The following is a 72,089-nucleotide window of genomic DNA, read 5'->3' on the forward strand; positions in this document are numbered from 1 at the left end:
TCTTCTGGTGTGTCTGAAGATAACTACAGTGTACTCATATACATGAAATAAATAAATCTATAAAAGGAGGCATTGGGGAAATGCCTAGTATTTAATAAAAAATAAAAAGAAACAGATCCTGTGCATGATCTTAGGAAAAAGCCAGTAAGATATCTCTTTAAAAACAACAACAGCATTTTGGAATTGGAGAAGTCAGATCTAACCCAACAATCTTTAGGCTTGATGTCCTGTCAGAATCACCTGAGTTGTGTGTGTGTGTGTGTGTGTCCGCATGTACCCATGAACGTGTATGTAGAGGCCAGAGGTTGACATCTGGCATCTTTTGAGGAGTCTTTTTAATAATGAATCCCACGAGAAATAGCTGCTTCATGTCTAAAGTAGAAGTGTACAAGAGGAGCTTGGGAAATGTATCTTGTAGCTATAAAAGGAAGAGGCTGAGCCTGCATTAACTCACACCTTGAGATCTGTGTCCTCTAACCATAGCAGCGCCAGTCAGCTGCAAGGAGGTGTGGCTTAATTTGACCTAATACAAAGATCACAGAAACAGTGGTAGGTCAGGTTGTTAAGTCATGACAAGAAGAGGGTTGTGTGTCTGATTTAATGTGGGTCTCTTTTTGACTTTTGATGATGGGGGTGTCACTACTAATCTGGCAACCTGATCACTATTTGGAAAGAGGCAACCCACACCAAAAACTCTGACAAGCTTAGGTGGCCTCACTGATGATGAAGAGAGGGATGTTTTCCTCTTCCACATGGCCACATTTGATGCTCATTCCTGCTAGTTGTAGATAATGAACACACAATAAGATCTGGAGGTTAGTTTCTGAAGAGCTCTCAATGAAGAGCTTTGGAGCATCCCATCCCAAGCATCATTTAGAAGATGAATCTGTCAGCCTTTTCCTTCACCTAGAACCAGATTGATTCTTAAGGTTTGCTTGATCTGCCCTGGCACAGCAACTCCCCCAAAGGGTTATGTGCTTCCTCTCCCACTGGGGCCAGACAAGGCAGCCAGTTAGAAAAACAGATTCCACAGCTTTACAGACAGCCCTCACTCGAGTTGTTGTTCTCACATGAAGACAAAGACTTCTCAGTTGATACCACGGTGTATGTGGCAAGCAAGTCCCTGTGTAAAAGCTCTGCTGGGGGAAGGACATATGAGAGGGCACTTCATATAGTTGTGAAAGTGAAACCTGAGTTGCAGTAGAGATCTGTTGAAGATGTAAGAATTACCTGACATCTGGCAAGAAGAGCTACATACAGGGAGAGAGAGAAAGATGCATGATTCAGGAAGAGAAGCCGGAGGGTAGAGCCACCTTAGCATAAGGAAACCGAAGTCCCATACTTGTAAGTCCCATACTTGGTCATGGTGCTACTGAATTCCTTGCTTTCCCAATTGGAACTTAGTCTTGCATTAGACCACTATTTCCTTATGTCCATGTTGCTGGACTATAGAATGATATTCTGTAACGTTGCATGTTTGATGCATGAGAATTGTCTATTGATTTAAAGGGACCTACAATTAAGAGGTCCCCCTGAATCTCAAGAGAATCTTTGTATTTTGGAGGAAAAAAAAAAGAAGATACACAAATCAAACCATCTGCCAGTGCATAGTAGAAAGCTAGAAACTTACCTGATAGCTCTTCTTTGGAAGAGGACAATTATAGCTCAGCTTGATATTTTTTTTTTCTTAAGGTAAGAAATGTCTTCCCTTTTCCTCACCTGGCAACACACATATACACAGGGCTACATACTTACACATACACCAGATTAACCCAACAAAATTACACATGAAAACTGAAAACAGGTAAAGTCATTCATAGACATGCATTGAAGTTATTATCTATTTTCTCTTCTATAAATAGTACGGTGGAAATGGGCTACAAAGGACTCTTGCTGGGTGTCTTTGGCTGTGTGTCTCAGCTGTCAGAAGAAATCAGTGAGTGTCTAGGGACATGGCTGCCACTCAGCATGGTTTATGCAAGTGGGGTTGTTTTAGATTTCTCCAGATGACTAAACCAGTTACTTCAGTCATCCAGTGGGCCTGCCAAAAAATCTCCCCTGCTTCACAGAGACTAGAAATCGCCCCAGCTGGGAACAAGTAATTTCACCCAATTTGAATTCCTTTTAAAAACAGTGTGACACAAATTCCCAGGGCTGGCAGAGGTGTGGTACATACTCATTTCCCAACATCACAGGTCTAAAACAATGAGGTTTTGTTTATTTGAGGCTTTTGTTGTTTTTTTTATTCAAAGAAAGCTGATAATACCCATCACTAAACTTGAAAATGATTTTATTCTTTGACCCAATAGTTCCCATATGTAAAAATAACTCCAAACTTTGTATGTATACTAACAAAGATATCAGACATAGTGACAGCCACCAAAGCATTGTATAGAACAGGAGGAAAGAAACAAAACCCTGGCAGGGTATTCCCAAAGTAAACTATAGTAAATGATCTGATCACAAGTACCCTACAGTTCCCTTCTCAACAGTGGGGGTGAGGGGTGTCTATCTCTTCTCAACATTGATGGGGGTCGGGGGCCAGAATCTACCGGCAGTCACTTCCTGGAATCTGAACCTCTAACCAAGACTGGAGCTTCAACCATCCATGCCAAGGACCTGCTGGATTGCCCTTGGCTGATTGGTCTCTCCAGTCCTGCAATATCTGATGACCGATTTTCCAGCTATGCTGTCAATTCTCTGTCCCCAAACAGGTCTTCCAAGAGAATTCATTGTTTAATATAGTTAGAGACCAAAAGAAACCCTGAGAAAATATTTGCCTAACCAGTTCCAGAGTTTTCCAAAGTGTGTCTGGCAGTGCTTTAGCCTCCTGAAATCAGGTTCAGAAATATTCTACCTGAGGAGACACTGTAGGCACACATGGTCCTGAGAAAGGCTCCTGCAAAGAAGCCTGCTTAGTCCAACACAGATAATCCCACAAGTCGGCTTTCCCAATACTCTACTAACCCTCTGCCATGCAGCAGGAGGGAGGCAGTGGCAGCAGATGGTGGCGGACTGAAGACAGAATCACTGTGAAGGTTCCTCATGTGCCAGCAAGAGCAAGAGTCCTGCCCATCTGCTGGCAGGTCTCTGCGTAACAAGTCAAGTGAAGTCAATCTGGGTGAAGACTTAGGTCTGTTGTGGGTAGGAACCACAGAGTCCAAGGAAATGACAAGTGCTTAAATTAGAGAGCCAATGCATGTTGGGGTGCTGCGAGATACCTTACGCATGATCTCATTAACCTGGCTCCTCTCTGGTTTCCCTGTTGCTCTCCTTTCCCATCATGTCTGCACAGCGGTCAGAGTGATCTTTTCAAACTGCATCTTGCTTTCCTTGTATAAAATGCCAGGTTCTACCTTGTACCACCCTTCATCCCTCCCGGTACCACAGTGCCTCCTATTGGTCAGGGCAGGATTACTGTGTTCCCTAAGACAAGCTAACTTCCCAGCCAGCTGAGTCTGGAACTGTTCCCATGACCAGCTACCGAACCCTCAGCTCAGGCATTGCCACTGTCTTTTTGCCCACCTATCTTTTCCCTATCATACTGTGCCATGACCATAAACCACAGATACTTTAGAGAGCAACTGTAACGGCCACATCCTGACACTTATGAACAGATGTGGTGTGCAGAGTAGGCAGCTTAATTCTTAACACGAGATCTCACCCTCCCCAGATTGTTAACTCTGGTCTTATCATTTAATATTCACAAAATAAAAGTTCCACTAGATTTCCTTTCAAAATATCTGCAAACATTCTGGGAAGCTTTAACAAGTTCCTATGTCAATCATGAGAACAAACAAGTAGAACGATCATCCCCCACTTAAAGACTTTCTGTAGCATACCTGCTATTTAAGTCAAATTAAGCATGCTTCAGGGCAATCAATTCAGAATTAAACCACTATTTTTAGACACAGATGTAGATGTTTCTTGGGAAATATCTGATGACAGGTACCTCTGCCCTGTAGCACTTATCCATGCAGAATTGGCAGTGTTGGGCATACTACAGAACATTCTGGAAAAAAACACAAGCTATACATGCATCTAATTTTGTAACTTGCAGGGCTATATTCATGTTAGCTAAACATGATGGCAATTAGGAAAGATAACTCCTTATTACTAAAACACTTTCTAGTGTCTAACACCTCACTACACTCCAGGAGAGACCTGTGAAGATCCACCAACTTTTATTGGAATGTTGGCACAGAAAACTTGATGGATAGCAGTTTCCTGAACCCTTTAATAGACTGGTCATATTCAGTAGCACATTACTGTAAAGACACTGAAACAAACAAACATCAACTAATACCACTTCTCATAATGGGAATAGTCAGCTGCTATATGCAGTGAGGTGTGTCAACTGTATGAAGCCACCACATGATGTGTTTGATCAGGTAAGTGCCTCCAAATTCATGCTGTTACAGCATTGAGAACTCGAAAGGAGCTTTGCCCAAGTCTTGAGGACACTGCCACAAAGCTGTTATTTCTGAATAAAATTTGAAGTGTGGGTTCCTTCTCAAATTCCATACAGATTTATCCTAAAAGGAGTTTTAGGGTACATTTCTTTTTGCCTAATCTGAAGCTATAGACTCCAACTTGCAAACACATATAAAATGTGTCCTTTATTTCCTAAGGGGACTTTATTGTCACTTTTATAAAAAGTGCATTTGTTGCTCAGCTCTGTTAGTCTGTGTAGACCATTTTTAAATCTTGAACTTGTACAACAAATCCCATGCTTTTGTCTTAGTCAGGGTTTCTATTCCTGCACAAACATCATGACCAAGAAGCAAGTTGGGGAGGAAAGGGTTTATTCAGCTTACACTTCCATATCGCTGTTCATCACCAAAGGAAATCAGGACTGGAACTCAAGTCAAGCAGATCAGGAAGCAGGAGCTGATGCAGAGGTCATGGAGGGATGTTACTTACTGGCTTGCTTCCCCTGGCTTGCTCAGCCTGATTTCTTACAGAACCCAGGTCTACCAGCCCAGGGATGGCACCACCCACAGTGTGCTGGGCCCTCCCACCCTTGATCTCTAATTGAGAAAATGCCTTACAGCTGGATCTCATGGAGGCATTTCCTCAAGGGAGGCTTCTTTCTCTGTGATAACTCCAGCTTGTGTCAAGTTGACACAAAATCAGCTAGTACAACTGATCCCTTGTCAACTTGACACACAAACACATCACTATTAAGCCTCAACCCTTACTTTCTTATTCATCCCTAAGATCTAAATAACCTTAAGAGTCCCAGTCTTTACAAAATCTTACATATTAAAATTTCAATCCCTTTAAAATATCCAATCTCTCTTAAAATTCAAAGACTCTTAACGGTGGGCTCCACTTCTTCCTTCAAGAGGGAAAGATGTCAGGGAACAGCCATGGATTCCACACCACTCTTGACCAGGTTCATCCCACACAGTATTTCATCCTCTCATGGTCAGAATTCCTTTTAGAAATCTTGACTAGTGGGATTCCACACAACTGACAGAAGGTATTTTCACTGTATATTGTTATTATTTTGAATCAGGGTCTTACCATGTAACTCTGGCTAGCCTGGAAGTCAATATGTAGACCAGGCTGGCCTCAAACTTCCCTTTGGGACTAAAGGCGTGCACCACCATGCCAGACCTTAACATATCACCAAGTGGTCAGGACTGTACAACACACACCAACAGGCCAGAGTGGAAGAAATGTTAAACAAATGTAATGATTCTTTTATTATTAAAAATATCTGACTGCTTCGGAGTTTATTTTTACTTAACTACAGGATGCTTCAGTTCCCAAGAACACACTAAAGACAGCCCTCTGCCGGCAGTGTACACATGGCTGTACCTTACAGTGACTACTTATCATCCTCATCACGCACACCACAGTCCACAGCCGAGGCTCTTCCTCTGCCTCCTCCTCTACTGCTGTATGTCACGCAACACCAAGTTTTAAAGTTTTAAAGATGCAAAAGGATGGTCTTCATTCTAAAATGATTTGAAAATACTGTGTTTCCTAAGACAGGAGAAAACAACATTAAAAAACAAAATCAGCAACTCATCTTTCCCTTTTTGGTGGAAAATAAGCATCAAAGCATGAGCACAGCTCAGCAAGTACTAAGAAGTCCCATTCCTTCCCACCAGGCAATAAATAAACCAGAAAAGCATCTGAACTCGTTCATCAATATTAATCCACTGCGGTTTCAAAATCAGCTTGCTTCCTATGCGTATTTCAGCATCCCAGGCTATGACGCACTGGTGTGAAATTACATCACACAAACCACTAAAGAGACCACAAAGCACACCAAGTTGTACAAACCGTAAAGAATTTTAATTAAGTGATGTTTATATTTCACTTTCTAAATTAGTCAAACAGCAACAAAGTAGAATGTGGCTACAGGGGTGGGGCAGAGGAGAGAGGGGAACTCGGTACAGAGTGTCGGTTTTGCAATGAAAGATTTATAGAGGTTGTTTGCACAACAATGTGAGCATACCTAACACAGCAAACCGTACAGTTAAAAATGCTTAAGGTGGTAAATTTTGTCGAGAGCATTTTATCACAACTAAAAATAAACAAAACCTCACAAAGGAACCAGGAATGTTTAGTGTGATGATGCCATGTTATATTTAAAAATGAAACAGACATACTAACGAACCGATGTTTATAGGTGGGGTGGTGAGATGCCTATTGTTTTCCTCAGTGAAATAAAGAGAACAGATTTCCTTAATAACGAAAATGGGGGTATGAAATTTCCTGATTAGTAGGGAATCACCTACTAATCAGTATCTGGTGAGAATTTAAGTGCATAAAATGTAGTGGCCCTGTTGCTGCAGTGAACAGATAAAGCTCCTCCCATCACCAGTCTGCATGGGAGAAACTGCTGAAAGCTAGACTGGCATGTAGGGTTTCCACTAGAAAACTGTATACAGAAAATTACATAAGCAGTCTAAATTTACTATGAAAACAATGTATTTTATTTAAGTAATTAATAGTTAAAGGAAAAACAATAAAGTGAATTCTACACGCTTTGCTTTGACTAATCTTTCAGTAGAAAACTCTAAGGTGCCAGTCTCATCCAGAAGGCAGCCCCACTAGCCTTCCATGGCACTGTCCACTGCAGAGTACTTCAGCTGAGACATTTCTACAAATCTGTCTTCTCTGCTATTTCAAATCAGAGACACAACATACAAGAGCCTGGAGTAAAAAGGATAAAAACGCTGATACTCTAAGCACAGTTACATATGAAAGTGAAGAACACTTTATCTACACAGCTATACATATAAATACACAACCATTTACAGAAGTGCAGCAGCTGGCACTGCATAGACAGAGGCACGGCTATTTGGACAAGGGAGCAGCAGACCTCCCTCCTCCTAGTCCACCACTACATGTCCCTGGGATTTGTTTTCGTGTATTAGCTAAATCTTAGGAAGTTGGTAACAAAAACAGGAAAAATCCAAAATGATAATAAACACTCCCTAAAATCTATCCCAAAACATTGTTAAATGTGAGGCTTCCATCACAAGACCGTTAAACTTAGACTGTTCTCAGAAATGCCTGTGTTCAAGTCCTTGTCGGCTTGTCCACTGAACGTCAGAGAGGAGACAACAAACAAAAGCTTATTTTGAAAATGCAGTGTTTTAGAAAAGTGATAGTTTATTCTTAAAAACAACTTTCTCTGCTAAAGAAATCACACAGTTGTAGTCATCAGAATAGGTTAGTTAACTTTTGGCAACAGGTTTATCTGTTTATTTTTAACCATGATAAATATTATCATGACATGCAATTTCTTAGAACTTACACCACCATCAAGGCAAAAGTGTATAGGATATTTCTAATAAACCTACATTTGATTATAAACAAAATTTCTTTTAAGGTATTTTTCAAGTACTCAAGAATATTAAAGAATGGGAAAAATACATAGTTCAGAAACAAGCATTTCTTCCAATACTCTTTAAGTGGAATACAATTCTCAGGCTAAGCCCATAGGAATTGTCTGTAATAAAGAAAATTAGGTCAACATAGAGCAATTTCTGCAAAATTTAGCAAAAAAGTCAAAAATATTGTGAACCAAATAAAAGGATCCTTTGGGACCAGGGCTTTCTGTCTCACTCGTTCCTTCATCTCTAACTCACTACAGACAGAACCCCACATGCTGACTCACAGAAAAACAGAAATAGAAAAAAAAACTGCCCTCACAATCCTTAGTCACAGGTCTCTCTTTGGTAAGAAATCAACCAACAAGTTACTTCTACCTCTATGTAGAGAGAAGTCCAGTGGCATCACCTAGGTAGGAAATCCCTGTGTTGGGAAGGCTGTAGGATGAACAACAGAGCATCTCCTCAAACATGTGATTAGTAGAGGACAACAGCTATTCATTACATAGCCAAAGCCATCTTTCCTATAACTCAGATCATTTATCAACACTTTAACTCACAGAAATTATGCTATGTGTTCTTTAGATATGAAAACTAAGCTATAATTTAAAAAAAATATGCAGAACAGCTTTCTTCCCATAAGACAAATTTCTGATCCATTAAAACCTGTTACAGGGACCCTGTTTCTGAGACAGGACCTCTGTTACCCAAGGTGGTCGCAACTCCCGGTTACAGTCATGTAGCCTCAATGCTGAAGTAACACTCGAATCCATTATGAAGCTTACCAGCTTATTCTAGATGTTTCCTCATAAAGAAAAATGGGAAATAATCTAGTTAATGCTATATACAATTCAAGAAAACAAAATCCAACGCGACCTAATATATACATTAAAGAACTCTAAAAGTTATTCCTATCAGGTCTAAGTAACTGCCCACCTACCCAAAAGAAAGCCAGTTACATCTATTCCAAAATTAACTATAATAGTTACAGTATGGATCCACTGCAGTAGAAAATACTACAAATAAACACCCCAAACCAACCAAATCAAGAGAGAAAAGTAATTATCCTTCATAGCTTGCCTGAAAAAGAGAAAATCACTTTCTGACCAATTATTTGTCTATCTAAAGACCCAGGGAATGAGGAATACCACAACTACCAGCAATTCAGCACTATTTTTCTTAAAAGAAAGATATAAAATGCCATTCACCCAGATAATGAACACAGGAGAATAGTGTGTTCTTCTTGTAATGGCTGTATTTATATAGATCTTTAAGGATCAGCACCAAATGTTCACATTAATTATTCTGAGCAACTTTAGGAATAACATTTCCTAGTAAAGTAGGTAAACAAAGGACTGAATAGAATTCCCATGCTAAGACCTACGCTGTAAAGCCATGTGGCTGCTCATTTCTAAGGCTGCTGGGAAGGTGTTGGGTAGGGAGACAAGCCTACTGCACAGCTGATATGACTGCTCCCCAATCACAGGGAGGATGCCTTTCGTGATTGGGCAAGACTAAGTAAACAAAATGAAAAAGATTAAAAAAAAAAAAAAATAAGTTAAATCCAAATAATCCATTATTACAGAAGAAACAAAGCACTACATGAAGTACCTAGATGCAAACCTGAAGCAAGACTGACATCCTAGCGTCAGCTCAAGTCCACATGACCTTCATTACAGTATATTCTCTGCGGGACTGTGATCAACATTCGCAAATCTTCCTATTTCTTCTCCACAACCAAGTTCTTTCCTGTCTATAATAGAATTCAACTCTGGTTTAAGTCAACTTTTACACCTTAAATTTATAGACCAATGGATGTTAAAATTGCCTAAAAACCATTTAATTTTTCAATTTTTATTTAAAGCTGTACTTCAAATCCTTCAAAACAAAAAGCTGTTTCTAACAAATTTGTACAAATGTCATGATACCAGAGTTTTAAAGATAACCTACAGACAACTATAAAAAGGCAACTACTATACAAAAGAATTCTATGGTCAATTGTTTTTATAAAACCTTTTATAAATAAACTTGTTTCATGATTGAAGATAAAAATTAAATTTACCCTAAACACATTAATTGCTCAGGAGATGGGCTGAGTGTTTTGAAGTCATGTTGCTTCTTTGAGAAAGAACTGTTTTAACCAGGCACTACAGTAACAGATAAACATCACACCCTATCATTGGAGCCTTCTGATCTCTGGGTATGAAACCCTTTTTACAGAAATGGATTAAGTAAAACCTACTAAGCAGGAGTGTTGGGTACCTTAGCTTTTGAAAGCCATTTCAGTCATTATAAAACAATAGCTACTAACACTGGACCTTGTAAAGTGCACTAGGGATAAGAAACAGCAATGGTGCCAAATTCACTCAGTAGGTTAAGTGACTTGGTATAACCAACTGGCCAAAAAAACAACATTATAGTTTTCTGTTCAGATTTTATTTGAAATCTAATTCAAATTGTCAAAGCTACAAAAGGGGGAAGACATCTGTAATGTGTCTAAGTCACAACATCCTAAACAAACACTACTGCTGCCAGCAGATCACTGTACACATCTGATGAAATTCATTAGCACAGTAAAAATTTCATCTTGAGAAAACAGCCACAACAAAAGTAATTTATACAATATAAAACAATGACAGTCTACAGATGCAGTTACTCATGAGCTTACACATGCATTCACAAACAAACAAACAAACAAACAAAACTCAGGAATGCTCTTTCATTAGAATTACTTTTTTTTTGTTTTTGTGTGTATGGTTTTTTTTTATTAAAAAAAAACAAAAACAAAAAACCATTCAGGCACAAAACAAATTTGCATTTCCAATAGTGACAGCATCTTAAAAATATATGTCAGTGTTTGTTTTTCTTTGACTTTTTATGAGACCTGTGTGGAGATCGGGACTGAGATCTGGATTTCTTCCCTGATTTCTTCGGGGACCTAGACCGAGACCGCCTAGACCTTTTCGGTGTCCTTGAACCAGATGGTGACCTGTAAACCAAAGGAAACAATGCTTAAGTAACCAGCTACCAAAACTGATTACATTCTTATACGGCTTAAAATGAGCTTTAAGAAGGGATATAATCCACTAAATAAAACAGCAAACTCAAATTTATTCTTTACTATGTACATACATGAATTTATTTTGCACTTACTATTCATGAGTAATCAGTATAGTATTTGTTTTAAAGGACAGATTTCTGAACCTCTATCCCACTCCAATGAGTATGTGTGTGTTTTTAATAAGCTTCCCAGGTAACTGATAGCCCCCCCCCCCAAAATTTGAACTTCTAATCCACAAGAAAAAGTTCAAAGAGCCAACTAAAACATTCATAGAACTTTAAAAGCAACAAAGCTGTGTACTCTATAATTATGAAGGAAAAAATATTTTCATTCAAGGCCGTAATTTAAACAACATAATTTGCTGTTTTTGACACAGGGTCTCACTATGTAGCCCTAGCTATGTCCCCCAACTAATAGGATTAATGGCATCTGCCACTACACCTGGTACCAAGAATTTTGTTAAGTTCTGCAAAAAAAAAAAAAAAAAAAAAAAAAAACCAAAAAACCAAAAACAACGTAAATATACATCTACACATACACACATGCATACAAGTGAGAAAAAAAGAAAGTCTATTTCATAAAAAACATTATAAAAGTTATTATGATAATGAAGTATTAGCATATAAATTCAGGTGCAGCTCTGAAGAAAATGTCCCTCTGTAACATCAAATACACTTATGAACTACTTTTGTAGGACTAAAAGGCTTAAATAAAATATATAAAATGTTAAAGTCCATACTGAAGAGATGATAAATAGTATTTTATTTCCTTATCCAAACACTTCTGTAGGAAGGGATATTCTTTTTCAGCTTCGACAAAATCTAGGTCTATTTATTATACAGAAACAAAGAGGAAAAAAAAAAAAACACAGCTCCCCAACCCCCAACAGTGGACATTATGAAAATCTTTGGTCAGTCTTAATTTGCTAGAATTCTTCTGTACTTGAATCATGACAAAAACTGAGAAAAGAACAAGAGAAATAGCACAAAATAAGAGTGCTATTTCTGTTTTTCTAAAATCCGGAGGGAGGGAGGGAAGGAGGGAGGGAGGGAAAGGAAAGAGCTGTGCCAAGCACATTATTTTGAAGCTGTGGAATTATTTAAGTGGTAACTGAAGCAGGTACAGCTAGCTGGCTTGCACTTACCGTTTGGCTTTTTTGCTCGCATCTCTAGGAGAGTCTTTGTGAGAGGACCTGGACCGAGAGCTTTCTTTATGAGACCTTTCTGACCGTTCTGACCGCTCTGATTTGGGTGATGGGGATTTCACTCGTCGACCACTGCTACTTCGAGATGGGCTAGGAGAGGTGCTATGTCGTCTCTTCCTACAGAACAAAGCACATAACTCCCTAAGTGACAAAGACCTCTAGGCATTCCAGTTTTAAATTTTACTCACTAGCGACTAATGTCTTCCAGCTTATGCTGACTTAACTCTCACTAGATATTCCAGTGTTATTTTCCAACAACGTTGATTACCCTTTAGTTAATCAACAAGTAAGTCTTTAGACTACTTGCCCAAAAACAAATAAACTCAACTGAATTCAATTTTCTTTTGCTGTAAGAGATTAGTAGGAAGATGAAATAAGCTTGACCTTTCTGAATTAGAAAACAATGAAGATTTAATTTTTCAATGCTAATTTCTTAATGTTCTTTTACTAAAATTAAAAGATACAATTCAGAGAACAGGACACTGCATTGGCTAACTATAAGTAACTGGTTGGAGGTGAAGTGAAAGGGAGAACTAAAAGAAACAAACATTTTTATAGGTGGAGCATGTGGGTGAAAGGTACATAGGGATTATTTATACGATTTTGTAACTTGTCTATAAAACTAAATTATATATATAACCAAATTCTATACATAATCAAGATATAAAAGACCAACCAGTATAATTTTGTTATTTATAAGTATAAAATTATAAGTATATGAGTATAATCACAGAATGATTAAAACCAGGTTTCTCATTTGCAACCACTTTTTTAACGTGGAAACTTTGATTCTATTTACTAAAGCAAATGCTTCATTCACTGCATTAGGCACTTAGAACTATAAAAGTAAGAAACAAGTTCCAGTGAGATGACTCAGCAAGTAAGAACATAAGAGCTATCAGCACCATCACCATCGAACTATTACTGAATTTGATCCTCTGGGATCATGGCAGAAGGAAAGAACCAATCCCCACAAGTGTCTTCTGACTCCACAGGAACACAGTGGCAGGTACACACCACCTCCCCACAACTAAACAAGTTAAAAGTTAAGAAAGTTTAAAAACTCAAAAGAGAAAAGCTGAAACAAATGACTTAACATGTTAAGCAAGTCACGGTCTCTTTTATACATGATCTCTTTTCAGAACAGAAAACAAGATGCCTACAGTGGCAGCAACAGGAGATATAGCAAGCTGTTATTTAAGCCATGAGATTGATACCCAGTCGTGTAACTGAATTCCTGCAGTGGATTAAGGTTAAGATGCCATATGAACCAAGTGAAGAGATGATGTCCTAATTACTTAAGCCAAGTGACAGCCAACAGCCCTGAGTCACAGCTCCCTCTGCCTCCTACAGGCAGAAGCCAAACATGTTTATTGTGAAAACTATGTCTGGTTTGTTGTTACTGACAATGTAAATACTTTAATCAAATAGCACTCCAAATCTTCGAATAAATCAGAGTAATTATCATACGCCATACCTTTCTTTTCTTGTTGGGGTACATTCATCCTTTTCCTTCTTGTCTTTGGATCGAGATTCCAATTTTTCTTTATCTTTCTTGTCTCTTTCTCGTTCTCTTTCTAATTCTTTCTCCTTTTCCTGTTTTGTTTTTTAAAAAAAAAATATTTAGTTGCTTAAAAAAACATATATCATTCTTGGCTATCCCATGTATTTAACCATGCTTTTCTTTTAGAAAGTTTTGAAATGCTAGTTAAGGATGATCTTATTTTCAAAAAATACCTTTCATGCAAGTAGTCATTTTTTATCAACTAAATCATCACTATCATCATCATTATTGTATAGCAGCTAAACATTTACTCTTTATCACAGTCCAAATAATATGGTAACAATTTCCCATACACCCAATCATGTGCTCCTTTACAACACTACTACTATCAGTGGAGATGCGAGACACTGGACTCAGAAAGGTTAAGCACAGTAACCACAGGCACAGCAAACAGTCAGGAACTCAAGTCACAGAGCTCCTGTCCCTTCATTCCTAACACAGCAAAATGGGAGGGAGGTGGGAGTAGGGAGGGGGCAGAATAGAGGAAGATGGGAAGGGTAAGGAAGGAAGAAACAAACACATCAGAAAAAGCTAACATAATGACCTTCCCATCAGACTGAAGAAAGCAATTCTGCCTATATATAGCAGCTCACTTAATGAATTCTTACCAAATATGTTATAATTATAAAAAACTTTAATCCTAACTTATAAACTGATTACATGACATAATTATATAAACCAGAAAAATAACTGCTTATCTCCAGCTCGTCTAACTGCCACTTCATAACAAACTTCTAACTGCTATTAATGACAGAATAATTAAAGTAGTACCTAAAGATACTGAACCAATTTGGTTCTTTAATAACAAAAATGGAATTTATGTCTGTCTGGTACACATCAAAATGTTGATTTAACGGCTTCTTAAAAAGTGGAGATAAAAAAAATCGTAACTACACACTGGCAAACATTTTCCAGAACCTGACCAAAAGAACCCACTGTGTCTTCTGGGTCAGTCCTTTAACAACTTTTCAACTGCACCATAGCAACAAGAAAACCACACAGGTAATACACCTAGGTGAAGAGGCAGAGCTGTGCTCTAGTAAATCTATTTACAAAGACCATACTTAGCTGACCTTCAGTATATGTCTTCGGAAAACACAATATTGTTTCCAATAACAGTCATGGCATATAGGAGACTAAACTTATATCGAATGTATTATCTATCCATTTTTAGTTTGTTGCCACTTAGAAGCAGGGAACATCTCAACATGCAATCTTCCATGCAGACTAATAACCTGATACCATGGCTAAAGGAACTCAAGGTGTACAGACTACTAGCACCATATTATAAATCTCATTTCACTTTTTCTCAACCATATCACAGAATATAAATCTAAAGAGGTATTAAGGAAACCAACTTCCCTTAATGATGTGTGGTATACATTTTCCAGATTGACTGCACATTTTATAGAAACTACACTACAGTTACACTATTTTAAACTGACTTATTTATTCTGACTTAACAGCACAGAGCAGAAGCACTAGCACTAGCTCTGATCCACTAGAGAAACTGTGGCACACAGCAGAGAATGGCATGGGACCCATAGACAAGCACAGCTGAGTCACTTGACCAGGCAGCCCCCAGCCACCAATGCTCTAACTGTGAGCCCTTGGGCATGTTCTTTCCTGTTTGATACTGTTATTTTATTATCATTGTTACGGTGGCCAAAGTACAGAATAAAACAGCAGTTCCAAGGGAAGTCCTGGGCATTTCAACAAGCACTGTATGGGGCCCCTGTTCTGGTACTTTGGACAATCACTGTAAGGAAACCCAGAACTCCCCAATGTGGTATGTGTTCTGTGTTCTACCTCTCATTGCACCTTCCCAGAGATAAATTTTCCCAACAGCAGAACTTCCCAAACTTCATCTCCACCTTCATTTGTGTGACTTCCTACAATTAATGGTTTCCTACTATCATCAATGTAATGTCTTCTCATGGAGCTTTCAGGTTCTGAAAGTATGTTCTTAACAAGATTAATTGTCTAATCTATGGGTAGTATACAGAATAAAGTATTTCTAATTGTCATTCAATGTTTATGCGTCAAAGGCTATCATCTGGAATGCTACTATCCCAATAGTCTACAAAGCCAAATGAGTAACTTTGGTAATGCTTAGTACTGAATAAACTTATTCCTTACCCGCTGCAGCAGTTTATCTCTGTAGTGTTCTACTTGTTCCTGGAAGCTCTGGCCTGGTTTTTTAGGTCTCTTTCCAGATTCCAATTCATCTTGAAACTTCATAACTTTTAGCTGTGAAATAAGACGTTTAAAGTAAGAATTTTCTGTCACAATTTTTCAAGCATTACATTTCTCCTACAGCAAAGCACTGATTAGGACTCAGTCAAAATATAATCTCAATATAAAGTCTGTCAGACAAGCCCACCACACAAAATTCAGGTCAAGTAACAGCAGCACACATGTTCTCAGACAGCCAGGAGAGTACTAAAACCATAGGCTGCTTCACATTCTTAAGAACATATGTGTTCACCTAACAGTTAACAATGAATATAGCAACTAGTTAAGAACTAGGAAAGGAAGGGACCCTAGACAGTTTGGGCTTGCTCACCTATTTCTTTTTTCCCTTCTTCTTCTTAATGTTAAGACTTAGGCAATATACTCTATACTCTATCCAGTAAAACTTTCAAATCACTGTAATTAATAAAATGTAAACCTAACTTGCATGTGCCAGAAAAATATTTTACTTTTTCTCAAGTCACATGGTATGCATTCAAAATTAAATTGATTTTCTTTATGATCAATCCTATTCCTTGGAATCCATTTCCTCAGAGGCTGTCCTGTATGCATTCAAACAGGGCAGACACATCCTTTTCCTCCCCGCACAGAAATAGAAGCCTAATGGGAAATGGACGTTCAGCAAACAATAAAGCAAGTCAAACAAACAAAATACACACACCGTAAGTAAAATCAGAGAGAAGCACTAAGGTAGCACAATCTAGAGACAAACACAAGGCTAGCACCAAGAAAAGCGACGTCTGAACAGGAGGCAGGGGGGCATTCTCACAGAGGTTTTTACGCAAAGGGAACGGATATATGCAGAATCATGCCAAGGAGTTCACTGGGTATTGAAAGTTAAAGGCCACTGATATAGTTGTGATTTGAATGCAACACAAACCTCAATTTCACGAAGCTTAGCTCGTTTCTCCTCACTCATTTCGGAGTACTTAGAGAACTTAGACTCAGTCATCTCTTCTCTGACTGGGTTAGAATACAAATGATGTTCTTCAGACTTGGAACTCTGGGTGTCTTCTTCATCTTCACTCTCTTCTTCCTGACTTTGGAAACAGGGGATACACTGCATGTCACAGCAGGGGAAACAAAACCTGGCATTTTACAGGCTGAGCATCTGTTTTCTGTTGTCTTGGAACTTATATGATACTGCAGAATATATACGCATTTATAAAACATATTTTGCAAATTTCTGATTAGGTAATATTTTTAGACAGTTCTGAAAAACATTTCCTCTACAGAAAAAGCTGAGCTTCCGTATAATAATATAATCACACTGAAATGATCCACAGTCAGTCCTGCGTATTCCTCAGCTCAGTAAACTCAGGAAGGTTTGTGTTTTAAAAGCCAAGTGTTTACCCTTCCTTCCTTAGAAACTATAATCTCTAACATATTCGTCACATTCACCATAAAACAAAACAATCCAACACTTAAGGACCCCACCTACTCTAGTATTAACACATAATACTAGAAAAGCACCATATAGTCTGAGTACTAGAAAACTTCAACTATTACATTAAAGTTCATCTTCCACTCAGTTCTTTCCTATGTATGTTTATGAAGTCTGTACTTCTTTAAAATTTAATTGATGTGCATGAGTATTTTTCCTACATTCATGTATGTGTATCATGTCTATGCCTGTTGCTCACAGTCAGCAGAAGAGGGTGTTGGAACCACTGGAACGAGTTAGGAATGGATGTGAACTTCAGTGCACATACTAGAAATCAAACTCGGGTCTTCAAGAGCCACAAGTGCTCTTAACCTGAGCCATAGCTTCCTGCTATATTTTGTAAAAAATGGAAATTCAAAATTTTAAATCTGTACTAGCTTCATTACAAATGCTACTATTTTTAGCATTTCTCTCCAAGTATTACAAACACTAATTTTAAATTCTAGCTCTGCTGCAAATGCAGTTTTATAAAGAAGCCCTAAGTAAAAAAGCATTCCTGATCCAACCACTAGAGAGCAGTAGTAAGCTGTGCAAATCAGTGTTTTTACAATGTAGTTTCATAAACCTATGCTTGTTAACATGATTTATGTGGAGTTATAGGAAAAATTAAAAATATAGATTCTACTCCTACTAACCTATGCTTCTACCAATGATTACTGAAACATCAGTACTAAAATACAATAAGTAACACAAAAACTAATTTTATGCCAAAACCCTAATGCTTTCAGAAATAAAATGAACCTGACAATAACCTGGAGTTCTCTGGTGGGCTTTCTACCTTTCACTGTAAATTAAAAGGATTATTTGGCCAGTACAGTATATATTTTAATGCTAACATTTTGAGGTATTCATGATGGGGCCATGGACATAAAATAAAAGTCAACAAAACCAGTTTCAAAGCTAGCTAAACTGAATCATTCAAATTTAGAACCCTGCAGTTTCAGAGAGCTATCTCCATTGGTAAGCCACACTGCTGCTTTCTAAGCATCTCATCATTACTAACTTGTTCCAGTCACACCCAACATCTCTGAAGACATACTCCTTGAGATCTACCCGTCCATTTGCTTTACCGAATGCACACAAATGCACATACTGTGCTAGGACATCAAACAGGCTTCCCCTTTTTCTTCCATCTGAGAATAAGACTATTCAGTTTTCATAATACAAAAGACTCTTCCTAGTATTTTTTTATATACCAGCTCTTTCTATTGTAAAACTCAATATTCACAGCAATGACTGTAAAAAGTATGAAGCTTCCTAAAATTTATCAATGTAAACATTATTTTCTTACCACCACAATGTCAAAGGCAAAAATAGCTCTCTAGTAATTATAAGAGAAAACTACCAAAACTATGATTTCTTTATACTTGCAAAGTTCCCCTTTATACACACTTCATTCTTCTGACACATTTACATTTAAAATAACAAAACAGTACTTAGCAATGCACTACCCAAAAGGAAAGGAGTATAATCTTCCCACTTAACACTTTAAAATTCACTTTTTGTGGATCCCAAAAAGTATTTGCTAACAAGAATTTGAAACAAATACAAGTGATAAAACAGCAGCTTTTAGGCTGCAGTATAGATCCTCAAGTAGAAAATACAGCCTGGTTGTAAAGACCAGAGATTGGAGATCTTGATTCGCTGGAAAGGAAAGATAAAGACTAGAGACAATTTTCTCCAAAGATTATTATTTCAACCAAACCTGTCAGTAAAAAGGGGTGTGTATAAGTGCAGGGAACTGGGCATGTCTGAACTTAGGATTCTTACTTTTGGTTTTCTTCTTCTTCTGATTCTTCATGTTGATCAAATAATTCCCACTTAGAAGTTGTTACCGCTAAATAGAGAAAAGAGAATGTAATTCCATAAGGTAAACTGCCTCTTTTGCTACAACACAGTAGATACCCAACTTCAGAGCTCAAAGTTGGTATTCCAGGAGCTTTTATTTAAGTTCATCTATTCTTCCAGCAGCCAACTCAATGTGCTATACCTCTTCTTTTCTCATACCTTATACTACGCGCTAATTCGGAAAAGATATAACAGATGAATAAGTTCCAAGAAAGTATAAAGAGAAAGGCAGCATAAACTCAATCTAATAATAATAATAATAATAATGGGAAGGCAAAGCTCAGTTTCTCTGAAACTGCCCTTCTAAGAGGATTTCCAAATGCATACTGCTCCTCATCTACACTTTCTATTCAAACACCTCAGCCTAGAAACGTATGTGTGCGCATGCATGAGTACTCTCAAAGCTTCCATTATTACAGGAACACCAACAAATGAATGCTTATCATAGACTAAAACATGGTAACACTGAGTCTGAAGGCTAAAAAACAAGTTTTACCCACAAAGTAAACATACAAAGGTAACATTAATTTTTTTCCCTCCTCTTTCCAAGTGCTGGGGATGCAACCCAGTGCCTTGCACATGCTAGGCAAGTACTGTACTACTCAATGACACACTATCCCAGCACACAACTGTTTAAAAGCTCAGTATTTGTAATTTACTCACCCTGTGCTTCCAATTCAGATTCATCTACAGCCTCCCATTTTGATGGGGCAACTTTAAATATGGGCTCATTCTTCTTTGAGTCTTCAGTTGCATCCACTATTGAAGAAAAAATGAGCTATTAAACATATTAGGAGATGATTCACACTAATGGGCTTATCAAAAGGAAAATAAAAATTAAGTCCACATGTAGGAAAACATTGACAGTATCAAGAACAATGATTATGATTAACTCACTTTTTTGTTTGAGACCAATTTTTAAGCAGAGCAAAGTAAGCCCTCTTACCCACATCCCAAGACTGCTAATAAATGCCTGAGCCTATGGCCAGCTCTAAATTATACATTTACTATATTTTCTTATCCACACATACTTTTTTTTAAAATTAGGCACACTAAAAACAAATATGAAAGAACAGCTGTTGGAACAGATTATGATACTGACAATTTAAGAATTTTTTTCGAACTTTCGATTTGATTATTTGCAGACCAGAGTTGGCAGTGGGTAACTACCTATCAAAAGCAGGGCAAAAAGTGGGTGTGAAGGAACTACTGCATAGAAAATTTGGGTACAAGTGAAGCATGTGGAGGTGAGGAGAGAAAAACAAAGATAACACTAGGCAGCTGACTAGAAAACACACACAAGATGCTGCCTGCAACTTTCAGACAACTAAGATTAAAAAAAAAAAAAAATCTGCTAATGTTATAGGATGATAGTCCCCCAAAAGATTATAATGAAATAAGCCCTTTCCTTTGCCACAGGCAAACATATTGCTAGATACCTAAATTTTAAAATGTCAAAAAAGGTGAGTGACCTGACAGTCAAAAATTAAAACATTTTTGCATACCATCATGTGAAAAACTTAAAGTATTTTAGCAATTAAACTTGTTAGTCTTAATGCTTAAGATCCAACTTACAAGGCACTCCATCCAGATCATCATCAAGACTTTTTATAGGGACGCCATCAAGATCATCAATGGGAGTAGCGTCAATGGGAATTCCATCCACATCTTCCAGAGGAGCACCATCAAGCTCTTCCTCAATGGGAGCACCATCAAGATCATCTGGCACATCCTACAGAAACATGTACTACTGTAGTATTTTTTTTAACTTGCTTAAGTCCCTCCCTGTTAAGAGTAACTTAAAACCCAGTACATATCAACATGACTATGTATCTTTATTTACAAATACAATGTAAATATATACTTTATTATCTATCTGAACATTTATTTACCTAATATATACTAAATGCTTATTCTTGGTATCAAGTAGCATGTGAGCCAAGGATGAAAAATATCAGGTTTGATTCGTCTGTCAAAGAGCTTAGTAAAGGTTTTTGTTGTTTAAAAAAAAAAAAAAAGAAGAAAAAATTAAAAGTGTGTGTCACCATCTTATTATACAATTTAATAATTGAATTTCCCTTAAAGAAGTCAAAAGGTGTCCTGAATTTACACTTAGGCTGAGATCTGGTAACACAGAAAGTCCAGAAAGAGAAGAACATGTACAAAGACCAGTGGGGAAAAAAACACTGTACACTGAAAAAAAAAGAGTAGCTGTCCCCTCACCAACTGGTAAACATCCCCGAAGAAGTGACAAGACCCTGAGAAGTACAGAATCAGATGTGCGCTGCACAAAGCGCAGCTTCCTGGCTTCCAAAAACAATTTACCTCAAGCCTCACCAAACTGTACAGGAGACAGAGCCCTCAAAAGCAAGACTCAGTAAGATTCCTCCACTACAAAGGATACGTACTCTGCAACACAGTAACATAAGAAAGATGAAAAAAAAAAATCCTTTACTAGGGAACTGAAAGATACTGACATAGGTTAAAAGTCAGAAGAAAACTAAATTTTACAAAATTTTCTTGCAATAATGAATGATACAATCCAGGTCCAAAAAGGAGGGCAAGCAACAGAGAGAAAAATTGTTTAAAAAAATAAACAATGAATAAAAATTATTTGCCATGTGAGAAATGAAAACCTTAGTTAATTAAATAAAATTTACAGTAGATGGCACTTACATATAGGCTTAATAATCTGAGTGCAATCCCTGAACTGAGTAAACAAGAAAGATTAAAGATTACTGAAGTTGTCTTCTGCCTGCTTCTAGAGAGCTGTGGTAGGCACATGCCTACCCATACTATAAGATTAAAAAGTAAAAATGAATAAATGAATGAGTGGAAGAAGGAAGGAAGGAAGGAAAAGGTTTTGGGAAGGTTAGATAGAGTAGGGGTTTTTAAGGAGGGGGAGGTAGACTAGGGAGATGGCTCAACAGTTAAGAGCAATTGCTCTTGCAAGAAGACCTGAATTTGATTCCCAGCACTCACATGGTGGCTCACAATCATCAGTAATTTTAGTTCCAGAGAATTTGATCCTTTTGTCTGATATCTGTGAGCACAAGCATGTATGGGTTGTGCATTCACACATGTAGGCAAAACACTCATACATACAAAATAAATCTAAAGTAAAAGAAAACAGTAGAAAGTATCACCAACAGACTATCAAGCAGAAGGATCAGGAATGGAGAACAAAGATGAAATATTGCACTCAATTATCAATAAGGGAAATGAATAAATGATCATGACCATAAGCATCCTAGAACTGGAGACCATGACAGAATCATCCACGGGGCTAAAGGGAAGTTGAGATGAGCTCTGCAAGCACAGGGAAATCAATTCAATGAAATAAAGGAGCAGAAAACTTCACAAATCCACTGAGTTTTAAAAACAAAAGGTAAACCCCAAAAGATATGAGCAGATTAAGAAACTCTGTAGCATATATAATCAAGATATCAAAAACAAAGCAAAGTGATAGTAAAAGCTGTAAAGAAAAAACTGTCAACTCGTCATAGTAACACGTCTCCCAGTGACCCCCCCCAAAGTAAGAGAGCACAGAATGATACAAATCAAGCCCTGAAACTGCCAACTAATAGTGCTATACCCAGCAAATTTGTCTTTTAAAAACTGAAAAATAAAAACATTACAATACAAGCATAAACTAAGGCAGTTCACAACCACCAAGCCAGCACAGCGAAAGACATTTAAATGCTATATACAAGAAGAGGAAGGCAGGGCCGGAGAGATGGCTCAGTGGTTAAGAGCACTGACTGCTCTTCCAGAGTTCAACTCCCAGCAACCACCTGGTGGCTCACAACCATTTGTAATGGGGATTTGATACCCTCTTCTAGTGTGTCTGAAGAGAGCAACGAATGAATGAATGAATGAATGAATGAACGAACGAACGAACGAACGAACGAAAGAACGAACGAACGAACGAAAGAACGAACGAATGAATGAATAGCTTCCATTCATTAAAAAAGAAAATTTTAAAAAGACGATAAACACGGTTTCAACCGCAAAAGCCAGGAATGAAAAATCTTTCAGGAGAGGACTAAATAAAAATAATAATCCATCATCCACCCTGATAAACCAGAAAAGCCCTGATCCTAAAACGGGGGAAACTCAACAAATGAACTGAGAAAACAATGCACAATCAGAATTATTACCATTAGAAAACAAATCTCAATAATGACCTCAAACATGAATGATTTCAACGTGCCAAAGAGATTCATGCACTGAAACAGAGGAAGTGTCCAGACTACCTAGAAGAGCAGAGCATCTTGTGCCGTCGTGCTGAATTCTCCAGGTGCACACACGCCCACTGTCATATAACACAGGGAAAGTCCCCAACTCAGGAGGGTCTGACTTACACATCTGAACACACGCAATGGTGCAAAGCAGTACAGTTCGGCAGTGACCGTGCTCCAAATTTTGATGTTTTCTATACAGTATGGCATTTTCCTGGGGCAGTAGCACTTAGCTACGACATCTGATCACGTGAGTAAAGAGCGCCTACAGTGTTGCACAACTACTGTTTAACACACTTCTTCAGTAAGTGACAAGACACAATAATCAATACTTCCTTTAAAACTGGGTTTTCTGTTAGATCAATGTGTCTAGCAACAGGATAACTTAACCTCTGAGATGCTCAAACTAGGCTAAGCTCTCAGGTCCAGTCATGCTGGAACAAGGATTCAAGGCATCTTTTCCTTGAAGAGATTTACTTACAGTACGTTTATGAAGGCACCCTTGTTAGTTGAGGGGCTTCTATGTATCATTATTTTTCTAATATATCATAAATCTTTTCAAGTTATTTAAAAAAAAAAGCCACCATCTCATAAGAACACATTGAAAATCCCTGTCTTATAAAATGTTGACTCCTGGATTGTTAATGGCAAACAGGTATTTTTCACAAAGAAATATTATATATGTAACATTTCCCCCTGCCCCAGAAAGAAAATTTAAGTACAGAACACCTACCTCTGTTTCCTTTTCTTCAATGATATTTACAAGTCCTAAGAAAATATTCTGAAGTTTGATCAAAAATGGTTCTGGATAAATTGCCCAATCTTCCCATGCTCTGAAGCAGGTCATTACCCGTTGCTAAATTAATAGAAAGCAGACAGTAAATGTCTAGTTGAAACGTATACATCAAACTTTAGTTCACAGGAATACATACCACTGCTATTGCTGAATCTTCCTTTAAGTTGCTAGATCTTTTTTTTTTTAATTAAAAAAAATTAACTACATATATCATTCCCAAATTTTTAAAGCAATTCAATACTATCTTCCAAGTAAACATAATAAAGGTCTAAAAATGCTGGGTAAAAAACTTGGACTTTTTTTTTTTAATTACTTAAGGTCAACTCTGATGTTGTTAGTAGTGTGTATATGAGCAAAATCCCTAGAAACAATCTCCCAGTACCTTCTGACCACTAGAGACCAAAGCAATCAAGCTTTACTCTGAATGCATTATGAGCCACTGACACTCCTTGGTACTAACACTTTCCTTTGTACATTCCCTACACTTTCCTATAAAGTGTAACAATCAAAATTTAAGACAAAAACTTTCTATGGATTTGTTTGAGTATCTATGTGATGGGGTCATGGGGTCTCAACAAAATCTTCCCCACAGTAGTTTATTCATTTATTCAATTGCTACCTTGAGCTTTTACTGGCTCTTTCTTAACACTGGTTTACAACTTGAAGTTCTCAACCTTTCCTTTTTGTTTTGTTTTCTGAGACAGGGTTTCTCTGGCTATCCTGAACTCTCACTTTGTAGACCAGGCTGGCCTGAACTCATAGAGATCCGTCCGTCAGCCTCGGCCTCCCCAGTGGTAGGATTGGAGACGAGCACCACCACAGTCTCACGGTCTTGGTCTTTCATTTAAGGGGTTATTGAAAAAATTAAAAACTGAATAGGCTTTTTGTCTCCTTATAAGCAGCTCATTAAAATTATCAATAACCAGTCTTAAATGTATATTCATGATCTAAACAAGCAGTGTCCAGCACTCCTCCCATTCCTAAAATGTTACATCTTCCACACAGCTCCAGAAGATCACATTTCAGTCATCAAGGCCACTTTTAAGGCTTTGTGCTCCTGCCACTGTTGCGCTGGCAGTGGTCAGCTTCAAGCTCCCATGTGCAAACTGGGAAACCAGTGACGTCCACTGTATTCCTACCAAGTTCTGTACCCAAACACAGCTCTGCACAACTGTCTGAAATGGCACTGTTTTTATAATGACTGGGGTCATTTTTGTAATTTATAATTTTAAAATTTATAAGTCATTATTTTAATAATGGACTGGGGTTCATAGGGCCCTGCTCCTCTGGTGGCATCCTGTGGTAGACAGCCACTCAGTCTACTCGGTCTTCCCAAAGCACCACGCCCTCTTGAAACCCCAGGAAGTGGCTGGCTGCCCCCACGCTCAGTTTCAGATCCTCACCCCAGCCCAAGCATGAGGTCCCTCAGCAAACCCAGGGTTTAGGTGGCACCTCCAGGCCTCATGCCACAGCACGTGAGGCCACACATCACAACCACCTGCCATACTAGAACCACCAAGGCCCTGAAGATACTTCCTAAACAGCCATAACTAAACATATGTTCCTTATCCAGACAAATTCTGATTGTGTGCTGAAGGATGTGAAGAGGAAAAAAGGTTATTAAAATATTTAAACAAGGCATGAGGACCTGAGTTCAGCTCCCAGTACCTGTATCAATGGGCTCACAAAATCCCTGTAACCCCAACTCCAGGGGATACTATGTCTCTGGCCTGGGTAGGAACCTGCACACTATGTGCATACACCCACAAAGAGACACATAAACATAATTAAAACAAATCATTAAAGAAATGTTTAAATAAAAATATTTAAATAACATAAAACTAAAAGCTACCTAACAATACAATATTAAAAAAAAAAAAAAGTAAGAGTAATTCTTAAGAATGAAGAGTCCAAAATATCCAAGTCTTAAATATTACACTTGTACATTCTTTTACAGCCCTAATGCCCTCCTCCATTTCAGACATCAGGGCAGAAACAATAAAATATACATACCTTAAAATTTTCAGATTGTAAATGGCCTTGAATTGTACGGTAAGTGGCATTGAGGTCTGAAAATATCTGACATAGCTTTGTTTCAAAACTGAAATTCAAACAATACATTCTTTAAAACAGAACTTTTTTCTTTTTTTAAAAAAAATCACATTCTTTTCAGCCCACTCGACAATAAAAAAAAAACCTCTCCTGTTCTTATAAAGCAAATTAAGAAATTAAAAAGATCAGTGTTCTTCTTTAGTATATTTAGGATGAATTTAGCCATCTGGTTCTTTGTGTCAAATTAAAAAACACAAACTTAAAAGGTAAATGATATGCATAAGGCAAAAGAGTATTAACAGAATTAAAAGTGGGCTCTCCTAATACTACTCAAATACGCACATGCTCACATAGACATGCATATGAAGCCCCAGTTAACCTAGCCTAGGCCTTGCTATACAGCCAAGGATAACCTTGAGCTTCTCCTCCCACCACAGCTGATTTTATACAGTGCCGTGGATTAACCCGAGAGCTTTGCACACACTAGATAGTACTCTATTTTTTCAAGGATTACCTGGATGCTATACAGAAAACAAACCAGGGTGTAGAAGAGGAAAAACCAGTTAGGAGACTACTATTGTAATTAAGACCAGACAATGGCAGTATGGGCCAGCAGCCAGGAAAGGGGTGCCAGTTAGCTTCTAGACATATTATAAAATATATTTATATCAGTAAGAAGTATTATGGACGGGGTTGAAGAGAAAAAGAGGATCAGACACACTCCAAAGTTGGGAATTTAAGAAACAGGAATGCAAATCAGTCCCCAGTTACTTTCTCACTATACAGCTTAGCTAGAATGACCTTGAGCCACCTCTGTTACTTAACAAGCACAGAAGGGGAGCTCTGTGGAATTGAAGACTTACATATGAATTATGATGGCCACTACAACTCCCCCCTGCTTTAGCAAACAACAAGAAAAATCAATGAACAGGGCTGGAGAGATAGCTGTTTATAGAGCACTGGGTTCATTCAGCTCCCAGTACCAACATGACAGATCACGAACGCAATTCCAGGGAATCTGACACATTCTAACCTACATGGACACCAGGCACATATGTGAGCTAAATACGTAAAATAATGCAGTTTTCATTATTTAAAAAAACTCCACCTATTTGTTCTACTGTTTATAAAATAAAGTATAAAACATGGTGGTCCATAGTAAAATCGTAGCACCTGGACAGTTAGGATAAGAAGACTTCCACAAGTTCAAGGTCAGTCTGCGATACAGTAAATTCTAAGCAATATGGGCTAAAGTGAGACTTTTGCTCAATTAAAAAATGAAATAAAATAAAGTAATGGCCAACTACATGGCTCAGTGGATAAAAACACTTGCTGCCATGGTGATCAACCTGAGTTCAAATCCCTGGGCCCTATGTAGTGGAAGGAGAGACTCAACTCCAGGTTGTCCTCTGACCTCCAATTATGTGTCATGTTCCATGTTCACACATACATACACATAAATGTCATTGAAAAGAAAAACTAAAAAAAGTTCTCAAAAAACTGCTAATTTAACATACATTGGTTTAGCTCAATAAACCTTGACTTTACTTGTTTAAAAATCCTTATACTAAATGAGTAATAAAAAAAAATCTTTAAAAATTTTTTTTATTACTATTGTGGGGCTAGAGACTGAAGTTAGATTAGAAGACAACTTTATGGAGTAATTTATTCCCTTCCCCTTTTACATGAGTTCCTAAATCAAACTGTCATGAGGTTAGCACAGCAAGCACCTTAACCCACTGAGCCATCTCAACGATCCCTAAAATTATTTCCTATTAATGGGGAATGCTAAGAGAACAATGCTCTTTTTTGGTCTCCTCATCCTTAAATACATTACTTCAAGAGAAGCAGCTCATATCTTATACTTACAATTTCCTGTAATATGAAGCATTGGCAACTTTGGCTGAAGAGTTGTATAAAACATCAGAAACCAAATATAATCTGGCAATCTGTAATACAAAGTGAAGCAAAATAAAAGTATTAGCCAGTAGCATATCTAAAAAATAAACCCTGACACTCATACTTTGAAGTGGTGGCAGAGGCTAAGTTTAGCAATAATTTGATAGTAACTACTAACTAATCGAGTTACATGAGATCCAACATCATTAGAATATTGACATTTGCAGGACACAATGTTACTTTAGTTACGTCACCCAGGTCTCAGACAGACAGAAAGTGTGACTATATAGACAAGATGTCCTCAGTCATGCTCTCTATGTCAAGAAAGGCTTCTTAGCATGTTTTTAAAAGTTTCCATTTAAAGTCAATTATTATCCCCCACTCTCTTAAATTTCTAATACCTTCTTGGGAAGAGGAGTCTTTAAGATGGACAACGACTCGGTAATGCAATCCACTATTTCTTCAGCAGCTTCAGCATTATTCAAACAGAAAACCATGGCATCTCCAATATCATTTTTCCTTGGAGTTAATCCTCGCAAGATTTCTTCTAATTTATCCCGCTGTCTGAATGTAAGTTTTCACTTATAAATATTTAAGCATAACATCCTAATTGTCCCAATAATTCTGCTCACATAGACTAGCTTCTCACAGCTGTTGCTCTAGTGTACCAGCTAACATGCTCACCTCACAAAAACTAGTTTGTTTAAAACCCACTCAGATAAACAGTCTTAAAAGACAAGTTTTGTTAGGTTCCCCAAATTGGTTACAATTTTTTAAAGAATTTATATAAAGAAGAATCCTTTTAAAAAAATTAACAAAATATTCTAGTGACTTTTTTAAAACTTAAAATAAGCAAATTTTAAATTATAGTCATTTGTTTTAAGTCTCCAAGAGTATTCCATTCTCACTATCCCCACTTAAAACAGAAAACCTCTAAGTTCTCCATATCCTTCCTTTGAAAGAAGTGTTACTTTAGCACTTTTATAAGGAATTAAAGTAGGATAAGCGTTTTTTGTAAGGAAAACATAAATATTTTAGGTCCTATAGGCCACATAGTCTCTGTAAGACAGTTCCTCTACTGCGGTAATTCCAAGGCACTCTTAAGTATATACAAAGAAATGAGCACCACTGTGTTTCAATAGAACTTTATTTATTGTCTTGGAAGACAAGATGGAACAACAGGTAAAGGAGCTTGCCTCCAAGCCTGATAACCGCAGTTTCATCCCTAGGGCCTGAGGTGAAAGGGAAAACAAAAAACAAACAAACAGAGTCCTACAAGTTGTCCCCTAACCTCCATATATATGCCATAGCATATGCCCAAAACACAAAATATAGTTAAGTCAATATAATCAGAACTTTATCCTTTATTTACAAAACCAGGAGATAGCGAGATTTAGATGGAGGACTGGGTCTACAGCTAATGTAATGAGCATAAACCTAAAGAGCAAATAGATTCAACAGCTGAGGGACTCCACTAACAGCCACTGTCACCAACAATGCAATGACTCAATAGGTATAAAGCCTCACACACTTTACAAATTTATAGTACTTAACGCTATATGCTAGTATTTTTTAATAATTCATTCTTACTTTATGCACATTGTTCTTCCTGCACATATGTCTGTGTGAGTATCAGATCCCCTAGAACTGGAATTATAGCCATATACTTTGGAGGAACAGCCAGTGCTCTTAAACATTTTTCTTGAGATATAAAGAACCTCTAAAAACTTATTAAATACATCTGCTTTTTTAAAAAGTGGATAGCTCACGATACCAGTTGAGGAAGCAGTAATTTTTGTAAGATTTAACTTTTATCTTATGTTTGTGTGGTTTACTTCCATGTATGAACAAACACATACAACATGCATATCTGGTGCCTGCAAAGGCCTAAGGAGGACATTAGATTCCTAGAACTGGATCAGATAGATGGTTGTGAGCCACCCTGTAGGTGCTGGTCCTCAGCAAGACCAGCAAGTGCTCTTATTAGGTGAGCCATCTTACCAGTAAACACTAATATTAAAGTTTCCTGCTGCCATCTCAGAACTACTACATTTACAAACTATGGAAAGGCTTTGCATAGCCAATGCCTGACCCACCTAGATACACAGTAGCTTTTCCTTTTATCTTGCACTCTGGCAAGAATTCTAACACCCTCTAAATAATTTGTGTAAGAACTGTAATTATTGCAATGCTAGAGAAAGAGCTCAACTGTGTTTAAGAGATGACCCCTAATATTTCATCAGGAAGAGGTCAAGGTCAACAGGGTAATTTTTTTTTTATTTACCACTAAGTTTATCCAATATTTCTAAAATCATAAAGTATAAATAAAACATTCCCAAATAAAAACACCATTTTATCTTACTGCTGAAATAGTTACAGCAAGACAATAATGAAAGCAACCATTAAAGCAACTTTCCTGAAAACGTAAGAGAAAAAAATCTTACTCTTCCTTGAGTGCTCCCTTTTTACTAGGCTCTTCTACGAACGCTTCTGTCTCTTGTTCCTCAGACATCCCATGAAGGTATGGATTCAAGGGTGGTGGCCTCCAAAAGGATCCATTTTTGAACATTCGAAAATCTTCTGTCCGCCATTTCGTTGGAGAATCTCCCTAATAATACCCAGAATGTTATTTGAACAGTCTAAACCTCACAATTAATGTCAACAGAGTAATTAATCCTACTTGCCTGCAGAATAGAATAAAGCTTCCACCTGTAGTAAACATGGGCTGGTGTCTGGTTTTCAAATAAGAACCTAAATAAAACAAACAAAAAAAATGAACACCATACTCTTCAGGAGAGAGCTATCTACTTTCCTATCTACAGAAAATCAGATACCTGTCAGCCTATTCAATTAAAAAAAAAAAAAAGAGCTATCAATTAAATAAAAGAAATGAAAAATACTATTTGCCTCCTTACTTCTAAAGACCAAAAGCAAAGATCTTTCGACAAGAGGATAGGAGAAAGGGTTCTTTCCCCGCCCTGGACTGTCTCACAAACTAATATGAACATGGAATCCGTGCTTCTCATTGAGTCATGGATTTTACAAGTTTTTTAAAACTTTGGGGCAGCGTCTCTCTATATAGCCATGGCTGTCCTGGAACTCAGTATGCACTCCAACAAGCTGCCTCAGACTCCAAGTCCTCCCAAGTCCTGGGACTAACACCATCCTCAGCATGACTGTTTTTTTAATAAGATACAAGATGATGTATTAAAATGTTGGTAAAAATTTTTTCTGAAAAACCTTTACACCATTAACATTTAATGTCTTAGATAAAGCAATTCAGATGATTTCCTATCAAAGTACTTTGCTTAATTCTAGCTTGCTTATGACTCTTCCACTGAAAAGCATAATGAAATACTATTTTCCTCCTAGTAAAATGCTAAGAGATGTTACACCATAACTAGGTAAGTGATGGAAAACCAACTCAAGCACATTCTAGTCTAACTACTAAGACTCACTTCATCCTGCAGAAATCCTTTGGTTTTTTTTTTTTTTTTTTTTTTTTTTTTGAAAAGAATTTTATTCTTGGCTATATATTACTTATTCATTCATAATAAAAGAAGCATACCTGAACATAGGATTGTTGATTTCTCTGTTCATAATCATAGCTTCAAACATTGGCCCTTCACGTACTACAAATTCTATCATTCGGTGTATCAGGGCGAGTAAATTCCTACAACAACAACACAGTTAAAGAAAATGGATTCAGACATATCCCTATATAATACTATTCTTGACTTAAATTACTATAATGGTGCAGTTAAAAAAAATCATTCTGCTAACAGATTTTAATATCAAAAAAGTAACCTGGAGCACACACTAAAGGCCTTGAGCATTAAGAGGGAACAGGGCAGTGAGGGCAGAGGAACGGGAAGGAAGGAAGGTGAAGGAGTGTGGGAAGCCACAAGACAGCCTGACAGTAATAGGTTTAATTTCTAAATGCCATTAACACTATTTTCAAAAAGCAAACATAGAACTATAAATCACAACTAACTGGATAGCTGCAAATCAGCCAACTTACAATTTGCACTTACAGCCATCTAAAAATGTACACACTATGTCTGTTTTAAGAGAAAATATTCCTAACACAGTCACTTTCATAATGATATTGAAATGGTAAAGCCATAACTTTAATTTACAAAACTGCAAAACTAACAAATTTGAGATCTGATTTAATAAAAGACCCATCTAAATTCCTGTGTTTCTAATACACACGTACAAGATGGAGTTTTTACTAAATCTGACCTTTAATGAGGCAACATCCCTTTGAAGCGCACTTCAAAATTAGTTTAGAATTCCTAACATGTTACCCTGCTTATATACTATCAACCAAGGAAAAATTATATTGTAAAGCCACTCGTGAATAAATTCCTATACTTTATAAAACACGGAATATGGTGAGGTGTCCACTTTCCGTAATGCTAATCTTCCAATGTTTAAGCCAAAAAGAGTAACTGCTTATTAGGTCACTTTACTGGCTGCATTCATAGAAAAACTTTTTAATATGAAAATCTTTAATAAAGATTCCAAATTAATTTCAGACTCTGACTAGTGTGTCGGCAGAAATGACGCAGCTTACATATTCATAAGCTGCTCTAGACTTGGCCCTCACCAGTCCCCAGGTAGTACAAAGTTGGCAAGTAACAACTGGGAAAAGCAAAAGGATATTGTCTCACAGTGTAAGACACACAGATACTGTATCTTAGGCATTCTCAGCTCAATTAAGTCCACGTAACTGCTAGAACATAAATATAGTTACAGAAGACAGATTTGGAGGTGGGGAGTGGAGGGGGCTCCATAATACTTTGTTTCAAAGCACCTGACAGTATAGTAATATTAATTATGAACTATATTTTCTACAGTTTTCAAACAAGCTAACTTAAATGGACACTAATATTTCTACATAGTAGAAAAACTTAATTCTAAAACACAAAAAAAATTACATGAAGATTTATAATTTTACAAAGGGAAAACATATATTTAGAACTATTAATTCAACTTCAAATTTGTTTTAAAAAAATCACTTAATTTTAACTTAAAATGTATTTTCCTTCACAAAGCATTAACTGCTGTGCAGATAAAGTACTGCTCCACAGTAAGAAGGAGGCTCTCAATACCCATGCAGTTTGTGGCTGTCTAGACAGGGGCCATGCAATTGTTACTCAGTTCTAAAATCCCCGTTGCTGTAAGGCAAATTAAAACTCAGGGAAGTTTTATGTGGAAATCATAAAACATGACCATTGACCAGGTGGACAAATGTTATAGACCCAGAGATTTTTATCAATATAGTCAAAAGCAACTTGATTCAGTAATTTAAAGAACATAAAAAATGATTAATTTTGTTTAAAAATAAACTGAGTCATACATAAAATTCCTGCACTTTGCTACAAAAATTCTTTCCCTGTAAACATTTTAACAGTGGAAAAATAACCCACTATAGTATTAAACAAGCTTGTAACTAATAAAAATCTATCTTTATTAAACTACAAGTTTAAAAAGTTTTAAAATGTTTTATGATTATTTAAAATAAAAATGTGACAATTAGTTGCTGCTGACTTGTAATCAAGAGGAAAGCATTGTTATATTCTTCCCCTAAGGATTATATAATTCTTATTTAAAAAATTACTTTTTCTATCAAAACAAAACAGTGTAGTACAAAAATGTTATATTATAAAGTACACTATTTTATTTTTAAACAGTAATAATCTTATTCTGGGTAACCACAACAAAAAAAAATGTTTCTCAGTTATAATAAAAACCACATTTATTGGAGTCAATCGTACCAATGTCTGGTCAAAAACTGTATACTTTCCCAATCCATCCCATGATGCTTTCCTGGTCCCCCGCTGCCGCAGACAGTTCATCTGGTGTTGCTCACCAAGGCCAATGTCAAAGAGAATTTGGAATTCTTTTGTGTTCATTTATTATTCAACCAGTGTTGTGTTTCTGTGTTTGGGAAAAGGCTGAGCTTGACTGAGCAAGGGCATACCTACATGATTGCTCTTCATTAGCAGTGTATTAAAAAGAAAAAAAAGGGAGAAAAAAGAAAACTAAAAGAAATCCAAATGCCTTTGTTATTATGACTAAAAGATCCTAATACATTAAATGTCCATGAAAACAACTGTAATTTCTTCTTAAAATCAATTAGAAAAAAAAAGTACAACTGCACTTCCACTAAGATCTAAAACCAAGATTGTATATTAAATGCAGATAATCCAGAAATCAAGAAAAATAAAGTGGGTCAAACTGTAATATTATCTAAAATTTAAAACTCATTTTATTTATATACCTATTTCCCCTTCACAATAGTTTCAAAGTACCAGACCAACGACTCCGTATTAATCTATTTAAACATTCTACTTTCTAAAGCTATTTAAAAACTCTCTAAAATGATAACAAAAACAAAAACAAAACAAAAAACCCAATAGGTGACATAAAATTGCAAAGTGTACTAAACTTAATTTTTACACATTCCCCAAAAGTACTGGGAAGGAGCCATTGCTCAGTCAAGATATTACCTTTTCCTCAACACCAGTTCTTTTCAATTCAGAAGGGGATATTGTCTATATTTAGATCAGTAATAATAAAGAAAAACATGTACCTTTCTGTTGGGATAACCACTTTGACTATGGCTTGCGACAGAGTCTGTATATGAAGTCACATCAGATAATAAACATAGAATATGTGAGTATTGTTAACAAGTAACAAGCAAAAATATACATATGCATTGAAAACACTACACATCTAATCACAAGTTCTGCAGGCAATCACTGCATTTGAAGTAATTATACACTAAGCAATTACATAAATGCAAATGGATGTGTTCACAGTGAACAATTAATGTTCACCAAATGCAAAAGCATCAGAACATTCCTGCTAGAATGCACATCAATGCACTGATATAGGTACTACACTGAGAATTATCAGATAAAGATTTAATTTGTGAAGAAATTAACTGTTTGCCTCTGACCACACCGTTTGTTACTTTGTTCCCAAGCCTTTAAAACCAGCCCTGGCATTTCAAGTGTAATTAACTCATAATAGAACCAACAAATTCTTATAACTTGAAATTAAGTTGGTTTTATGTTTAATAAAGAAAAATACTCACCCTTTGTTTTTACTAGATTAGTTAACTATTTTTGAAACATCATATATGCGATTATATAATCTAATAACTCAAGACCTTGAAAGCTAAGTTAATTTGCTGTCATCCAAACAACTTAACTATTTAGGTGGGCTTTCTTAATTGAAAAGTCACTTAACCAAATAAAAGCTATCACGTTCTCAAAACAAAGTAAACCCAAACACTGAATACCACACTGGGGGGAGTAGGGAGTGAGGGTGCGCTTACCGAGTGGTCAAAATGGAATGGTAGCCACAAATAAAAATATTAAATATGACCTAATATTTCAATAAGATTTTCATGGGCTAAGGCAGGGAACATATTTACTTTTATTTATGAGTTGCCAGAGTTAACACACATTATTTTTATAAAATTGTTGAAAAGAAACACTACCACAGATACAGTATTTACATATTAGATACAGCCCTATGTACATTTTTAAAATTACCTTCTCAAAATCCTCCTTGTTTTTAGGTGGTGGTAACATGGGAGCATTGGGATTTTTTAATCTCTCTCTAGGCTGCGCATTAAAAGGCAGTCCGGATGGAGGTGGGGGAAGGGTGTGTTCCATCATAGAAGGCGGAATGTATATTGGATGTGGAGGAATAGGTACAGCTTTACCCCAACCTAACTTCATTTCAAAAGACATAATCATTTTTCCTACAAAAGTAAAAGGAAAGGAAAAAGGTTACTTTGACAAGTTCTAGAGATGAAGTATTTCTGAGTTAAATTTCCTCCGTATGTTTTCCAATGTGATCTAATTCTTAGTAGAGTTATTAATTTTCTACATCAAAGAAATACCTGGATCCTACAAATGGACAATAAGGACTTTACCATTTAAATTTTTTAGAGCTCTTTCAGCATCTCTTCTATTCATAAAAGCCACAAAGCCACAATTTCTTTCTCGTGCTCTTTCTTCATCGGTCCTAGGCCACATAATTTTTACACTAGCTAATGGTCCAAATCTTCCAAATTCTTGGCACAGCATTTCTTCATTCATCTATTAAAAGATCAGAATGTTTGGTTATGCAACAAAAAGAAAGAAAGGGGCTAAGAATTCTATGCAGCCCAGAGAGCAAAATCATTTTAAAGAGTAGAAAACAACCTATTAATGCTATAGTATCACTGTCAAATACTAGAAACGCTACATGGGCAAAACCCTGCCCTACCAGGGCATTTAAAGTACTTTCATATTAGAAGTCTTCTATTTTATCTAAATAAAACTGCTAGGGTGTAGCCTCTTAAGAGCTACAGGAACCAGCTTTCTTCCTGTTTGGAGATCTTGGGATCTAAACACCTATGCAATCATAGCACAGGGAAGATGGGAAACACAAGGAGCCCAAGCTCAGGCTTAAACAGGGAAACAGTAAAAACATGGAAAAAAGGAAAGAGGACCTCCATAAGAAAGCAAGCTACATATCAGGAAGAGATGCCTCAAAAGTGCACAAACCAGTTACTAAAACGAAGACACATCTTTATGAATGTACAGGAAACAATTTGGATCTAACTAATAAGTTCCAAGTTTTCAAAACAATTATTAAATATTATCTAATTCCATCAGATTTGTCGAGTTCAGAATCTTAATTTTATCTAATTATTTAAAAAAATGGCATAAGCCAACATTTATTTTATTTTCCTTATATTACCTGTGGATTAATGTTTCCAAGGTATAAATTTGTAGTACTGGGATCTCCTACATCATGTGATCCAGGTGCATAATCATCAAGAACTAGAACAAGGAGAAAAACACAAGTTACACCCTGCAAAATACAAAGTTGAGACAATTTCTAATACTTAAAAAAAGCAAAGAATCGGTATTACCACCAGACGATCTATTTCTTCTTGAAGGCACATCCACTTAAAGAAGAGAAAGAAAACAACACTTAGTTTCTGGGACAGTAAGTCATAAATATGTGCATTAAGATAAACATCACTTACTAGAACGTCGCTGACCATCAGAATCTGACTGGGGAGGCTCAAACCGACTTAACCTGCCTTTTGTTTTATGTCTCTCGTCACGTTCTTCCTGAATTCTGTTGAAAATATTTATAGTTAACTAAGAGTAAGCCACAAGTTACTTATACTTAGTAACAGCTTCTGGAAGTATCATCTTCAAATAACATAATTTATTTGCATTAGCAACAATTTTAAGCAAGATTAGTGAGCTTCTCAGTCAAGACAAGAATAATGACTTTTAGGGTAAAAAGGAAATTCAACATAAGATTACTACTTACGTTTTTTGCTTTTAACAGACTTGACACCTCACTTTTACCCCAGTGAATAAACAGGATTCCAGACAGAAAATAAGTCAACTGAATTAAATCTATACATTACAAGCAGCAATAGACACTGAATAAATGAGAATTGATTTTCAAGCACATCCTATCTATTGCGGCTACAGAAAGCTCACTTGTAAGCCAGCTGATAACTTGTATACGTACCAACAGCTATAATCAGTCCAATATGCCTATGAGAGATTTCTTCCTATAAAACTTACTGTTTTAGTTCTTCTTTGAAAAGTTCCAAATTGCTTTTTTTCTTTTCCTTCTCCCCTTTCTTCAGAGGCTATGAAGAATATAATAAGTTATAGTTGAAATAAAAAAGATTAAGCAAAATTATGATTTCTTTTTGCAGTGATAAAAATTTCTGGAAACACAAAATGGCAATTTTTGAATAACCGTGAATATACTAAAAGAGCCCACCTAATCAGATACACTTTGATGAGTAACTTTTAAGGTACATGAATTACAAAGCAATAAAACTGTTATATTTTGTTTTCAGAGGTATCCTGACAGTCACACAAGAAAAAACCACCTGACTATTTAATATAATCATTTACTTAACCAAATGTGGCTCCAAGTGACCTGATCCCACATTTATCAACCTATCATCTCCTGTAAAATTCCTAATCCCAATGAATAAAAAACCCTTTAATGAGAACTTAGAAAATGAAAACACCAACTCTGACAGTAATTCCCAAGAGGTCCTAAAACCATCCCGAGAAACATATACTACATGTTGCTAATAAATTTAGGATCATAATTGAGAATTGTTTAAAAAACAGTATTGCCCTACATTTACAACCCAACATTTGACTTGCAACATAAGACGAACACAATTAACAAATGTTCAGACTGTCATTGCCATGTCCTAACCTTTAATCCATCACCATTTATCTACATGAATTACTGAGTCAGACAACATCAAAACCCAATCCTGCCTTCAAGACTTATAAACTGTAAGAAATTTCATATAGTGGATGCACTCAGACTACCAATAACAATGCTAGATTCTAAAATAAATGCTCTATTATTTAATGATGACTTACGGGCTTTTTCGTCTCTATCACAAGAAGAGATGGTGGCCTTTCATTGGATGACTGATTTGGAGGATTTTTTTGATCTGCAAACCTTGAAGATGGCTTATAGATTTTACCTCTTTTTTCATCTGTTTCATGTTCATCTGAAATTTAAAATACTAGGTTGTAAAACTAACTTCACATAATTTTGTTTGTTTTACTTAAGAAATTGAACATGTTTTTAGTATTAAGATTTGAATATAAAATTAAATTTGTATATTACCACTCAACCTAAAAAAATAAAATCACAATTTGACCACTTTATAGCAAAACTATAAAACACTAAAAATTTTGTAACATAATTAGCCTTTTTTAACTTGAAAGGTACTAGATTATTATTACTGTTGCTGTTCTTGTTATTATTATCTACTTCGTACAGTCCCACTAATCAAATTCAGACTTCATTATTCCATTACTTGGTCATTTATATTGTTAATTAACCTAACCACTAGAGAGCACTAGTAGAAAAGTGAGATTCAAAGTCAAATGCCCAAAGTCAGGTCTGGGCACTTACCTTTAGCTGCATTGACAACCCCGCCTCGGACAAACGTTTTCACTTTATTACCATCACTTCCTTCAAAAGCAGCAAGAAATTCCTCATAAATTTCAGCAGCTGCCTTTTCATCCTCCTAAATACATAACGAAGTATTAGTTACACAAGAATTACTGCTTGAGTATGGCTTGACTGTTTTAAAAAAGACAGGATTTCACCGTAGAGGCCAGGCAGACTTGAACTCAATATGTAGACCAGACTGTTCTTGACCAGAGCTCTGCCTGCCAAATGCTGGTTTAAAGACAAATGCCACCACACAGAGAAGAAGCTCAACAGTCAAAGAGCACTGGTTCTTCTCTCAAGAACCCAGAACCCAGCACCTACATGGCAGCACAAAACCATCTATAATTCTAGTCCTAAGGCATCAACTCCCTCTTCTGACCTCTATGAATACCAGCACATACACATACAAGGAGGCAAAACACCCATATACATAAAAAAGAAAAAAAATAGAATACACAAACCTCTCCCTTCTCAAATCTAGTATCTAATACTTGGTGGACATTATATATATATTACCAATAATTATATGTTAAGTAATTTTTTTAAAAAAGCTTTGTTCATTTACTAGAAACTAGATGCAGAAAAGAACTTACAACATGCAGATAAACAAGTAAATGTATTTAAAGACAACCAAGAGTCAAAATGTAGGACAAATGACTATATGAGAACTTATTATCCTATTACTATTCAAAAAGCCCTCCAAGGCATGACTTGATTCATCAAATATAAAAACTTCACTCTCAAATAACCAGAGATACAATAGAAGCAAAGCCACAGTATATATCCCGACATGGCATTTAAAAAGACTGACATTCCCACTTATAAACCATCTAAATACCCTCAAATATGAGTAAAATACCAAGCTGAGAATGGTGCCTATAACTTCAGACAGAAGACAGGATCCAGACCATCTCAAACTGTAAGACTCGACCTCAAAAACCCAAATCAAACAGAACAGAAAAAATCAGAAAAAGAAAAAAAAAAAAAAAAACATATCCAATAACAAGTAGGAAAGTATTCCTTTCCTTAACAAAGAGGTAAATACATCAATAAAAGAAGCATCTAGTGTGGGGGAATGAAACACAGACTTTCCCAGATACAAAGCTGGCATGACTCACTGACAACTATTTTTTAAAAAAGATCAGTTTTTCAAACAAAATCAATTTTTTTGTACTATATAACATGAAAAACTGCATGAAGATTACATTTTAGGAAACAACCCTAGAAATTCAATGGTATTCTCCTAGAAATACAGATCCTAGAAGAAATGCAGAGAAAATCTTCTGGTGGCCAGAAATGGGGAAAAAAAGAAAAGAACTTGGTTAAAAACACAGAAATTGTGGGGAAAGATGGACAACTTCAAACATTACCTTTTTCTTCAGTTCCTCTTGCTCTTTCTTACTTAGAGTTCGCTTTGCTGTGCTCATTTTTCCAATACTGAATGCTTTAAGCTTGTTTTCTAGAAGAGGCTGTTAAAAAAAAGATACAAATTTTAATGTTACCTATAAATTTAACATACTTTAATTGATAACTTCATCTTTAGAAAAGTTTCTAATTTAAAGAAAGTACCAATGCCAAGAAAAGGTGGCATACTACAAACTTAGATGCCTATCAGGTATCATTCTGATGTAAAAATCCACTAATTAAGGGATGCTTTTTATTTCCTAACTCAGTCAGTTACTGGCAAGAGCCATTTTTTTAAAAGGGAAATTAAGGTTAAAATAACAAATAAAAACCAAGGCTGGGGGGGGGGGGGGAGTAGGGAGGAGGGCAAACAGACACCTGTAGGCAAAAGTAGCTAGGACAGAAAACATCTTCAAATGGGAAGGGCGTCGTTTCCACTCCCAGGAAGCCACCATCTACTACTATTTCAGGTATTAAGATCATATCACATATGTTTATAACTTAATGAAGCACCTCATTTACCAAAACCACTGATATAAACATAATTTCATGGATTTGTTGAGAATGTACCATCTACTCTGTATTCAGATTCCAGCATATATAAAAATTTATCAATATTTTTGAACACACATAAGCATTCCTACTGAAAATCCAAAATCTAAAACACACAATACCACAAGTGAAACATTTTATACCTGATCTCAAAGAATAGGTTGCAGTCAAAATTCCAGGTGTAAAATGCTATGCAACAAATTACCTTTGAGCTGTATGTGTAAGATACATACATACATAAGACAGAAATGAACTTTATGTTTAGTCTTAGGCCCCATGCCCAAGATACCTCAAGTGTATGAAAATATTCCAGAAGTCAAAAATCTTAAAAAAACAAAAAATCCAATACACTTCTCATGCCAAGTATTTCTGATAAGTGAGTCAATTTATATAAGAAAACATTATATGGTAGCACTGAGTAAACACACTGGGTTTAGAGAACACGGAGTAGGAATCCTCTTCCCTCTGCCATCCTGTTCCTGTCCACTGCCATCCCCACAGCACTGCCAGGACATGATACACACCAGGCTTGGGAGCTGCCTTTGCCTGATAGCACAGCTCTCATCCTCAAAGAAACTTCTCTTTGCAACAATGAGAGACCACTGAAAAACTACAGCTGTTCCAAGTACAGAGAATAACTAAATGATTGGGGTGTTCTCAAGCCTGAGGAAGAGATCTAAAACACAACTGAAGGAACAGATCTTAAGAGCCAGAGACCAGGAAGTCTGCTGAGAGATTGTCTCCTAGAAATGACAAGGAGAAATGACACCAATGAAACCTTATTTGGCTGCCTAAACATGACCTGAAATAACACCACCAACAGACATGCAAAAGTGGAAGAAGGAAATCTCCAGAGGTCCTACCTCTAGACAGAAGCCAAGCAACTAAAGACCGCTGAGAGGAATTAGTCTTTCCCACAACTGTTCTACCATACCAAAAGGTCAGCCCTGAAATCATACATACACAAGCAACACTAAAAACAACTCAGCAGGTTGTACTTAAATATATACATACATACATATATATACACATATGCATATACATACTATACATATCCATAATAAACAAAAGAGCAGTGAGTTTAGGAAGTCAGGAGGTGGTACACAGGAGGGGATAGAAAGAGGAACAAGAAGGGGGGAATAATGATGTAATTTTAATTAAAATTTTAAAAATTAAGGAAAAGTACATAAAGTTGGGAGATAAGTACATAAGAGGAATTGGAAGGGGAAGAATAAAAGGTGGATTTGATCAAAATGCATATATATAAGTGAAATTCTCATTTATTTTAAAAGAATTATTATATTTTTGTTTGTTTTTGTGTATGGATTAGAGATAGGACACATGTGCCAAAGCATAAGTGTGAAGGCCAAAGAAATTGAGAAAGCTAGTTCTCTTCAGCCACTATGGAGGGTCAAAGCAGCAAACTGGGGTGCATCAGGTTTGGTGGTAAGAGCCCTTACAACTTGAGCTACCTAGCCTGTCCAAAGAAACATTTTAATGAAGCCTTCCTTTATTTATACAATTTAGAAGCAGTTTCCTTCTGAAATTTGATCTAAATAGTCTACAAGCCTTCGGTTGTTTCATGTTACTCAGAATTCACAAAGGTAAAAGGTAGGGTGGTTAATTAAATACAGCCTAAAATACTGAAATCTAAAGTTTTCTCTTCCTCACTAAAATGAGAAGCTAATGAAGTGCTAAATTAAATTAGACTTTGGAAGTATAGCATGGTAGAGAAACACTGAGGCCACTTATTTTGAAGGTTACATTAAAAGCCCTCTGTGAAAGATAAGCAGTTAATAATGCAAGCCATTCTTCTTCTTCTCTCTCTCTCCCTCTCTTTTAAAATTGCTATTTTATGAGTGTTTTGCCTGCATATGCAGGTGTACTGTGTGTGTGCCTGGTGCACAATGAGAACAGAAGAGTATCAGATCCCCTGGAACTGGAGTTACAGATGGTTGTAAGTTACCTGTTGGTTACTAGAAATTAAACCAGTCCTAGGCAAAAGTGCTCCTGACCATTGAGCCATCTCATCTCTCCAGCCCCCAAAATCAAATTTCAAACAGATTAAAAATCATCTTTCCCTCAAAAAATAAAAAATGTCTGACCATCATTAACTAATTAATTAGCTTCAAATGAAAATTACTTTGAAGGAAAAACACAATTCTAAGAAACTAAACTTGTAGCCCAGCATGGTGGCACACACCTTTAATTCCAGCAGGTGGAGGCAGAGGCAGGCAGATCTGAGTTCAAAGCAGCCTGGTTTACAAAACAAGTTTTAAGATAGCCAGGGCTACAGAAAAAAAAAAAAAAAAAAAAAAAAAAAAAAAAAAAAAAACCCTTCTCAAACCAAGATGGGGAGAAAAGGGGAGAAAAATAAAAGGAAAGAAGGAATAAAGAAAGAAGAAGAGGAAAAGAGAAAAAAAAATTGTTCATATATCCAAGAGAAATGGCCCCCAAAATTACTGAATGTTTATTCAAATGAGAAATATAATCTTTTATGTTAAAGTTAAAAGTTTTGCTGAGATTAAAAATACTTTTTAAAAAAGGCCATTTTTAAGATGTATTCAATTCTAGCACTCTGGAGACAGAAGCAGATCTTTGTGAAATCAAACCTATCCTGGTCTACTTTAAGAGTTCCTATCTTTATAGGAAAAAAAAGGTATGATCAATGTTTAATGCTGGCTGGCTGATGACTTAATATTTTCTGAACTTCTTCACAAGAAAAATTATTTAAGTTGTATACTTTAAAACTGTGCTGGGAATTGAACCTAGGACCTTATACATGCTAGACAAGTACACCAACATATATCTACCTCAAGAAAATTTTATTTTTTACATAGACTTTAGAAAACTAGAAGACTTGAGGGGTGCTCTATAGTAATGAACCCAATTCTCGACGGCTGGAGAGATTGAAACTCAGTCAGTGAAATGTCTGTATCAATGGGGACCTGAGCATGGATCCCCAGCACTTATGCAAAAGGTCAGTGGGAATGGATAATGTGTCTGTAACCCCAGTACCATGTATCTGAGGCCCAATGGCTAGCTGGGCTGGCAGAACGGAAGTGGAACTCTAAATTTGGTGAGGGACGCTGGTTCATAATAACAAGGAGGAGTGATTGAGAAAGATGCCCAATATTGACCTCTGGCATCTACTTGCACTTGAATACACATGTGTACAATATACACACAAACACAGAGAACCTCTTTCTGTGTTCCTGATTGTTCTAGGACTCCATTTATCCAAGTGACTCACATCTATTCTTGTTTGTTTTCAGAGCAAACATAAGCTCACAGAGCACTAGGAATGCATCCTTTTTTATACTGTGCATATATACACGTGTTGTAGGTAGATGCACACGCATGCCAAGGCATGTGTGTGGAGGTCAGAAGACAACTTTGTACATAGGCTCTAGGAATCCAACTTGTTTCTAGGGTTACATGGCCAGCATCTTTCTGAGCAATTTCACCAGATACAAGGACTGTCTTAATTGGCTAAATATTTCTTGGTTTTTTTTTTTTGTTTTGTTTTGTTTTTTAAAGACAGGGCTTCTCTGTGCAGCTCTGGCTGTCCTGAACTAACTCTGTACACCATGCTGACCTCAAATTCACAGAGCTATGCCTACCCCTGCCTCTTGAGTGTTGGGATTAAAGATGTATGCTGCCTTTGCATGACCTTGTTTCATGTTTTATGCTATTTGAAATTAATACTTTATTAATGATAAACTCCCATTTATTGAAAGAAAAATGTGTAGCTCATAGTAGATGTTTCATTAAATGTTTAATTTTTTTGAAAAATAAACACTTGAATGCAAAGTGATTATTGTCATATTTACTGAGTTATTAGAAATATTCAGACAGCTGGGCAGTGGTGGTACATGCATTTAATCTTAGCACTTGGGAGGCAGAGGCAGGCAGATCTCTGAGCTTGAGGCCAGGCTGGTTTATAGAGTTAGTTCAGGACAGCCAGAGCTACATAGTGAGACCCTGTCTCAAAATACCACCAAAAAAGAAAAAAGAAAAAAAAAAAAAGAACCAAGTACAAAACCACCATATTCAATCAAGGACAGAGTAAAACTGTCAGCTGTCCTTGGTCATCTTTAGCAATACTCACTCTTGAGAGATTCTGATGAGGAGAATCACAAAGGCTTTCACGGGCACTTTCATTCCTATAATTGTGTTTTCTTGGGCTTTTAGGTCGTGTTCGACTTGGCATATCACTATCTGAGGGTCCAGATGCATCCATCTTCAGATAAAGTTTTAAAATTGGTTTCAAATATTACATCCACAGTACTAAAAACTAGAACTAATCCAAAGTATCTTACATACTGACAAATGTCACTGTTATCTAAAAACACAATATTAACACCACCAAGTTCATAAGTAAATTCCTTAAGACATTTTCATGAACTCCATCTTGCCCTTGAAAGCTCAAATATCACACTAGAAACATTTGTTGCTCTTGAATAACATGTTCTTTCCTTCAGTTAAGAAAATATCTGTCAAATACCCAAGTCAGATAACAAGTTTATATGTCAGGTATTCTTTCAAGAAGGGTATTTCATAAACTAGAGTTGCATCTTCAGATCAGTCACCCTTAAACAAACATCACACTCTGAAATAGACCTTATATGTACATGTTTCATCACACAGGGTATGAAAATGAAAGACCCATACACGAGTTGAGTCTTAAGTACTTTATAACCTAATTAAAAAATAAATCCCTCCCCTTTTTTTGAGTAGTGAGTCAACTTCAATTTTCTGCTCCCATAATCTTTCTGCTTTAGCCTCTCAAATGCTGGGGTTATAGGCATGGCCCCCACCTAGGCTCACCCACTGAAATATTTAAGCTAGCATATTTTACTGTACAAGATGGGAGTGAATTTAACAGAATACTTTGGAGCTACTTCCTTGATTCATGCTAATGTGCTTAAACTTTCTGCACTAGCAGAAAAAAATGCAAATACAATGAAGAAGGTGAATATGCCTTGGCATTTGGACAAAAGGGATTCTTTTGGCCTACATGAGGCATGGGGGAAGAGCATACATGAACTTGTTTGTGCATGGGTTTGGGGACCAGAGGCTGGTGTGGAGTATCTACCTTCCTTAGTCTCTTGCCACTTTTTTTAGGCAAAGTCTCAACAGTCATAGATGCTGAATGGTCAGAGATCTCCAGAGATCCATCTCCCTATCTCTGTATCCCAGAACAAAGATGAAATGAAGCATGACCAGTTTTCACACAGGTACTGTGGTGAGCACTTTACCTACTAAGCCATTTCCCAAAGCTCCTATTACAAAATAATTGTGAGTTCACATACTCCTGATAATGTTCAACAACTTGTAGTAGGAATCTGCATATAATACTTTGAATATTACTATAACATGTGGAAAATATTTATTGCAGAGTTCAAAATGCCAAAAAACTAAACAAAAAGAGTTACCCACTAAGAAAACAAACAAGTTTATCTTTGTATAGTAGAACATGAGAAAGAAGTGGACAGCACACTCTATGCTAGCTGACTTGCAGAGAGTTCAAAAGGCGGGTACAAGGAGCAGCAAGAAAGGGGTCATTTATGCACACAGAATTTTATAAGCAAAATAAAAAATTAAATGCATCAAGTTTCTAATGCAATTTGAAATTTATGTAAACAAAGCACAAAGACACAAATGTTCACACATATACTGCATTCATTTACCATGTAACTCATACATATAAAGAAAAAGACTTTCTTTTATACTTACATGTGCATCTGAAGATCCGGATGAATGAACATCTGATGATCGGCTCTACAGGTGTCAAAACAAAAGCAAATATTTAAAGGACCAGAAAATTCTTTCTACATTGCTTCTTCAGCTGCAAGGTTTAATCTTCCCTAGCTTTCAGCCACTGCTTTTCAGCTCATGAAACTAAACAATGACACTTTCAGGCTTACAAAAAAAAAGTTGTGATCCAATGTGCTAGATAAATTCTTTAAAATTAACAATCCATATTTCCAAACATATTCCACAAATACTAATCTCCACACAAGCAGGCATCATTTCCTTACTTTCGGAAAAGGCTCGGCCTTGATCTCCTGATACATAGCATGCTCCCTCAAACTTAGGAAATTGCTTGTTTGAAATTTTAACTCAGCATCAAGCTCAAGGTCAGGCAAAAGAAGAAGTTTCAATATTATTGATCTATGTAACATGCCACCTAAGTTCCTCCCAAAAAAATGCAGCACCCTAGACTGCATACCACTCTGCCCTCTCACTAGTAAGTAGAGATTCGAGCCACAAACCAAGGTTTCAACTTAACACAACAACAAAAAGCACATACATGTTGGGGCTGGAGAGACTGCTCAGTGATTATAGAGCACTGCCTACTATTCAGAGGACCTGAGTTAAACTCCAAACACCTACACTGCAGACCACAATCATCTATAACTCCTTTTTCTGGGTACCTGTGGGTACCAGCCATTCACATGGTGCAGGCATACATGCAGGAAAAACACTCATACTTACAAAATAAATGTTTTTCAATAATAACTACATTATACAGAGCTCTTGAAAGCATTAAAACATTCTGTATAATGTAGTTAATTATTGACTCACACTCCCAAATACTATCAAATAGGAAATGCTGAAATACATGTTTGATGTCTCTAAATTTTCTTAAAAGTTGAGGAACAAAGCTATAAGTCCAACAATAGTCTCAAGTGTCATTAGCTTTCAAAACTGTTATTTCCAGGTTGAAGATGTACCTCAGCAACAGAGGGTACACTCAGTGTGTGCAAGACCCTAGAATCAATTCCCACAACAACACAGTTTAAGAGGCAATCTCCTGCTCCTTTTAAAAAGAGCTAGAGAAACGTAAGTCTTCAATTTGAACAGTAGATGAATGACCTCTTCATTCACCTACCACTAAGGCACGTAGCTATATTTTCTAAGGTTTACTTTCCAGGTTTACTTTCCAAGGGGAAGAGTTCCAGAAAGGAAAGTCAAAAGAATTAAAAGATAAGTTTTTAGAAAACAAGTCAGGGCTGAAGAGATGGCTCAGTGGTTAAGAACACTGACTGTTCTTCCAGAGGTCCTGAGTTCAATTCCCAGCAACCACATGGCGGCTCAGAACCATCTGTAATGGGATCTGATGCCCTCTTCTGGTGTGTCTGAAGACAGTGACAGTGTACTCACATACATTAAATAAATAAATAAATAAATAAATCTTTAAAAAGAAGAAAACAAATCAGTCCAGTAAGAGAATATTTTTTAACACCAACAGTCATAATCCAGCAAAACAGTGCTGCAGGCTCAAGTCTAAAACGGTATCTAGAGTAGCAGTTTTCGGATTGCAACCCCTCTAGAGGGGACAAACTGCCCTTTTATGGGAGTAGCTGAAGACCATCAGACAACACAGATTTACATTAGGATTCCCACCAGTAGTAGAATTACAGTTATGAAGTAGCGAAAAAGTATTTTATGGTTGGGGGTCATCACAACATGAGGAACTATATTAAAGGATCACAGCATTAAGTAAGAACTGTTCAATGGTTTAGAATACTTGTTACTTTCTCTTGCAGAGGACCCAGGATTCCCAGGATCTACATGGTATGTCTATAACTAATCTCAGGGGATCTGATGTTTTCTTCTGAATTCCACAAGCACCAAATGTGCATGTGGTGAATATATAGACACACAGGCAAAAAACATTATATATGTAAAATAAGTCTAAAAAATAAAGCTGGGGGATTTAGGAGCACTTGTTGCTCTTGCAGAGAACCACGGCATAGTTAGCTTATAACCACTAGTTCTGAGGGACTGATGCCTTCTTCTGACTCCTTGGATGTCAGACACGCATGGAAATACATTCATTCAGAACACTCATATACATAAAATAAATGTATCTAAAATCAAGTCCAAATATACTAATCAAGAAGAAAACAGAAGGTCAGAGACCAAGGATGTAACATTAGTAGAGTACTTGTCCAGCATTCCATATCCCTAAAGTTCAGGAGTTCAAAGTCATCCAACATAGAGTTTGAGGCTAGTCCATTAGACCATGTCTAAGAAAAATGGAAGGAAGAGAGCAAGGAAAAAAGAAGAAGAAAAGAGGGAGTTAGTTTAGGGTAGACATGATGTTTGGGCTTGTATTCCTAGTACTGTGAATAAAGAGTCCAAGGCCAGTTCAGGCTACACAGTGAGTTCACAGATAGCCTGGGCTACATAGTAAGATCCTGTCTCTCAGAAATGGAAGAGGTGGTGCCATATTTCCTACTTCCACTCAAAACACAGCCAACCACTAATAAGTCGAGCCATTTTATATTTTAAGATAAAGTTGCAATCATGACATATTAAAGGGTCAGTTTCAAGCTGGTAAACTATTTTCACACTTAAATCTCCACGTTAAACACACACACACACACACACACACACACACACATACAGGAAATAAATAGGAATTTCAAGCTTTAAATAGATACGAATTTTATTATTTTTAAGCATTACTATTTTTTTTGCTAGTACTCAGTCTGTCAATTAGGTTCTACATCCTCAAAGATTCAGTAAATTCCTGTTTCATTCATTTTCCTCTATAAGACAACTTGTGATGGTGCTGTACAGCAATTCTCTCCAAGGTAAGCATCCACGTTGGAGAGCAAATCTTAAGACACAGAATATTCCAATATGGAGGTGAACTTTCCATCCTGCAGAGACACTTAGAAAATAAACAATCTAAAAGCTTCAGGAAGTCCCTGAAACTAACCAGATACCCTTACAAAGTAGTGAGGACTAGGCCAACTGAAATAGACCAGCTAATCTACCCAGAAGAGAAGATCAACTGCAAGCAGCTGTTTTGAAATCGTTTCTGTTCCTATAAAGAACCTCTATTCCATGCTCCTGTAAGTAAACCCAATAAAACACACTGGGTCACCAAGCTGAACTCTGCTGGTATCTTCCTGTCAGTTCCCTACCTAGAATAAGACATCTGTTCACATCTCCACAGAAAGTGTTACACAAAAGATGATTTAAAAAAAGAAAAAGGTACTGGAGCAGGCAAAATGGGTTACCAGGTAAAGGTAACTGATGCCAAGCCTGACAATCCTTGACAACGGATGATCTCAAGGACCCAAACAATAGAAGAAAAGAACCAACTCCTTCAAGCGGTCCTCTAACCTGGCAGATCCACACACAATAAATAAAATACATTTTTTTAAAAAGGAAACAGGTACTGCCGCTACACAGTGAAATATAATCATTGTCTTCAAATCCTTACTTGTATGAGCATTTTATGTTTAGCAATATCTCAGGTTAACAACCATAGGTTTTGTCTCTCTGCTCTGAAACAAAGCTACAACATGGCTCCAAAACCCCTCTTGAAGCCATGCAATATTTTAGCAATAATAGGAAAAAAATGCGTAGGAAATTTTATCTCCAAGATACATGCTCAGTGTCTACCGGGAGATATTAAAAATGAAAAATATAAAACAATTACGTAAAATAAAAGGGAATGTGGGAGGGCAACCCGTATCAAGTCCCCTTAATAAGAACAACTACATACACTGTGTACATCATGAAATTAATTTGAAAGCTAAAAAGAACTCTGGTGTTTTATGTATTTTGTAATTAAGAAATACTAATGGGGCCATGAACATGATTCAGAGAATGCAGACAAATGCCACACAGCCTGAAGACTTGCGTTTGATCCTCAGAAACCCACAATGTTATCCTCTGACTCTCACGCATGCACTGCAGCATGAGGGTGCACGTAAGCACACAGACGAGCGCACACTTTTGTAAAAGATAGAGGCTTCACTACCATCAATGGCAAAGCCCCTGTAACCTGCACAGTTAATATGCTCTTCAATGTGTAGAAATGACTAATAAATACCTCTACCCATATTGATGAAAATGTAACTACCTTAAAAAGAGCATGAAGCAGAAGTCTCTACTCACTTGATGTATAACACAGAATACAAGGTAGATTCCCATTCTTAACGGAGAAAAAAAAATCAACCTTGGAAATTCCAAATACTGTACTAAGGCCAAAATGATCTTATAATCTAACAATGTCTAGACTTACATTCAAAATTAATTTTTTTAAAAAAACAGCAATTTGAACAGTCATTATGACAATCAATGGCTTAATAATCTAAGTCAGTGCTTTCTAGTTCTTTAAAAAAGAAAGGGAAGCTGGAAACAGTTGACATATGCCTGTAAGGAAAATGCAAGGAGGCTCAGGATACCAAAGGTTATAACACAAGTTCAAGCCAGCTTGGGCTACAAGAGGCCCTGTCTCAAAAACCTCGTATGCAATAATATATATGCAGACTTAGAAACTGAAGATTTACTATATATTTACAGACAGTAACTCAATCTTTATATAAGCCCTATAAAATTTTTTCTTGTAATAAAATGAGAAAACCTGAGGCTCAAGAGATCAGGCAATCTGCCTTAATATTATCACGAATATACTTAATTACCAAATCAGGATTTGAATCCAAACATCATGTTTGTTTTCAAAGCCTATAACCTTGCCACTCCATTAAAACATTTTCCATTACATGGAAAAATCCTGGCAAAACTCAAACTGACAAAAGTTTTAATGGAAAAATCCAACAAGTTACTTAATACTCAAAAACTACACATTCAGAGTCCTGAGAAGTATTCTTTTGGAAGGAAGTCTGAACACATACTTAGAAAGTTTTCAATCTATCCAGGCCTCAAGTAGGGAATACTTAATGCTTTGAGAAGAAAAAGACAGTAATTGTGAGTGTGGGCAGCAGTTTTTGGGTCTGTAAGTTGGAATGGCAGCATGAGGTACCCCTTCATTCACCTTCTACCCCAGAAAAGCGAGGAATCTACTGGAGAAAAAGGAAACTGACTTACAGTAAAGGTCTGGGGTAAGCACAACCAGAAGAACTGGCCCCCTAACTAAACTAAACTGGCTCACCTAACTAAAGAATGTTTAGTAAGGCCATTACTACTTGCAAAGTAAATATGGGGCAATCATTCAACAAAATAGCAAAATTTTTAAAGTAAATAAATAAAAGTCAGCTTTATTAGAAAGAGGGCAAGTTTGGCTTGTTTCTCAAACCAAACAATAAATGCAAGCAGCTAATCCTACACTTTTAAGTCCCTAGACTCTTTAAGTGTTATCCAAGTGTTAGCATCTTTACTACCGAGATGGGGATGAGACTCTCAAAGCAAAATACTACTAAATGAATAGGATTAAACTCGGGGGCCAAAATGGTAACTAATACCAATTGTTAACACAGCCTTACTAACGCTGAACTAGTTTCACAGCTCAATGGTTTCTCAAGGAATGCACAGGGCTCCCTGTAAACTCATATGCAAGGCATATGAGTCTGAGCAATTTCCAGTTTTCCTTTCCAGTGGAAACCCCACATACTGATAGAGACACTGAGTCTGCAGCACTCAAGTGATGTTCACTTTTCACTTCCTGGGAAGTGAGGGGAAAGCCACATGTGAAGTGTGGCACTAATCCAGAGAGGCTCAGAGAGCGGCTCTCTCCGCATGTCCCAACCCCAGGTCCTCCATTGGCGGGTCTCTCCCACACACTTGCAACCGTCCAGGCTAATTTTCTGGAAGGTAATGAGAGAAACTGAGTAAGGCCAGCAGCGAGTGAGATCCAAAATAAAGAAGGGGGATGAGGGGAAGAAACAGACACTTAAGACCGGGAACCTTCCCGCCTCTCCCAGACGCTAGCCCGCGGCCTCCGAGAGCAGGAAGCTGCGACACAAGGACGCCGGACCACTCTCTGAATCGCTGGTCTGACCCCAACGCCAAACGAGGGGCAAGCCCCGCTCGCCAGGAAGCACGCTAGTGTGGGGCTGAATCCCAGCCGGGACGGACGCGCGCTCTCAGGCCTCTCAACCTGCGCACCTTGGTGCAGCGGTGCCAGGCCCTCTGTGGCGAACAGGCCTTAGCCCCTCAACCCCAGCAAGCTCTCGAAGGCCACAGATTTCTGTAGGCCTCTGACCACTGTGAAAGACCCACTGACTGACGGAGATCTCTAAGAAACTACCTTTGAACTGGCCTTCTGAGATCCTCCTGGCGTTTTGTCGGCCATCTTGAGCTTTGCTCCTCCTTCAGCGGAGGCAGCAGCGCGGGTGAGTCGAGCACCGAAAGAACAGATATCAGCGGAGCGCGCCAGAAGCCTGCCAGGCCGAGTAGCCGAATGCCGAAATAGAGACCTCAGAGGCGCCGGGTCGCGTGACTTCCGCGTCAAGTCGCTTCGTGCGCCCCGCCCACCCCTCTCGTCTTCCGGTGGTTTGCTGCGTCTAGTCACGTCACGTGCCTGCGGAATTTAGGGACTCTCCTTGACCCGACTTTCAAGGCCAACAGATAGTCCGGTCATTTTCTTCCCGGAGCCAACCGCCGTTACATGCGAGCGGGTTCTACTTCCTGAGAGGGAAAGGAAGCTGCTCTTTTAAAAGACCTGCAGTAGCCACGTGAGCCGAGCGTCTCAGCTCAGCGAATAAGTCAGACGGTCGAGACACTTGTTTGCGTCACTGTCCCTCGGGAGCAGACCTTGGTGGGAAGGCAAATTTGCAATCTGCTCACGTTAAAAAATGGTGAGCAGTGAGTGCAAAGTTTAGAAAAACCAGGGTAATTGGAGAAAAACTGTTTAGGACGTCTGAACATGGTACCTGCAGAGACTGGGGAATGGGGGCATCGTAATATAGACGCTGTTCTGATTCGAGCATTTGTGTGTTGTTTATTGTTGTTGTGCAGTGCGGGCACGCCCTAGCAAGTGTGGAAATGAAGGGACAACTTGAAGTAGTTGGTGGGATCCGGGGATCAAAATGAGGTTGGCTCAGTAAGTGCCTTTTTCCCTCCGAGGTTTCTTGCTGCTAGTGCCTGTTTCTTTTGAAGCATGGTCGAAAAAGTTTTGTAGCAGAAGGTGTCTTTGAAATCCTGGTTCTTCTGTCTCGAGTCGTGGAGATTAGTCTTGGGTCACCATACCTCAGCTTTTTGTTTATTGGAGGGGAGCTGGGACGGGAGATGGTTTGGTTTTGGTTTTTCCAGACAGGGTTTCTCCGCATAGCAACCCCAGCTGTCATGAGCAGTAGACCAGGCAGGCCTCAGACTCGGAGATCTGCCTTCCAAGTGCTGGGATTTAAAGTGTGCCACCACCTAGATTTCAATTACAGATGAGGGTCAGTCTGAGAGAAGAGGGTAAGAATTGGAGAAGTGTAACAGGATTTGAGAATGGGAATAAATTCGTTGGCTTCCTGTTATTATGGTTTCTACTTCTGCCTCCTTGCTTGTTTATTATACCTCAGCGCCTGCTGCAGTATTTATTGACCTTTTTAGAGAGTTCAGCAATGTAGCCTCCTGGTCTAAATGCTTCCCTGATCCCTCCACATCCGTTCACTATACCCCCACCAACCAAAAAATAAACTTCAACTTCGGTATGGTAAACATACTTGTTTCTGTGACTCCGTCTCTTCACCCCACTCCTCTCAGTTCATGATTCCTTTCGGTTCCCTCCCCTACTCTTTCTTCAGCATCAAGTATACACAGGGTTACTCTCCTTATTCCCAAATTTTACACTGTACAGTCTCTGTAAGTCGGCGTTGTGAAGGCTTTTACACATTAAAAAAAAGTAGGATTCCAATAATGAGTTGGCAACAGATCATGAGAGCTATCCTGTGTTTATGCCAGAGCTTTCCTTAGAACATATTGCATCCTGAGGATGAAATTCTAACTCATGACCACACCAGTTACCTGAGCATCCTATGTGAACTTATTCCCATCCCCTCCCTACACCTGGCCATCTTGTTGGTTTATGGTGACCTGCATAATAGGTTGTACTGACACACTCCATAAGGCTTACCTTCAACTGCTTTTACCTAGGGTGCCTTTCCATTTTCTGGCCTGATTCCAGGCTGACCTCAAGCAAACTTTCCTTTGAATGTGGAGCCTGATTAAGAACTCAAAGAATGGCATGTTCCACTGTATACCTGTGAGGTCTCCTCCCCCTAAACCCCACCCCCACCCAGAGGACTGCAATTTAGATACCAGCACCCTTGTTTAAGTGGCTCCCAACCACCTGTAATTCTACAGAAGCTCTGACAGGCATGGTCAAACACATAAATAAAAATAAATTTTAAAAGAATGGTTGTGGAATCTTCTTATTTTGGAAGTGACCTTGAATGTGATTGTTCCAGGCTGACAGTGTAGCTCAGTGAGTAAAGCCCTTACTGAAGTAGAAATTTCTGGTTTCTTTGGAAACTCAGTTATGTCATATGTTTTGCTGGGACACACAGGTGAAAGGATGCTTTTGCTGAAGCAGACACATAAGAGGACAGTAATGTTTAGAAAGATTATAAATATGACCGCCACAGCCTGTGGGAGGAGGCTCTAGCATTGATTTGCCTTGCTTTGCTTCGATAGTCTTTGCTGATGATGCTCATCTATTGGTTCATCTTGCATTGTGTCGCTGAGCTTTATTTGTCATGAATTGGTAGAAATCAACTTGCCGAAGAACTTCTAATGATATTCCAGCCGTTTCTTATCACTTCCATGGACTCAGGCCGATAGGCAGAGCCTCTCGGTTTCTTCTGGATGGAACACCAGTTCCTGACCTGTGTTGGTGTTTGCTAGAGGACTGCATTGCTGACAACGAAGATTGGAATCTCACTCCAAAGAACGATTTCTAAACAGTTCCACAAGCCCCGTTTCCTATAAACCTTTCTTTTCTACCACCTCTGGGTGGTGGGCTATAAGGGAGGTTGAAGTGTTTAAGAACCCTTATTAAAGTAGGTTTTGAAAAATCTAAGTCTATACTTACTATGCACAAGACTGAATTGACTGCCCTGGACCACCAAAAAATGCCAAAACCTACTGAGCTGCTTAACTGATACTCTAATTCAAGAGACTTCCTTCCATGATAGGAGTTGAGCACAGGACCTTGTGCAGGTATGCAAGGGCTCTCAGTTCCCCCTGATCCTGAAGGTCGCCTTTTCAGAGAGTCTGGCCAGCAAACCTCCTTCTGCCTGACTCTGCACCCCTCCCCCCCCAGCACATAAGTTACAAATGCTTGCCACTGCAACTGGCTTTTTATGTGGGTGCTTAGAAACCCAGATTCACTCGGGTCCCCGTGTAGGTCCCCATTCTTAGATAGCAAGCGCAGTAACCATTGAACCAGTCCCTCAATTTTTATTTATACAGTTAGTCCAGCTTGTTTTCTCAAGCTTTCAGATATATAGTGATAAGACTCTCGAGTAATTACTAGTCCAGCAAAGTAGTCTTTCCTAGTATAAACCTATCCAAGGGTTCTTTTTGGAATAAAGAAAGGATTAAGAACAGGAAGAAGTGGTCATCCAAAATTAGCCACAGACTATATGAAAAACAGGTATCTGACAAGTGGTAGACATTTTTCTATAGGTTTGGAGATGCTACTGGGAATGGTAAGATAAAATTTGACTGTGGTGAAAGCACACAATAGAATTTATCATTTTAACTCTTCTTTCCTAAAAAAGTATTCTATCTTCAATCCCATGTATATGCGTGGGAATGTGTGCGTGCCAGCGCGGGTACTGTGGAACTCGGTCTTCTGTGAGCTGCCCTATATGGGAATTGAACCCGGGTCCTCTGGAAGGGCAGCCAGTGCTCTGAGCCACTGAGTCATCTCTCCAGCCCATCGGTGGCTATGAGCACAGTTAGACTTTTGCGTATCTGTCACAACTGCTCATCTCCAGACCCCTTCCTTTCTCCCCTTCACCCACTCAGTGATGAAAACACAGCAAGGTGCCGTTGTAATGCCTGGAGTCCCGGCTACTTGGGGAGCTGAGGCAGGAGGATTGCCTGCACAGACCAGCTTCCTAGTAGCCTGGCAGCATAGCAAGATGCTATGTTAAAAAATAATTATAACTTCCTTTGTAAGTTGCCTTGGTCATAGTGTCTTATCACAGCAATAGAGAAGCGACAAAGGAAGTCCTACTATCATTGTGTGGGGCCCACAGGAATACTGGTACTGTGGGAGTCCTCACACTCCACATTTTTGTTTTTCACCTTGGAATTATGTTTAGAAGAAAGGCATCAGTGTAACCAGGCACATAAAAAGTGGCACCCATGAAAGTGAAGGACAGGAGAGGTCAATGCAGGAGGCCGTGGGAACAGTTCACAGGAGCAAATATTCCCTCTACATTCCTGAAAGCACAGAACAACCAATTCAATTTCAACTCAAGGTGCAAAATGTTATTTTAACCTCTAGGAGAGTCTGTCAGTGGAACAGTTAACTTGCACGTCTCCATAGACACTGAGAAGCTGTCTGATTGTAGACAAAGTTCTGAAACCTGAAGGACAGTTTGGGGACCTGAGGTGCCCACCCTACAGCAGCATCTTTCTAACAAATGCCTCAAAGATCCAGAGGAAAACCAAAACTAGCCAAAGGGGTAACATTTCCAAAGTAAATAGTCAGTACCAACTTGGTTCGATAGCTTCCAGCACCACATCCCATGGAGTTTGAATGTAATAAGCTGACAATGGAGAAACCCTTATGAAAGCTAGCAACCTCAAAAAGAAATGCTATCTGAGGTTATGGTGTCTAAGACCAAGAGATCACCAGAAACATCAAGGCCTTCACTAAAAACTTCTTACTATTATTTGTGTGTGTTCTTTATTTTCTATTATAATAATAATAAGAATATTATTATTACATAGCATCTCACTATGTAGCCCAAGCTAATGTCAAATTCCTGGGAATCACCCCACCATAGCCTCCTACATGCTGAGATTACAGGATCGAGCCACTACGTGCAGCTCTTATTTGAATACTAGGGAAATACCTGGGCAAATCCAGATCCAATTAAACAAATAGCAGAACCCCATTCCTCTTTTATCTAATAAAAGCCACCTGCTCCAATTTGTCTAATCCAGGAGCTTTGAATTTTAGTTTTTCACTTTTTCCATGTCATTAAAATTTGTGAAGAGATACTTTGGATAAAGCAGACAGTCGTTGTTTTGGGGTTGTAGTTTGGTTCAACCTCCCCCTAATGGCAATTTGGCTGTAACTATCAAAATGTAATGAGAAACCAGTGTATGACCAGCAACCCCAAGTATCCCAGAGTCTGCCAACTTGGGGCTTTCAGGTATAGCCGCACACCCAAAGAATGCTATGTAATGTGGGCTCGAGATGCCATGTTAGTGTTAGACTGAGGAGGATCCCCACGAACCACGCAGGAAAGGGACACAGCACACACACAAGAGTCTGTGTTTTTTTTAAATGCATCTATAGGTAAACATACACTACAGGTGTGGCAGGTAACTGTTGTAGTAAATATTAAAAATATAAAATGGTTTATCTCTTTACTGGCCCTGAGGTCTCAACTCCTTTCCCTGGGGGTCTTCTACTGCCTGTTCTCCGCCTCTGTCCTGGGGTGTTTCTGTACCCCAAATCCCACAGAAATACAACTGTACAGCCCAATAGTTTTTATACAGGATTATATATTCAACTCTCAATCCACAAACCCTCTACACAACAAGATTGCATCAAATAGACAAACATACAAACTGCCCTTCTATATGAGATACTAGACCTATAAAATCCTTAATGTTCATAGCTATTTAACTCCAATCAATATCACCTGGGTCTAGCTGGTCCTTGGGAACCTCCATCTTGTCATGACCTCTCCTCCTCCTCTCTCACCTCCTCAGAGCTCTCAGCCCTCTGCACCTCCCTCGCCCCACCCAGTCACTGGCTATGCTTTATTTTACTAATTAAAATAGGAAGATTCAGATGGAGTAATTTGACTAGGCAGTCCTTCTTGGGGAAGTGGAATTAACATTAAAATACAAACAGCTTCAGGACAATCTACAGGTAGCCTCTGATGGTCTCTAAGCTAGGTCAGCCCCTCATTTGAGCCCTTTCCCCTTCACAGGACTCTTCAACTTGCCTCTATCAAATCATAACATTGACAAGCTGTCCTTCCAAGAGCAGGCTTAAAAGAAAATCCCTTGGCTTTTTCTTCCCTTTCCTGGCTCGTGTGTGTGTGTGTGTGTGTGTGTGTGTGTGTGTGTGTGTGTGTGTGTGTGTGTGTGTGTTTGCTCTAATGCATCTAGCTCCTGTGTTCCCATTGAGAGGCCCATGTGGCAAAACTCTCCGAAGGAAGACTCAGGCCAAAAGCCAGGGACCAAATGAAACGCCTGTCCAATAGTCCTGCCAGTAGGGGGCTCAGCCAACCTACAGAGGACTTGTACCAGCTGGCAACCTGCCACCAACCTGCCACCAACTTGCCACCAGCCTGCCTCAGGAAGTCCCCACTAGAGCTAACTCAGCTCTGAGGCAGGGGAATATGAGGTTTTTTAAAAAATGCTTGTTGTTTCACACACCAGTAAAATGTTGGGTCATTTGTTACACAACAAATTAGCTGATGTAATGTAACATTGTATAATTGGAAGGCACCCACAATTCCTTTTAAAACTGGAAACTCTACTTAACACTGAGGAAGAAGAAAGATTCTAGAGCCCAGAAGTGGCAGGACACACACTGTCTCACTGTAGCTCTTTTTCATTGTTTATCTGGAGATATGCCATTGCTTCAAATGAAGATAAAAGCAATGTTTAAATCACTGCATAATAGGAAGCAATCACTGCTTTCTCTGTTGATATGATATGTTGATATCAGTGGTTCTCAGGGGTATTTCTGAACCATTTAGTGTGTGCAAGTGCATGTATGTGTGTGTATGTATTACTCCCACTGTTCATAATTCTATCATTTCACTTTGTTTTGTTTTTGAGATGATGACTTACTATGTAGCCTACTTTGACCTTGAACTCACAACTCTGTTGTCTCGGTCTCTGGAGTGCTGGGATTATAGGCACACACTGTTGTGCCTGGATCACTGTGCATAGTTTTTTTTTTTCCCTTAAAACTGTATTAAAAATACATTGCAACCTTCTCTTATGGAGACAGTCTTTTTTTCTGTGATGTTGATATTTTACACATTTGTATGACAGTCTTGCACAGGAGTCACACTAATGTGCCTGTACTCTAGCACCTGTACTGCCTGAGCATAAACACTAAGCTTCATCTCCAGCCCTCCATTGCCAGCAGCAGGTAATAGTGAGAGAAAGAAGCCCCCGTGCAGGCCCATTTGGAATATGCTGGGGTATAGCTGCTAATTGAATGATAGGATTTTTATTTGAAATTTTATATTTCTTTCCTTTTTTTTTTAACCTCTGAAACAGCTTTTTATTAAACAGCAAAGAAGAACTTGAACACAACTTTAAATATTTGTAACAAGGTCACAAAAGGGTTTCAAAATGTCTGCAGTGTGAGGATTACACATCCTTATAACTAAGTCACCCACCGAGGCTTACGTTAGTACATTAGATGATTCCACAAGTCAGCAGCCCATCTAAGAGCCGGCAGCTGCATTAGTGGATCTTTCCTGTTATAAGAACTTACTATTATTATTTCTGGTATCAGCTCCTTATCAAATGGAAGCTACAAACTAAATTTTTTAAATTTGTTAAAGGAATGATTAAAATTCTGCAACTAAGTTGAGTTTACAGAAATTCTGGGAATACAACTGAGATAAAACACTAAGGTTAATAATTATCACATATACAAAACTCTTTTATATTTATGATTCTGATACTAATATACTCTCAATTAATTTTGCAAAAGTTCATCTCCTGGTACAAATAAACCTCGAGACCAAACTTTTCACTGGTCTCTTAATCTACTCACATCAGACTCGGTTCACTTCCATTCATGTCCCAAAAGTGCAGCTGTGGGCCAGAGGTAACTTCCTATTTCTATCTTTCCTCACGTCCTTTTTTTTTTTTTTTTTTTTTACTTCTCACACCAGCATCCCTGTCTTTTCAACACCAAATGGACTATTTTATGCAATAGGGAGTTTTTAGCTTCTCAATGTGACAGTTTACATTTCAAAGAAAACTCTTCATTCTTTATAGCTTCAATCTATTTTCAGTTGATTAAAGAGAAACCAGCAATCCTATCTTATTACTAAATATCACAAATGGCAAGCCTTAGATAAGAAAGTGTCATATTGTGGTTAAGTGTCAACACTTACAGTCAGGTTACTCTATAGGAGATAACTCTGAAGTTCCTGGGGAGGGAGATGGGAAGGAGGAGGCAGATGGAGGAGAGAGGCACAAGATGGTGCACAAGGTATATAGAAGCTGTGCATTCAGTACATGGGTTTGGTCACTTTCTCACAACATGGTTATTTTCTTGTATATTTTACTAGTTAGGCTTATGATAAAAGACAGTGCTAAACATTATGTGTATGTATATAAGCAAATTGGCAAAACATTCATCTTCAAGTTTCATAAATATCTGTAATTCTAATATAAAGTCTCTACATGTGCACATTTTCATAGACTAACATATACATAGAACGTTAACTCAGAGATGCTCCTGTTAAGCATTAGTGTTACCTAGATCTGACGTTTTCTTTATAAATACTCAGGGAAGCAAACAAAGATACTCTAACTTTTGGATCATATCCAAGCTTAAGGGGGAAGAACAAAAGCAGCCATCCATCAAAGACAGGGAGGTGAACCCTTTACTTCCTTTTGCTTTTTGTATCAGTTGTTTGAAAAACACTAGAAGCAGACATGAGGTTTTCTATATATTGTCCAAGAACTTGACTTTCCGATTTTAGCTTCAGATTTTCTTCCTTAACTGCACCTACTCTTGCAGACAGATCTTCAAGTGTGTGTTGGAGCTCCAACACCTGATTAATAAGTCGAGTCTCTTCTTCCAGTTCCACCTGATTTTCAGCATCAACTGCGTCCATGTCTGCATTCATCATCTTGGGGAACAGACGTTGAGCTCTTGAACTCAAACTCTTTAATGAACGGTCTTACGTCTGAGGCGCAGGGAAGAGGCAGGATAGTTAGGACACCTGGGGCCGCGGCTCTCGGACCAACTGACATCGTCAGCTCCCTGAAATTTTATATTTCTGTATGAACATTTGAGGATACTTATTCTTAATTTTTTAAAAATGTTATGTGTGTAGGTATTTTGTCCACACAAATGTATGTGTGCCCCATGTATGCCTGGGACCTTAGGAAGCCAGAAGAGAGCATTGACTTTTCTTGAACTGGAGTTCCAGATGGTTCTAAACTGTGATGTATGGGCTGTGAACCTAACCCAGGTCCTCTGCAAGAACAGCAAGTATTCTAACCACTATTTTTCAAGATATTGTTAACATTCTTTGATAAACAAAAATGTCAAAGGCCCACTATTGGAACTTATATATGTGTGCATATATATATATATATATATATATATATATATATATATACATATATATATATGTGTGTGTGTGTATGTATGTATATGTACATGTACATGTGCATGTCTATGTGTATATGCATATTATGTATACATATATGTGATGTATATGTGTATCTGTATGCATGTGTATATGTATAATGTGTATGTATGTGTAAGTGTGTATGTGTATATATATACAATGTGCAGATATATGTATGTGATACATATGTTTGTATAAGTGTAAGCATATATGTATGTATATGTAATGTGTTGCATCCGCTTCCGTTCAGGAACAAAGCAGTTTTTTTTTCAGGCCTTTACTTGGGCACCTTTCCCATCACTGCTCCTAGAAAAGACTCCCTCCTTTCCCTTTTTTCAGTGAACACAGAACTGTCTTCCTTCTGTCTCCTCTGCTTCTTGGCTGATGCCCTATACTGCAGCCGCACCTTGAGTTCCAACTCTCCCACCAGGCCCTGTGGACTTCTGTCTGGCCCGTGACTGGCCCCTCATGGGATTAACTCCTACGAGGCCCTGCTTAGCCACTTCTCAGTATCCTTAGATCACTCTTGGCTCAGTGCTCTCACCCTTGGACTACAGCAACTGGCCCCTCACTATCTTAATCTGATGTTTAGTTTTAGATGGGTTTTCATATACTGTAGTATCAATTTTTTTGTTTCTTAATGCCTTGGCAGTGAGAAGGTAAGGGTTGGAAGCAGGAGATTGGCCAGTGGCACAATATACATATATAAGTTTACCCTTCAGTAAAGCTTATACATTTCTTTAAAATTGGAGGGTGGACGGAGGGCACTTCCTAGAAACCATCCCAACAAATTTTCTCCCCATGTGGCCAGAGACATTCATGTTAAACCAAGCAATGGTCAGAATAATAAGATGGCTAGGAGTGGATTATACAGAACACACTGCTGACTTGGGGATTCATTATCCGAGCAGAATCTAGGCTCTGCTGAAAGGAAGAAGAGTAAAGGAGATAATCTCTCTTGCTCAATCTCTCCCTCAATCTCTCTCTCTCTCTCTCTCTCTCTCTCTCTCTCTCTCTCTCCCTCCCTCCCCCCCCCCCCGTGTGTGTGTGTGTGTGCATGTGTATGTGTGTGTGTTTGAGACAGGGTTTCTCTGTCTTTCCTAGAACTCACTCTACATCAAACTCCGAGATCTGTCTGCCTCTGCTTCCCAAGAGCTGACTGAAGGCGTAACCACCACTGCTCCACTTCTGTTTTATATTGTGAGGACCCACCTAGATTCACTAGTTTCTTAATCATTTATCTGAATCGGTATAATTACAGATTTTACATCATTCCTCATGCCCACAGGTCGATTTTGTAAATTATTATCCATGTGACCCAAATCCAGCACAGAACATTGATTTTAGAACTTTAGCTATTGCTGGCACTGGGCTTGCTGCTTAAATAAAACATCATGGTATCTGAATAAGAAGAACAGGCTACTAACTCTGCATCCTGGTAGGTGGTCACTCAGGATGGAGATGACAGAGTTTCATCTTGCCCCACTGGCCAGCTCCTTGAGTAGATGTGGAAGGTAAATAGAGTTGAAAAGCCAGACATGCTGTGTGGGATAGGAGGCAACAAGTCTAGACCCTGCTCCGTAGTATGGGCACATGAGCTAGCAGCATAGTAAATTTCAGTTTTCTGGATCTCAGTTTCCTTATGTGTAAAATTGAGATAATACTGTGCTGGCTAGTTGTATGTCAACTTGGCACAAGCCAAAGTCATCTGAGAGAAGGGAACCTCAGTTAAGGAAATGCCTCCATAAGATTGGGTTGTGGGCAGGCCTGTAAGGCATTTTTTTAAATTAGTGATTGGTGAGGAGGGCCCAGCCTATTGTGGGTGGTGCCATTCCTGGGCTGGTGGTCCTGGATTTTATATGAAAGCAGGCCTAGCAAGCCATGATAAGCACACCAGTAACCAGCACCTTCCATGTTCTTGGAATATATATATTGGACTTAGGGCAATGGGCTGATCCAGCCTGGACTGGTTTTGGGTGCATGTGTAGAAATGCAAACTAAATCCTATGAGTGAACTTTTATGGAAAAATCCTTTAAATGTCACCCTATGCTTGTGCCTGATTGGGCATACTTGTCATCAAAGCCAGATGCATTGTGGGAAAGGATAATGAAAGTGATGTATAACCTAAGCCTGTCAATCAACATAGAAAACCAATGAGCTCTGCCTCTAGTAAGCAGCTCTTCCCGCACCTGGGAAGGAAGCCCCTGAGTAGTGGCTAGGCACCAGTCTCTCAGAGGCAGCTGCTCTCTCAGTGCAGCCCCTTTGTGCTTTAGTTTTGCCTTTGGCTAAAATCTCCTGTCACTCAGCCTTTTGTGTGAACCTCTGCAGTTTGAAGATGAGTCCACAAACCCAGAACATACAGGCGCCCCCAGAAGATCATGGAGGACTGACAAAACTCAGCAAGAAAGCTGAGGAAAGGATAAGCAATTTAAGAGAAAATTTTATATCTACTACAGATATAAAAAAAAATCTACAACTTCATTAGCAATTCTGGAGAAATAATGAACAAGTTAGTCAAGTTATCACTATAAGGGGAGTAAAAATTCAAAAGCTTGCCTGTCAGGCTGCTGTGGAGACGTGGGAGCCACCCGTGTCTCTGGTGGCTGCTTATTATATATCTATGGCCACAAAGAAGAGCACCCCAAAACTTATTAACTTAAAACAACCATTGTCCTAGCTCACAATTCTGTTGGTAGGGAATCTGGACCGGGCTCCGCTTGACATCCCTCTTCGGCTCTGGAATCTCATGGCTCACTCACGTGTTTGGCATCTCTGCCGAGGAGGATGACCTGACCAGATCCTCTCTGCATGTGGCTCTCTGCTCTGAGAGGCTAGCCTGGGTGTTCTGCATGATGTTGGAAGGGCTCCAAGCTCAACAACGGGAACTGTTCCTGGGCTCTGGTGCAGATCTCACACAACAGAGTTAGAAAATGCTGTTATCTTTCAAAAAAGTGTAGATTAAATCCAATGCAAGGGAAAGGATGGACAGGAAACAAGCTACGCTTTTTCCTCCCCTGCAGACAAAGACTGGACCTGGGGCTTTTAGGCTGAACCTTCTGGTGGAAGTCGTCACAGAGAATTTATAGACTTTTCAGTGACCTTTACAATGAAGAATATATTGGCTCATCCATTCTGAGAACAGACTTGCACTTCATTTAAAATTAAAAAATTTCACATTCTACAGCTCAGAAATCCCCTCCCCTGCAGTATACATCCCAACAATATCCTTCTGAGGTTTGAGAAGGACAAAGTATTATTTTGGTGGTAGGGATTTAAGAGATAATGGTTAGCTGTGATCTGGCGAGAAGATTTTCATAAAGTCAATACACACCAAGGAGTGTTCTGTATTGGAGCTGGCTGTGAGGGCACACACCTGTCACCCCAGCACTCCAGAAGCAGAAGCAGGAGAGCCACTGCACGTTTGAAGTCAGCCTAATCTACACAGTAATTCCAGGCCAGTCGAACTATGTACTTATTTGATGGTAATACTAGATTGTTCTTAGAGTGGATGAACCTGTCATTGCTGCTCATAATAAAGGTCGATGAAAGGTTCACAAATGGATCCCAACTTAAGATAGAAAAAAGGGCTCTGAGTTCAGCCCTATGGGGTGGAGTAAAACTTACCCATCCCCTTTCTTCTGTATCTGATTCTTGACCTTGTAACTTTTCCTGGACCTCTAACAAACAGACAGATAGGGTTTGGGATGTAGCTTAGCTGGCAGGATACTTACTAAGCATACACATGCTCCTGGGTTCAGTACAAGGCATGGCGGCAACGTCCCCAGCACTCAGAAGGCAGAGAGATCAGGACGTCAAGGATTATTCTTGGGGGGGGTGTTCTAGACTGGCCTGGGGGTCTCCAAAAACAAACAAACAGACTGAATAAATGAAAAGTATAAGATGTTCACAAAACAATAAATCATACAAACAAGAAACAAACAAAAAGATACACAGTAAACACTTTACAATTACTGCCAGTAGGTGAAGTCTGGAAAGAAAATGAAAGCAGGGAAGGGTTAAATAATGGAATGAATGAGTCACAAAGAAGCTCGCCCAGACAAAAGATGGTGGCCCTGAACAACTGAGAACTGTACTGAACTGGAGGTTTACTCGAGACCCAGGGAGGAGAAGCACAATCCCCATCCCTTCGTTTCAGTCCTTTCAGTACGCATGTCCCATAAAATATTCAAATGTGGTCCATGTAAGGAAGAAAACAGCCCAAGAAAGACAAAGGGTTAGCCCAGGGACTGAATCACATGTATGGATAACTCTTTATCGGAGCCAGTTTCCCAGGTGACAAATCCAAGAAGAGAGGCCTGTTGAGCATCTGTGAGCTTCTGCCAGAGTCCAAGGTTAACAGCCAGAGAAGTAAGATGCTCTTCCCTTAGCGGTAATGCATATTGTCCTGCAGGATAATCTCCCACATGACCCTGGGGCAATCACTAGGGCCTTTATAAAGGCCTTCATAAAGATGACCACTATTCATTCTGATTGGAGCTGACGTTCCTGCCCAGTTAGACAGAGAACCACAGCCCGATTCTCCTTAAGCTTGTTCAAAGAGACCCTGATTTATCACAGCCAGGCACAAGGACACTCCTCAAATGAAACTAACCCCCCCCCCCCCGAATCCTACCTACTCTTAAAACTTCTTACATCATCCACACCAGTGACTGTGTGTTTTATGTTGAGTCCTTTGCTGCTTTCCTGGGCAGATTAGACTGTAGTTAGTTTAGGTTTTCACTCCCGGGTGAACGATGGTAGCCACATATCTGGGTCTAAACACTTGGCTTGAGTGCTTGTCTTGGGAAAGGTAGGTGGGAACCAAGTACATTTTAATTATTTTCTTCCACAATGATGCCATATTTTTGACATACATCGTAGTGGCTATTCCTGGTTGTCAACTTGACCTTGGGCTTCCATTCACAGCTGCTGACCATTGTTGGGGAGTTGGACTACAGACTGCAAGTCACCAACAAATTCCCTTACGACATAGAGGCTACCCATAAGTTCTGTAACTCTAGAGAACCCTGACTAGTACACTCATATTTGTGTGTGCCCACTTTTTTGTGTTTTTTGTTTTTGTTTTAGAATGAATAGGATTTAAAAGGTAATTTATGCCAAGTGTGGTGGCTTACACCTTTAATTTCAGCTCTCTAGAGGCTGAGACAGATGGATTTCTGATTTCAAGGCCAGTCTCTCTAAAGAGTTCTAGGCCAATCAGTACTACCCAGAGAAACCCTGTCTCCAAAAACAACAACAAAGATTATTTATTAGTATGCATGTAGGATGTGTTTATGAGGGGGGTTGTATGACGCAAAGATGACAAGTTTGTGGAGTCAGTTCTCTCTTTCCACTTTCATGTGGGATCAAAACTGAGTCTCCAGGCGTGTGCAACAAGCGCTTTTACCCACCGAGCCAGACCATGAGCCTCAGAGTAAGAGTTTTAAAATACGCAGTCCTTGATTTTTGAGAAAACAAGGGGCCAGTGAGAGAACAGTTTGAGTATTTAACCACTAGAGGGCACATCACCCATGGTGTTTTGGGTTTGGCTTACTTTCCTCACCACTCCCTCCCACCCTTCAATTTTATATAATCAAAATGTAGATTTCAAAGCATTTCCAACGAAACAGAATATGAGGTGAGTGCTCTTCAAGTAAGGTGAAGAAGAAGAAGAAGAGAAAGAAGAGGAAGAAGAGGAGAAAGAAGAAATTCATAGGCATAAAATGACATCCACACTAGCTTCAAACTATGAAAACCAGAGACCAGCCTTGAACTCCTGCTCTTCCAGTCCCCGCCTCCCAGGAGCTGGGATAATGGGAATGTACCAACTCAATTTGGCTGCATGACAAATACTTAAGTTTGCAGAAAGGGATAAAAGAGATGGGGAAATCTTTGAAATCTAAAGTAGGGACCTGACTTACGCAGTCAAATAGATGCACAAAACTTTTGTTGTCAGAACAGAAAGGAAGGAAAGAATTCTGGTTTTCTCAGACGTTACAAGGGCAGGAGCCCAGGGGAAATGCAGCACTGTGCACTGGGGAAAGGAAAGAGGAGTCCCTGCTTAACTAGAAGCACCCACAGTTTTTAATTAGATTGTCTTATTGGCAACACATCTATATCATAAAGATTTTAAAAGTACAAAGCCATGCACACTGAAAGGTCAACTCTTTATCTCTCTTCCATGTTCTACCTACGACAGCTTCCCACCTTAGAAAACAACGCCTACCAATTTCTCATACATCACTGACAAAAACATACTTATTGACCTTTAGCTCAGCAGCTCTATGCCGGCTTCTTCTCCACACAGTGCCTCTATGCTTCAGCCCCTATCCCACCACCATCTCCTTTTCCAACCTAACTCTTAGTCATCCTCCTGCAGCTGCTCACGGCCAGCAAGGCCAATAAAGTCACAGCACTTTTAATGAAGTGATGCTGTCTTACATTTCTATTAAAATACGCTCACGATTAACTCAGTCTCCACTAAAGTTCTCTCTAAAAGCAGCGCTACAGTGAGTTCTACTTCACACATGTCTGCTTTGCCTTGCCTGTATCTGTAGGGTAAATATTGAATCGAATCCAAAGACACACACAACTGAGCTTCCGCAGACGCTGCCGAGTCATCTTCCTCTAACCCCCTGACCTCATTTTTCTACTGCTTGCTTGCAGGGTTTGCACTTCATTCATTCATTCATTTTATCTGTTTTGTTTTTATCTTGATCAAGGCACTACATGAGCAACATCTGGCATCTTACTTTGTGTTTTTCATTAGAGGCTCAACATTTCTAAAAAGAGATTTTATTGTTATTTCTTAATTGTAAGTACATATGTGTGTCTATATGTGGGCTTGTGTATAGAAACGCAGTACCAACCAAGGCCAGATGAGAGTGTTGGATTCTATGGAGCTGAAGTTAAAGGCAGTTGTGAGTCCCTGGACACAGGTTCCGGGTACCAAAGCTGGGTTCTCTGAATGAGCAGTATTTACCCCTTTTACATTGCTGAGCCATTGTCTCTCCAGCTGAGTATCTTTTTTAACATTTGAGAGAAAGGCTGATGTTAACCATGGAACAGTACTGTGTAAAAGGGTTTAATTCCCAGGTCTTACTGGCCATTTAAGAAAGACTGGGGGAGGGTATGTTTGGATGATGGAAAGAGGATCTAGACAATTCCTGAGCCAACCCATTAGTGAAACTTTCAAAGTCACCCTTTTCCTGGCACCGGTCAAGCCCAGACTACTTACTGCCCTGTCTTTTGGAAAACAGCTCTTCCCAGCAAGCTGAGAAAAACCCAAATACTGCCTGGGACCCAAAGGCACAAAGTAACCGATCATTCCCAAAATGCTTCTCCTGCCCCTAATCTTCAGTCATGCTCTGAGTTGGTCCCCAAGGGTCTTTCTCCTGCATTGTAAGTCCAACTCTGTCCGATAGAAATAAAATCCTAGCTATACACGTAACTTCAATTGGCCTAGTAGCTACGACATTAGAAGCCAAGCCAAGCCTGCTAGCACAGGTCCATAATTCCAACAATTTGTGAGTTCAAGACCATTCTGGGGTCAGATGGGGGTGCATTTTTTTAATCCTAATATTCAGGAGGGAGAGGCAGATGGAGCTCTGTGAGTTCAAGGCCAGCCTGGTCTACAGAGTAAGTTCCAGAACAGCCAGGGCTACACAAAGAATAAAAAGCAAAATAAAACAAAGACCAATCTAGGTAACTTAGTAAAATCCAGTCTATAAAATAAAGAAGCAGCTTAACTACTTTTATTAATTTAACACAACATACTCAAATATTATCCTTTCAACATGTAGACCGTATTCAAGGCCACCGATGAGTTTGCTTTTCCGAATCCTCATAGTCCCGCCCATCTATTTATACTCATTGCATCTTGCATCAAACTAGCAGCACTTCGAGGGTGTGGTGCCAGCGTGTGTCTGGACTAACACCAGTATGCACTCTTGGAAGGAACCTGACCTTTGATCTGCCCGTTAGTTGTCCATTCCAATAACATTTTTATTCAACTATTTGCAATGTACTGATTATTGGGTATCAGGCAAAGCACGATCTCCATCTCCTGCCCCTGTGGTCTTCCTGAAAACAAACTTGAGCCACACAGCTAAAGGGATAGTCCTTCTCTGTCCCCTCACACTGCAAGTCCAAGACCCCTTTCTCCAGCCCTTCTTCTCTGTAGACTCGGGATAAGAATAGGGAAGAAGGCCAGGAAACAGTGGTTCATGCCTTTAATCCCAGCACTCAGGAGCAGAGGCAGGTAGATTTCTGAGCTTGAGGACAGCCTAGTCTAAAAAGCTAGTTCTAGGATAGCCAAGGTGACACAGAAAAATCCTGTCTCGAAAAGAAAAACAAAAAAACTGTGGGAAATATTTTTATTAATAAAAAAAATATGTAGAAGGAGTGCTCTATCTGCATCTACACATGCATGCCAGAATGTGGCAGTAGATCCCTGTATAAATGGTCATGAGCCACCATGTGGTTGTTGCTGGGAATTGAACTCAGGACCTCTGGGAGAGCAGACAGGACTCTTAACCACTCTTAACAGAGATAAGCCATCTCTCCAGCCCTCTCTATTCATATTTAATACTTTGGGGGGGGGGGTTTAAGCATATGAACATATTACCTACTCCCTATAAAGCAGAATAAAAAGAGGTATGTCTATAATGTCTCATGACAAGAAGCCTGTCCAACCTTTTTAAAGGCAGAGTTAAACACTCGAACATGCACACACACGCACACACACAAACACAAATCTGTTCCCTCTTTCTTTCCAGGAGAAAGTTGGTGTGTAATGGGAGTTTCTTCTAGTAGGAACACATCCTGCTATGTAAGTCTGTGTTCTGAAGTTCCAAGTACCCAATATTCTGACAACTTTTCCGTCCCATTCTTGTCCTTCATGTCCACAGATCCCACACCACCTTCATGGGTAACCCCTATTATTTCCTGTGGCAGCTGAGTGTGCTCATGCATTTCAACCAAACGTGATAGTATCCAGATGCCTCTTCTTCCGTTTTATAAAAATGGTACTCACGTTTATTGCTGTTCTTCATCCTGAAGTGTCCTCTACTTCAGTCAGAGCATCTCTTAGGGCATCTTCGTTCACCATGTGCGCTGGTTAGTTTTGTGCCAACTTGACACAAGCAAGCTACAATCACTAGAAGGGAGGGTGGAAACTTCAATTAAGAAAATCCATAAGATCCAGCTGTAGGGCATTTTCTTAATTATCCACTGATGGGGGACAGCCCAGATAGGGCCCTAGGATAGAGGTTCTGGGTTGTATAATAAAGCAGACTGAGCAAACCTACAGGAGCAAACCAGTAAGCAGCAACCCTTCATAGCTTCACCATCTGCTTCCTCCAGGTTCCAGCCCTGCATGAGTTCCTGTCCTGGTTTCCTTCAGCAGTAGATTGCAAAGTGGAAATGTAAGCCAAGTAAATTCTTTCTTTCCCAGCTTGTTTTTTGGTTATGGTGTTTCGTCACAGCAATAGCAATAGCAATAAATGTGACCCTTACTAAGACAACACGGAAGCATGACACCCCGTATTGCTATGCTATCACAACCAGTGCTAGACTGTCAGCCT

At 38.5% G+C, this 72,089-nt stretch overlaps 2 protein-coding genes across 7 annotated transcripts; both read right to left on the reverse strand.

Moving 5' to 3' along the window:
* Positions 1-8,447: 8,447 nt before the first annotated feature.
* On the reverse strand, positions 8,448-53,275 carry U2SURP (U2 snRNP associated SURP domain containing; the record flags this gene model as incomplete). 6 transcript variants are annotated; one of them, XM_080934264.1, is made up of 28 exons in its annotated part: positions 8,448-10,845; positions 12,062-12,238; positions 13,599-13,717; positions 15,825-15,935; positions 16,819-16,978; positions 19,153-19,219; positions 19,894-19,989; positions 20,806-20,962; positions 24,205-24,327; positions 26,281-26,368; positions 28,189-28,268; positions 28,620-28,782; positions 30,663-30,826; positions 30,903-30,969; positions 31,787-31,891; positions 34,820-34,863; positions 35,790-36,001; positions 36,176-36,341; positions 36,988-37,070; positions 37,166-37,198; positions 37,280-37,374; positions 37,839-37,906; positions 38,670-38,803; positions 39,214-39,328; positions 40,626-40,724; positions 45,323-45,454; positions 46,951-46,995; positions 53,231-53,275. In XM_080934264.1, the coding sequence occupies 28 exons, from the start codon at positions 53,273-53,275 to the stop codon at positions 10,707-10,709; spliced, it is 3,087 nt and encodes a 1,028-aa protein (XP_080790390.1). In that variant the 3' UTR covers positions 8,448-10,706. The 6 variants fall into 6 exon arrangements, with proteins under 6 accessions (XP_080790390.1, XP_080790389.1, XP_080790391.1 ...); XM_080934263.1 differs by having other exon boundaries at positions 37,163-37,198; XM_080934265.1 differs by having other exon boundaries at positions 30,663-30,822; positions 30,899-30,969; positions 37,163-37,198; positions 53,231-53,267.
* Positions 53,276-61,748: 8,473 nt separating this feature from the next.
* On the reverse strand, positions 61,749-62,025 carry LOC308434357 (short coiled-coil protein-like; the record flags this gene model as incomplete). The annotated part of the gene is made up of 1 exon (XM_080934654.1): positions 61,749-62,025. Exon 1 carries the CDS (start codon positions 61,995-61,997, stop codon positions 61,749-61,751), a length of 249 nt encoding a protein of 82 aa, XP_080790780.1. The 5' UTR covers positions 61,998-62,025.
* Between the last annotated feature and the right edge of the window lie 10,064 nt (positions 62,026-72,089).

The sequence above is a fragment of the Micromys minutus genome (assembly GCF_963924665.1).
Source record: "Micromys minutus genome assembly, chromosome: 21".
NCBI lineage: Eukaryota > Metazoa > Chordata > Mammalia > Rodentia > Muridae > Micromys > Micromys minutus.